Here is a 60,764-nt window from a genome sequence, read left to right as displayed (position 1 = left end):
TCAGAGAGATACCCTGCATCAGCAAAACCCATTAAAACATCACCATCGTTTTGATGGAGGGGAAGAGGAGAACGCCGACCACCATGGATGAAGGCGGCGCCATGGCCGGTGGTCATTTCATGGACAGCGCCACTTTGGTTAATGAGGTCCGATCTCATTCTTCCGTCATTCCTTTCCTATATGTAGGGATAAAACAAGCCCATATCAATCGTACCCTTTAAGTATCAAAAAATTATCTTTACACCAATTCAATGGCATTGCATTGGCCAGGGCTACATCAAGCCAACAAGTTCATAACAAATGAGATGTCCGGTCTTGTATTGTGTTAAGTACAATAATGCGCCTATTGCACTTAAGTAAGGCACTTCTGCTAATTAACACGTCTTCATTATCATCCCTAGGACGAAACATATCCCTCTTAGGGTCAAGACTACAGACGGCCATGGAAGTGCATCTTGACTATATATGAATGCCAAAGCATTCATTGACACAGTATACAAGTTCTAAATCTTGACAAAACTGTGTTCTCCCAAGGTCCTTCATCTCAAACTCAGATTTCAGGTGTTTAGCGGTTTCCCTTAACTCTCAAGGGTTCCAATTATGTTTATCAACATAAACCGCAACAATTACAAATCCAAAACTTGTCATGGAAACGCGCGGGCATAGTTCATCATATCCCTTTCCAATCAAGTAGTCACTTTAGTGAGCGTTTCAACTTCATTGCAAATGTTCTTCGTGGTCTAGAGCCACTTGATTTGGGTAAATGAAGTCTACAAGAACCTTCATTATATTCTGTATCTAGATCCCCATAAAGATATGTAGTGACCACATTCATAAGCTGCATGTTCAGTTATTCAGAAACTACCAAACTGACAAGGTAGTGGAGTGCAATGACATCCATTATGAGAGAATATGTCTTCTCGTAGTCGATTCTAGGGCGTTTTGTGAGAAGTTTTGCACCATAAGACGAAATTACCATCTCTTTTTCTCATCACGCTATCTAACAAAGACCTATTACTGTCAACATGTTTTATGTTAGGACGTGTTGGCATATCAAGCCTGAAATCCTTCCTCTTCGTTAGTGAATCCAATTCAACCTGGATCACATATTTCCTTTTAGGCCAATTTCTTCTACATTGATAATCTTCAACGGAGCAAGGTTCGATGTCATTGGTCTCAATAATCTCACATCCTCGTGCACACTAGTGTAGTTTGTAGAGATTTCTATATTCTCAAGAATTGGTTCTAACAATGAGGCGTCCCCCAACTATGTCTCTTGGACATAACCACAATCCAAAATATTCTCATGAGACAGATTTTAAGTATCAATGATCAATGGATCAAGTTGTGCCAAACTCGCTCTCTTCCTATGGCGAGAATCCATAGAACCTATGGGTCTCTTACGCTCTCTAGCAGACCCATGACCTATGACGCCATTATGCCACCTTATAGTGTCACAATACCACCATCTATGGTGGTGGTGCCGTGCCCATCTGCTCTGGGTGCCACCATGTCCTCTTGTGGGGACATCAATCTTTGCAGGCATGTTTGCAACAGGTATATGTGATCTCGTCACTTTTAGGGAATCAAAATGAGACATAGTGGGGACAGATCACGAAAATTCCTGTCATTCCTGTTGAACATTGACGTTCTAATCTCCCACTAACGACGGGAAGACTGTCTCATTAAAATAATAATCCGTAAATTTAACAATAAAGAGATCGTATGTCAAGGGTTCTACATAGCGGACATATAGTTGGAGATTTATATCCAACACAAATATATATATATATATATATATATATATGCATTCATTGTAATGACCCATTTTGATGCGCTGTGGCAGCGTGATTGGTGCATAAATCACACACTCAAATATGTGTAAATACGAGATATTAGACTCGCACACAGTCACTAATTGTAATGCAAATAAAGGCTAAATGGCTATGGGTCGTAGACGAATTTGCATAGCTGCATGTGATATTGCATAACCCCAATTGGAAATATTGGTGCGCATTTACCAATGTCCGGGCTACCATCGTAGTCGTTTAATGGTGGCTTTTCCTCGAGACTATTAGGGTGTGTACATGGGAATATGATGCCTAATATCAATCCCCAATGATATGCAATAGTCATCGAAAATTTTCGATGTAAACTCTCTAGCATTATCAAGTCGAATGGACTGAATGGGATGATCCGGGTAGTGAACCCGTAGCCGTATAATCTGGGCTAGGAGTTTATCATAAGTAGCATAACGAGTGGATGATAGCGCGACACATAACCAGCGTACCCACACATCAACCAACATCATAAAATATCTAAGCAGTTTGCAAGTTGGTTGAATAGAACCACAGAATCCCTTGGATTCTATGTAAGAATGGAATTATTTCCTTATTATACTTTGCATAGGATGGTCTCGATCCTAAAGAACGGGCTTAACAGAAGAAAATATGGGCTTTAAAAGCAACCAATGAGGATTTTGGTTGAGCCATGAAGTAACAATTGACTTTAGAAGTAGAAAGAGGATCTTGGCATAGAAGCCAAGTGATGGCCACATAGGGTAGGCGGCGCCAGCCATTGGTGGCCGGTCTACCATTGTGGTGGTGCCGTGAGGCACAAGGGCGTGCCATGCTTTTCCTTGAATCAATTTTTAATTCTTACTTCTCTTCGTTCTGAAGAATTGATGTTCGTGTGAAGTCTTTAGTATTACGGATCATATCATGACCTGGGTGTTCCAAACGGTCATGTCAAAGCCTATATGTGTCAGTATCTCAAAGGTCATCTCTTATGACGTCATTGGACATAATTACTCGAATAGTGGTTACATATACCCTACTAGAGTGACACATAAATTTCTCTAAGACTCGTATATGTCCGTAGTCATTAGAAGGAACTCTTGTCCATTCTCACAATGTGTTTCCACATGAGAACCATTGGCTCTTATGTCTTTGAAATAATAGTTTGAATTTAAGATATGTCCAAGACATGAAATAGAATAATCGATACTTTATTAATAATAGACAATGATTACATCAAAGTTTCCGAGCCTTAATGCTACCAAGAAATCGATTTTCAAGAAATTTGGATTAGACCGAAACAATGATGTTTGTATGGTCAAAATCGATGCTTACGGACGCTCTTAGTCTTAAGTCTATGAACATTCTTAGTTCGTACAAATCGATGCTTACGAACGCTCTTAGTCCGAAATCTACGAACGCTCTTAGTTCGTATAGCATGAATCTCCATGGTTCCGATTTTATAGAATCGAACCCACGTTACAGAAAGGTGGGATGTAGAAGAAGCTAAGGGAGGTTGTAAGTCCCCAAAGAAAAAGAAGATAAAATTAAAGTGCGGAAAGCAGGAACTTTAATGAAAATACTTACTTGGATTTCTTTTCTTGTTCATCTTCTTGGTCTTGATCTTGAACTTGAAGATGATGTAGGAGGAGGAGGACTTGCAGCGATGGAAGTGGTGTGCACTGCCAAGGATGGTGCGTACGTGTTCCTAGGGTGTTGGGGTTCTAGGGTTCTGATTTCAGGGTTAGGACTCATACTGATAACGTGTTTAAGGATATGAGAATTCAAGAGAGATTGATGAGAGAATTGTGTGTTCCACTATTGATAATAGGAGCCCTATATATAGGGATTACAAAGTACATATTCTTATGATACAAGGAAAACTAATCCGAATAGGACTAGGAATTCTAGAACCTTCTCTCCTATTACAATCAAAGAACTAATCTTAATTTGACAAGGCGCACTAAACGTCAACATTCTTCCAAAAAGTTAATATCTGCCAGGTACAAGAAAAACCTATAATTAGGTGCTCTAACTAATATTTCCACCAGAAGAGTAATTTGAAGCTTTGAAAACAGAAACTTTTACTTTCCCCGAGTACAGATAAGTTGCACTTGTTTTTTTCTTTATTATTATCACAGAGTTGTCCATTATATCTGAAAGCTCAAAAAAAGTTCCACAACTTTTCTAAATTTAAATCTCTTCACTCATGCTCTAGGCACGGTGTACACAACAATCGGACTTCTAACGCCATGAGTACCATCAGACCAAACCAGTGAAGCAGATGCTCGTGATTCAAAAGGCAAATTGCTTCCAGAAACAGTCACATTAAAAGTCTTCTCCTCATTCAAGGACTTGAAGGATAGGACTTCCGGCACCACTTTAATCTCGAGTTTGGAATTGGGGGAGATTTTGGCTACATAAGTGGAGTTTGCATTGCCAACATTTTTAACTCTTCTATTAAATTTAACTGTAAATGGTTGCATTGCGGTAACTTTTGCTCCCATCGAAGGGTAATTATGATCCTTCGGAGATCCCTTGTCAGGACCTGTAGGGCATGTGCTGTTATCTCCTGATACAAGTCTAACTCTGCTTTCATCATAGCTGATGCACAGCAACTTTATGTAATCTTCTTTGGAAGCATCATACACAAGCCCGGGGTCAATAGCTTTTAATGGATTGATATGGCCTGATCCATAAGCGAATTCACCAGTGGAAACATTGCTGCTGGGATCATTCATGGGCCAAGCTACAAGCCAAAAAGATTTGGTAGATTGATTATGAAAATGTGTATAAGAAATAGCTGCTGAATCAAGAAACATACAGCAACGCATGCATTTACCAAATAAACTACTAATCATATATGCTCATGCACAGAATAGCTATTATGAAGACAATACCAGTAGTCATAATAGATGATTTGATGGCCGCGGGAGACCAATCAGGGCGGAAGGTTTTAACATAGGTAGCTACACCAGCAACATGGGGGCAAGCCATGGAGGTTCCAGATTGTATATTGTACTTAACACGCCTCATATCTCCAGGAGTGGTTGAGATAGGAGCAGACGAAAATGCAGCCAGAATTTCTATCCCTGGGGCACTTATATCTGGCTGAAACACAGTAGGAGAAAAACTGTTTAGGGAAAAATGAAAATGAAAGCCTGTTATGTAGTACAGAACTGTAGGTGAACCTTGAAACATATACCTTGATAATATCAGGTAAAATTAAATTCGGTCCACGTGCAGAGAATGAAGCAACAGCAGGTGCAGCAGGATTTTTTATGACTTCACTTTTTAATATGTTCACGCGAGGATATCTATAAAATAAGAGAGGCATTATATCATTTATACAAAGTAATTGTAAACATCATGAGAAAATCATCTTTGTATCCAAAATAATCTCAACCTGGTGGAGTTCAAGTATGACATGACTACATTATAGTTTTCGTTGTTTATAGTCGTGCCAGCTAATGGGAGAACATAAGAGGCATCATCAACAGCTCGAAAATTGGGTAAAATTGAACCTAGTGCACCAGATTGAAATGCTTCAAGAAGTCCATATTTATCACATAGCACAACCTTTCCCTTCACTAGACTACTGTCCAGGCAACCTTGTTCACAACCTCTGCAAAGAAACAAATCAGTTCTCTAGCGTCCTATTATTTCCTTTATTTCACAGTTAAAATGAAATGGCACAGTAATTACCCCGCAATTGTTTCTGTGCAATTCTTTGAAGCATTTTTTCCATGTATCAGAGGAAAACTTGTACCATTTAATGTGAAGGAGTTCACAGAATTCCCCTGTTTCCATTAGAAAGGACATGACAGAAAATCAGAATAAAAAATATAAATAAAAGTTTATTTTGAGGATAGAGGAAGTTGATAATTACAATTACTGTCCTTCCATTTCCAAGGATAACCTTGTCAATGATCCGACGGTCCATGCTACTTGCTGCAACTGTAAGCACCCAAGGTGCTACACTTGTTACAGTAGCACCGGAAGGTCCATTGTTGCCCGCAGCATGTGAGGTTAGTATCCCTTTCTCCATTGCGTGAAAAGTACCAATTGCAAGAGGATCCACATCGAATTCTTGTATCATACTAAATGCAACTGAAGCTGTAATAATATCGACTCCATCAGCAATTGCATCGTCAAAAGCAGCCAGGGTATCATGTGCACTACACAATGTGCCCGGGGTACAGACTTTGTATGCTGCAATTCTTGCAGAGGGAACTCCTCCTCTTGCCGTACCTTGTGCTAGTCCATAAAAGCTTACATCTCTTACAGCATTTCCTGCTGCCGTTGAGGCAGTGTGGGTTCCGTGACCTGTGTCATCCCTTGCAGACTCTGTTGACGAGTAATACCGAGCTCCAATAAGCTTGCTGCAAAAACAATTATAAAACTTGATCAGGTATTACAAGCAAAACCACTATAGATATTATGAAAAGCTAGCTGCATAACTGCATATGTTACAAAGTTAGAAAAGAATTAAAATTTTCCTTTAATGGAAAAGTCTATAATATATAAGGAACGATTTGGTGTATTCACATTTTCAATCTCCCATTATCTTTGATTAAACAAGTTCGCCAACTGATGCAAATTTGTGTGTTCTCCCTCTCTTTTTTTTTTCTCTTATTATTTCTTGGTGATTTTTGCTATGTGATTGTGTGGGTTAGCAACAGTTAACAAAACTAGAGAGCATTTGTAAGAGCAACTACAATCACTAGAGTGCTGAGAGAGAGAGAGAGAGAGCATACTTGTTGCAAGTAAATTTTTTGCCCCCTTCACAAGCACCTTTCCACTTCTTGGGTGGAGGACCAAAACCTTCATCCTTAAAACTCTCAGATTCAGGCCAAATTCCACTGTCAATGACACCCACAATAATATCACTCTCAACTGTGGCATTTCGACCAATTTTCTCATTGAATCCCATGAAGTCCCAAGATCTTGTTGTTTGAAGTTGCAATGTTCTGCTTGGAAAAACAGAGACTACTTCCTTCATTTCTGCAGTGCACAGACAGCACAGTTTACAAACATGATAAGTTCTCAAACCAAACGGTATTACCTCTTCAAAATAGTATATAATAAAGTGTCTCGGATCACTCACTAGAAAGTTTTTCTCTTTCCTGGTCAGTGAGTCTGGCAGCAAATCCATTGAAACTCCTTTTGTAACTTCTTACCAAAACATTTTCAGGAGAACTGAGAGAGAAAGGAATGAGACATAAGAATTGGCTGATGACCAAGAAGACAGAAATAATGACATTCAAAACCTAGATAGACAACCTGTCCTGGACAACTCTCTGTAGAATACTAAGATGGTGAGATGACGGCGAGTACAAACCATCAGAAAGTGACCCCAAGTACACAATATAGACCTGCATCATCATCATCATAAATGTACTCACAGTCAAAAGAAAAAGAAAAAAAAACAATTACAACTGCTCAAAGAATTCATCATGAAATGAGATCTTCCTTCTAACATAGCAGGTTGAATAGCCTAGTAAAAGAGAACATGATTGTTTGCATTTCCTTACCTTTCTATCGTCGCAAGTGGCTCTGCATAACAAACTCAGAGTGAGGATGAGAATTGACAAGGTGTGATAAAACAGAAGAGCTCCATGCTTTGTCATTGTCAAATGACTCAAATTCACAAACACTTTAGGGGCGAGTCAGGAGTACTTAAACTGAAACCAAGGATGCAGTGTAACTCATCAGTGCCACTAAGCATCCACAATTTCTTTCCTTCCTTTCAAATGCGTTTTCAGAAGTACAGCTAATTTACAGAAATGATTCCTCTGACAATTATGAATTGATACTACGTTATGCACCTTTGTATATTTCAACACTGAAGAAACTAAAGCTGGATTTATCTCCTCTGGAAACCATATGCATTAAAGACAAAGGAGCAATTCATTGCACCAAATCACCAATTAACTCAGACAGCCAGCACTATGCCGAACCATTTTTGCGAAATTCTAAATTGGTTTCCATGTACGATGAAAATATTCAAATACATTATGAAATTGTTTCTGTTACCACATGTGCTTCTCTGCAATAAGAAAGCATTATTGTCACCAAAAGGCAACGACCAAAATATCGAGTATCGAAGAAATATCGATGGTTTGGAAAATAAAATATTGAGAAAGTTTCAATATTGATAAATTTTCAAAAAAAATGATGGAAATTGGGAGAAAATCATTGAAATTTTAAGTGAAACTTAGTGAACTACTTATTTAATCAATTATCCATTATATTGGAAGGAAAAAAAAAACAGTGACCAAGCTTCATTTCATAGTGAATTATAGTAATTTAAGTAAATGTTTGAAGTTGCCCGTATAATATTTGGTACTTTTAGAATATATAATTAGAATTAGAAATTTTATAAAGTTGTAGAGCTATTCAATCAATAAATACAAATGAATTAATATTTCTACAACAGTGTTTAGGAATGTTAGAGTCAAAAAACTAAAATTCTATAAATAGCTAGTTTCTAGCAAATCTTTTTTTTTTTTTTTTTTTTGAGAAATAGATAACTTCATTAATTTATCCATGGCCAAAAGGCACATACATCACATATTGTTTCATACCAGCCATACTTGATGGCACAAACCGCCAAACAAATAACAAGTGACTCTCATTGTAGATACGCACACTTATTAAAGTTCCTAAATGAGAAAAAAACCCAAGACTATCTAATTGTTGCATCTAGTATTTTTCTTGTTATTTTATATTTTGATGTGGTTTCTACATCTATCAGTTGTAATTTTTCTTATGTTTATTATTAATAAATTGGTTGACTATTATTCTCAAAAAAAAAAAAAAAAAAAACTTTACTCACCTAGAGACCTCAATTGGTGTACGAGTAGAGGAGCTAACTTACATAGCATACTCTATTCGACGTATTTATTTGCGTGGAAGTATGGTCGACCATACTATTGGTACCGTTTTACATAGCCCGGGCTCTGTCTGGTGCCTCATCAAATGCTTAATTGCATCCCTTCGTACCCTTGTTAGTGTTATTTCCGATGTTTTGTTGCATCTAGTATTTCTCTTGTTATTTTATATTTTGATGTAGTTTTTACATCTATCAATTGTAATTTTTCTTATGTTTATTATTAATAAATTGGTTAACTATTATTCTAAAAAAAAAAAAAAAAAGCTCTTGCTTTAGCAACTCTACTCACCTAGAGACCTCAATTGGTGTACGAGTAAAGGAGCTAACTTACATAGCATCAGATTCTAAATCAAATGTGGGCACAGAAAATAGGAAACCTAGAGTTTCCCCTTGCCCTTAGCTTTAGGGCCTACCTCCTGAGCAGTTGTAGTAGAAGGATAGGTAAGACGCAAAGGGGTCAATCCAACCTTCTTTTGAGACCGGGGACCCTTGTTCTTGCTTCCCAGTGGTCTTCCCGACCTCTTCTTCAGTGTCACCAGGGCGACATCATCTTCGACTTCAGCCAAACCAAGAGCTTCCGCATGGAGAGTAAGAAGCTTATCACCCAGAATGGTTTTGAATTTCTTAGGGGAAGGGACAATTACCTATTCTCGACCTCTTTTCTTGTAAATCAAAGTTTTCTTCTGACCAATTTGCGTGGCAGGAGTAGCAAGATCTTGAGAACCCGTATCAGAAGGCTCCACCGAGGCCAACCCACTGAGCTTGTCCTGCACAGAAACCTCTTGATCCATACCTTCCATCTCTGACGTGATATGCATGGTATCCTGAGAAGCAATTTCAGAAGTTGATCGCTCTAGCCGACAAATAACTAGCTTCTTCTTTTTCAGCAGTGAAGAAGAAGGCATAGGTAAATCTCAAGTAGTCTGAGCAGAGAAGGAGAAGGCACCACCAGAGGTAGAGGGGCCACCACCAAACTTCAAAACCCTAGGAGCAGAAACAGCTGCATTGGGCTCCTCACATTTAGCCCCATAATGTGCAATCAATCCACATTGAGGACATCTCCCTTTGAGATGTTCAAACTGGAACTGCAAAATAGGCTCTATGCCAGGGGCCAAGAAAACTCGTCACTCAAGAATAACCGGTTAGAGATGTCATGGGAGAAGAGAATTCGAACAATACCTTTTCGAAACTCTCTCTTATCGTAGTCCAGATAACCACCGAGCAAGTTTTCAATAAGGATGAAATTGCTAGGTTCCTCGTAGAGGGGAGGGATGTCAGAAACCCTAACCCACATCCTAACATGCTTCATAGGGACTTCAACGATGGGAAGAACACCATCATACTCCCCCAAACAGATTGGGGCTCTGTCAAAACATCACACACCACCTCTAAGCACCTTGTTCCTATCTCGGAGCAAATCAAAGGAGAAGAGAAACTGATTGTCAGGATTTTCTTGAATCCTAAAATCCTTCTCCACCATCCATGTCCGGAAGAGATGCGATTTGAAGGCATTAGACTCAATAGGTTTACGGGTGAGAGGTTTCCCCAGAAGAAAAGACTAAGAAGATCGACAAACATGACCTCCTCCAATCTCCCCCATATCCGAGGCGTTAGCTCCCTCAGCAAGAGCAAGAGAGGCAGCAAAACTAGCAGTGACAGCGTCGATTGAAGCCATTGGGATAGCAAGGACATGAAGACGGCAAAAAGATGCCGACTAGATAGCTAGGGTTTGGGGGAGCCGCTTGGTCTCGAGAGAAAATCTCGCTTTTTTGATCTGCTAAAAACTATATCTTAGAAGTTAGAGGTTAAAATTAATTGTCTAAAGAAATTAGTAATTTATTCTATCAAAAAACGTATTAATATAAAAAAAAATAAAAAATAAAGTAAAGAAGAACCACAATCAACCCCAGTCGAGTTGGTTGGGTGTTTTTTGACTTGATATTAGAGGGGACAGGTTCGAATCCTGACTTTGTCAAGTTTTTCATTGTATTTTATTTGAGGAATATTCCCGAAAATTTCGGAGATATCGCACATTTTCGAAAATATCGAACGAAACATTGTTAGAAGTCATCCAAAATATCGGAGCCTCAAAAAATCGATAATTTCGCCATTGTCAATTCTCAAACACTTTGTGGGCGTAAGAAGAATATTTTATACTGATAAAGCATTCATTGTTTCTTTTTGGTGTAAATAATTTTCATCCTACATGGAAGAATCAAGAAATATTATAACTTGTAACACGTATGCCACGCTGGCTGACTATTCAATTTGCATACACAATTTCTTAATTATAGCTAACTTACATAATTGATTCTTCATTTACAATTGAAAATTCATACGATGGACATTTCTTAGTATACACCATCACATTATCACCATTCAGCATTCACATATCTTTCCTTTCTTTCATTTGCATCTATGGAGTTACAGCTAATTCACAAAATTGATTCCTCGTCAACAATTCATAGGATGATATGGAGTTTGATTATGTATAAAGAGTAAAACAATGACTCTAAAATATTCGCAAAAGCCTGGATTAAGGCTCCAGGCTGACTATTCAATTTGCATACACAATTTCTTATCACAAGATAAACTCTTAAATTTTTTTTCTGCCAAATACAAAGAATGAAGAATCCATGCTTCTCTACCGGCTGTAATCAATCACTGAGGGTAAAGAAAACAAAAAATAGCAAAAACAAAAGGAAGAAGAGAAGGTACCCTTATTTGAATGGAGAAACACAATGTGCTTGATGGTGAGAGTTCTGACTGCAGCGGAGTGCAGCCCATCTTGGAGTGACTACGTACACAATGTAGACCTTCCTACTGATTAACCCCTGGCCATTTGAAAAGATTTAATCTTTTGTTCTTGGGACTGATTTTAAGTGGGCAAAGAGCACTTGAGCAGATGAAATTTGAGATTGTTTGAAGTAATGCGTGAGAGAACATGACGAGTTTGTGGCTTCAGTGTGAAGTGATTGTTTTGTGAAAGCGAGAGGGAATCCAAATTTATTTGGCCTTGCATCATTTATATTCTTTTCCTGTTCTTTGGTGACGTGAATCCATCTATTCATGAGCGAGCAGGATCAGAGACTGCTCTGAATTCAAACTGCAAGCAACTTTTCTACCCACTTTCAAAGACAGAATGATAACTTTAGAATGCAGAAATGTTCTTTGGACAACAGCAAGACAATTTCTACCAATTCCAGCTGAAGAGTTGTTTGCTTTAAGCCACTTTGGAATGAAAGCTATCATACGAACCAGGACTATGCAGCCATTTTTAGCATCAGACACAGCCATAACACCTTCAGAGGAAAACACATATATGTTGCTTTTAAAACTTTGAACAACTCTGCAGGCAACTGTGTCCGTAACTTATTAACCAAAGGAATATCAAACTAAATTTCTTTTTTTGGTGTGCGTAATCAAACTAAATTTCAGACATCACAAGCAAAGTAACAATCATACCCAAAATTGACAAAAAAAAAAAAAAAAAAACATACCTAAAAAAAAAAAAGTGAAGTAATAGACTGACTGTAAACAAGGTATCGGGACGTTATATCTGCAAGAATATTAAGAACTTATGGGTAACTTCACTGTCTCCTTGCCAACAAGCACAGTTGACTAGCATCAGTTCTGAGAATACAGTGGGGCATAAATCTACTCTAATTATGTTTCTCTTTAAGACTAATCATTAACGTTAATAGAAGAATCTCACAGTCTTATAAGTTGCAACTGAATGAATTTTACTACAATGGATCTCACACTGTTTTCCAAGAGTCCAAGTGCAAGAACCTCATCATACATATACTACATTGCAGACTAGGAGAGAATACTGGTGCTCGACACCAGTTAGAAATTCCTAAGGTCTTCAAGCAGAGTACAACCATATCCTCATACATCCTCCTGGATAATCACTACAAGTAGCCATAAACAAAGACAAAAACAAAAAAGTTAACTTAAACCAAAATTAATCAATAGCAATTAAGAGTATACATGAAAATCTTAGGATCTGGTACCAAAAAGTTATCTTACATTACAAATAGGGTTCAATCACCCACGAGGGAGAAATGATATACTATGTATGAAGATAATTGGCTGCCATCATCAACTCCAGGGTCAGTTCTGGTTCAATGTGAAACTCAGTCTGCTTACCACTGCTCAAAGAACAATATTACAATCAAAAATATGTAAAAGATAGTGAGCAAAAGGAGCATCCCCATCAAACTATCAAATATTACTAGTTCCAACCAGCAACCATAGTCAACTCAAGCATCAACCAATATCCAGATAAGAAGCCCACAATTCAACTCCATTTATCATGCAAGTATATGGTTCACCAAACCAATATATTCCTTATACCACCTCTCTTTTACCAACCATAGTCAATTCAAGCATCAACCAATATCCAGATAAGAAGCCCACAATTCAACTCCATTTATCATGCAATTATATGGTTCACCAAACCAATACATTTCTTATACCACCTCTCTTTTACTTCTCTGTTGCCAGCTCTTATGTTGCTTGAGTCGTGTCAGTATTAGATGCACATTTGATGTGTTCATTATTCACAATAAGTAATCAAAACTGAGATACATTACTGTTTTACAAGAGATAGAGGTACATTATGAAAAAAAAAACCACAGAAAAAGTACATAAACTACCAACCTAGGGGAAATGCTCTTTGCAAAACTATGGATGAAAATACCGAGATTATCCTAAATTCCTCTCATCTTCTCACATCCTTTTATAGAGTCGGTTGGCTTAAAGGTTGGACCTTCTTCCTTCTTCTTTTTTTTTTTTCTGAAGAAAAAAGGAGTCAACTTTAGAAGTTCACAAGGGTGATGTCCAAATTGTTTGGTGGCCTAACGATCATTCGTTACTTCGACACTCGATTGCAATTAAGATGATACAAAACTTTGATATGATAAGCTCTGTTTAAATTTACAGCCTATAATGACAGTATTAACTTAACATTGATCAAATATATTGTTCAATTCAGAAACCTATAAATTTCTAATACACCAACAGAACAGTCAAAACTACACGAGCAATTAGGCATTTACATTGATGCTGCAAAATTCCTAAGCAAAAAACACGAAACACAGAGAATCCAAACCTGGCGAATTGAAGATTCCAATAAAAATACTTGCAGATCTTCTCAAGAATGGTGGTGCTGATCTCAGGGAACGTCACCTCACCGTGTTCCGTTTCAGCAAAACCCCCTGCCCAAAACCACACTCGAAAATTTTCAAAATTGAAACCCTAATCCTCTAATTGCTACTCTCTTGAGATAATTCAGAGAAAGAAACATACCGGGAGATGTGAGCATGTTGCGGATGGTCTGAGAGACCATGGCGGCGTCTTTGTGGACGACGAATTCGAAGCCCTCGGCGCTGATCAGCTTCACGGTGTCTTCTTTCTTCATGTTTGCGGGGTCAAGGAGGAGATTTGAGTTTCGATGGAGTGCGAGAGAAGGGAATCGAAACTCAGCGACTCGGTTTTGATTTTGCCTTTTGGCGTAAAAGACGTGTTTGTCTTTGGACCAACTGTTAATTTTTTATTTTTTTTAGAAAAATAGATCAATATTTTTCGACAAAACAAATAATTGAAAAGAATGTAAAAAGGGAATATATAAAACAAGATTTCAAGCGCTTACATATGTCTAACGACCAACCAAACGAGCCTAAACTAACCTGCTAACCATATTAATCGCACCCAGCATGTTCTCATCACAGTAATTAACTAAGAAAAGGGTCATGCTTAACAATCCAAACCCAGTAGTGTAAATAATTATTTTTAAGTTAGATTATTTTGTTTTCAACCCTTAAATGTAAGCATACTTTATTTGATCAGTTACTGATTTGATGAACACTATTGTTAATCACTAATTTATAGGCTTTTGAGGAAAGTATCTTGAGAGAGTGCAAAATATGTCATTGTAATCAACAATAAGAAAAACCATGTTGTTTTTCACATCATGTCCTAAAAATATCATTGTGCATGTACATTGCCAATAAGAACATTTCCAGTATGATTGTATAAAACATTTGGTCCCTTGAAAATTGTCATAACTATAGCACTACAATAAAATTGAATTCCTAACATATAAGAATTGAATTCCTAGCACAACAAGACGATATCGCAGGGATGTTTTCTTAGCGTCAAAACGGCCATCGAGTGAGAACAACTGAGAGCAAAGCAGTCTATTTCATTTATGCATTGCTGCTGGATTGAGGACAACCGTCATCGTGCTATTCATCCGGAGACTGTGGATGACTTGAGAATTACGGGAGACGCAAGGACTCGTGTCGACAAACCCTTACATTGCTCTCGGCAGCGCTTGTAGTTCCATTAACACCTTCAAGGTGGTGTTCCGATGGCACCGGAAAAAGTGGAGGTTCAGGCCTTCGATTATGAAACGGTTACTCAGAAACTGTTACTTAGCAACCGATGCAGTTAAGACACCTTTAAAGGATATTAGTGCAGACCCATTTCAACCAAAAAAGATTCAGACCCGAGGCCCAGTCTTTTCAGCCTACTGTTGGTTCCAAAGGAAGTAGTTGCTGAATCTTGTTATTCAAAATCTCTTTCCTCTTGTTACGAGTCATGGTGCTTTGGTGTTTTCGGTTGCTGTGTCCGTTTCAGAGAGCTTTCAAACAAGTTTGGTATGGACGATACTCTTTCCTCAGTTTGGAGTTTTTCCCACTCGGTTTTATCCAAACAAGATTTAATGTGGCCACCACTGTTTCTGTTCTTCAACCAAAGAACTGCTGGTTAAGTTCAAGAGAAGAAGCGAAGACATTTTTCCACTTCTTCCATTTTCTGGTTATAAGTATTTTTTTGTGAAAGTTACAGGCAGCGCAGCTAGTTAGTAGCGATGACGCTTTTGTTTCCTGACTTTCATATTAGGTTATGGATTGTCATTTTGACTTTCCCGTACTTATACCTTGTACTTGTATCTCAATTGCGTTTAGCAGTTTAATGCAATGCATTTCCTTCTCTCTAAAAAAAAAACACATAAGAATTGTTAGGAACCATACCCCTTTCCCCACAACCGCCACAAGTATTGCAGCAAACCCAAAACCATTCACTTATTGCTATCCTTCCACTATCACTACCCTCTTGGCAACCCTTGTGAACCCATCCACACTGATCTTCATAGCCTAGTCATAGGAATAACCATCGTGGCCATCTGAGGGAAAATTAAAAAAACTACAATTGCCCTAAAACCTAAAACTAGTATAACAAACAACAATGTAGGAAAAAAGTTCATCAAAAAAGACCGATTTTTTTTTTTTGGGCATTACAACAACAGATCAGAAACAAAAGGCAAAGAGCCCAACAAGCAACAGAAAGCAAAACAGAAAGATACTACCAACAAACAGACCCAACCAACACATATTAAGGCAGACGGGTTGCAGCATCAAACAACAAAATACCCATTGGGGGGGGGGGAGGAGGATTGAGGACCCAATCCACCGAGCACACCCTGCGGGACGCTAGCGCTGCCACCAAGTCAGCAGCAGCATTGGCATTCCTACTGGTCCAACGCCAGTTAACGATGTTGAAACTACCAGCTTTTGCTTGAATGGAAGAAACAAGATGAGAAGCAAACTAATCAACCCCCGAAAGAGGATTCAAAAAAGTAGAAACCAAGACTAAGGAGTATGATTCCAACTAAAAAGAAGAAATAGACAAAGAGAAAGCTAAACTGAGGCCAAGATCAATTGCCATCGCTTCAGCAGCTATCAAGGAAGAGGTATAAACGCTCCAGGAAAAGGCCCCAATGAGAGCACCAGTAGAATCCCTTAAAAGGGCAATGAGACCAGCAGATAAAGATTGTGAGCCCTAAGCTGCATCAGTGTTTAATTTCAAAGTAGTAGTGGGAAGGGGAAGCCAGTTCGAGGAATTCTCGGAAGGAAAGACTTTCACCACTCTGGAGGAAGAGAGTAGGCGCTGGGGGAGCGATAAAAATTCCATTACAATTGCATAAGCCCGTGTAGCAACAGTAACTGGATTGGGAGAGACATTGTTGAAAACACAACGACATCTCTCCTTCCAAATAAACCATAGTAGAAAAACCAACCAATATATGCCAAGGTAAGGCCGCCATTTGTGATGAAGAGGCAAAAGATCCAATCATCAATATTCGTAACAGACTGAGGATTACTCCGATAGGAAAAATGATGAGAAAACCAAGCAGCCATAGCCCATAGGCATAGAAACAGAATGTGTTCAGTGGTTTCTAGATGCATATCACAAAGAGAAGATAGGGGAGCGAGCCATATGTCTCCTATGGCGGTTGGAATTAGTAGCCAAGGCATTAGAAACCGCCCTCCAAAGAAAGTGTTTGACTCTAGGAGTTACTCTTACCTTCTACAGCCAAGGCCATACTTCATCAAGAACCGAGTGGGACTGATGAGGGTGAACCGTTAATGTTGGCATGTGATTCTTTATCAGAAACTTATAACCACTCTTGACTGAATAGACTCCAGACGAAGCCGCAGACCAAAGTAACTTGTTTGGAGTATCCTGACTACTAAAAAGAGTAGCCCTAATGGCCGTAAGAGCTGTTTCAGGGAAAGAGCAGCAACATAATCGATATTCCAGCAGTCCACCGAGCGGTCAATAAACTGGAAAACATAAGTAGCAGGGCTCGCAGGAGCATGTGATGAAGCAAGTTATAAGAAGGGTACCTCGGTATCAAGTTGTGGCGCTAAAAATCAATCTAATTTTCAGACCCTATATGCTAGATACAACCTCTAGACAAAAGTGAGCGGCCATCAAGAATACTAGACCATGCCCAAGAAGGAGATGAACCACGAGAAGCCTAAAAAAAAAGTAGTATTTGGAAAGTATCGACTTTTGAGAACCCAAGCCCGCAAGGCATTTGGATTGGCTAGCAGGCGCCACCCCTGCTTTGCTAGAAGAGCCAGATTGAAATCTGCAATACTTCGGAAATCCCAAACCCCCTTTCGATTTTGGGAGGTCAAGCAAAGCCTAACTTTTCTAATGAATACTTGCAAAGGACTTCTTTCCCCACCAAAAATCAGCCATAGCCGAGTTAATTTTATTGCAGAGAGAAATTGAAAATTTAAACACAGACATAAGGTATGCTGGGACAGCCATAGCAACCGATTTAATCAGAATCTCCTTTCCCGCTTGAGAAAAAGACCGAATTTGAACAACCACACTTTTGCCTATGTTTGATCTTCTTCTTTCTTTTTCTTTTTGGCATTTTCAGAGTTTTGTAGAATAAAAGAATGATAATGGGATATGTTGGCAAATTGTAGGTGTTAAATGGTCATGCCAAATAATACGGTTGATTATTACACTTTTACTTTAGGTTGATACTATGATTACACTCCGTTCCAATAATGAAATCCAATAGATTGTGGCATGATTCAAAACATTATTGATGTCTCCATTTTCATTGCTTTATACACACTACAAGTTTAAGGCCACTAAGCTATAATTAAGCACTAGTCTAGCAAAAGAAAAGCCTAAGCTACAGACTACCGTGGCTAAATGCGCAAATATTAATTCCATGCCATGGGCACATAAATATTAAGCTTAAGAAATGATTCAAAACTGACATTATTAGTTTTCAATCTTGATTCAAAAGACTTGGTTCATTAATAATTTTCTTACGATGAAGAATGAAATCCAGATTTCAGATCTAGATGTTAGGTTTGGGTTGCGAAGATTATGACTAGCTAGAACTTAAATCTAGACTAGGAAAAAGTACCCTAGACTCCTAGAGGCCTAACCATAGTACATTAACTCTTATCCTCTAACATCTCATTCATTATATGCCTAAATGAACCTCTTTATGTATGTATTGACTCCATAACTATTATCTTCTAACCCTTATCGACAGTCGAGTTTGTAAGAAACTCTAGGTGTAGAACCCCCCATATCAAAGTTCGAATCCCATTGATACTGATCAGAGTTAAATTTCAATCTATTCTTAGTGGCAAAAGGGGGGACGAAGCATTCAGACATGATTCTCCGACACAAATTAGTCTTGAGGCCTAGAAAGTTTTTTGAGGAATGATGCGATCTCAATCAAAAAACTATTATCTTTTTACTCGATTCTGATCGTAAGTAAATACATACGGAAATGCTCGTTAGTTATAGATGTCCACTAAATCAGTCACATAAAATGCTAAACATCCATATGCATTGGTAGGACAAATAACCTAAACAAAATTATTGAAGTGGTTTGAGGGGACCAAAATCTTTTTCCGAACTACACTGTCACTGAGGTGGTTAAACAGGACCCAAGTCTTTTTCCAAACGAGACCCCGTTCAAGTACGGGACCATAGAATTCATTTTGTGAATAAAAACGTGAATAATTGTTTATATGGATATAGATGCATGTGGGCCGTAGAATATCGGATTCCGCACGTATATAGCCGTCCATTTAGCAAAGGCGACGGGTCCAAAACCAAAAAAATTAAAAATGGAAATAAAAAAAAAGAAAGAAGATGAAATTAACGGCGTGGCAGACACTAATCAGCACAAGCAATCAAAAAACATCCCTCTGGCACCAACCGCCAGAGTGCCAGGCTGCACATGTCAGATGCCCTCGTCTTTCTCACTGTCTCTTCCTTTGACCTCCAGTTGTCCTAAAACGACGCCGTCTCCACCCCCCACACACACACCAAAGGAATCTATTTATTTGCCGTTTCCCACTTTTTCAAACCCCCTTCTTCTTCTTCTTCTTCTTCTTCCTCATCGTTCTTTCCGTTTCTTCTCTGCAACAAAAAAATAAAATAAAAAAATCCCTACCGTGCTTCCCTCACGGTCGCGGATTTCAACGCCGGCGATCGCATTTCTCCGCTGGAATTTAGGGTAAGCGAAGTCTCTGTGTACTGGTCTCTCTGTAATCTGTGTGGTCAGATCTGGTTGTTTGTTTTTGGTGTAGTGAAGTTTGGTGAATCGGTGTAGGTGAGAGAGATCGGGGGAGATCGGAGAGGAGAGGCTGTATGGCGAGCAGAGTGGACCACGAGTACGACTACCTGTTCAAGATCGTGCTGATCGGCGACTCTGGAGTTGGCAAATCCAACATTCTCTCCAGGTTCACCAGAAATGAGTTCTGCTTGGAGTCCAAGTCCACCATCGGCGTCGAGTTCGCCACCAGAACTCTTCAGGTAACTCTTCTTCTTCTTCACTTTGAGACTCTACTTTTCCCCTGTGGTTTAATTTTCGGAGTTTGAGTTCATTTGGTTGAAGTTCTAGTTATTATGATTTTGGATGTCTTATGGATTTGCTGTGGTCTGGAAATTGCTGCTTATAGCTTGATATGTCAATGAGGCTTGAATGGCGTTATCAGAGGCCAATTAAGCATAATGAACCGTCTTTGTGAGGATTTGTTCAAGTTTTTAGGAGGTGGTAATCTTAGGCCTGGTACTGATTTGAAACCAAAATGATGTGTATTTTAGTGGATACATGCAACAACGATATGTCTCAATGTCTGTATTTGGAGTTTAGATATATACAAGCCTGATTCCGATATGTTGGTCAACGATTACACCCATGAAAAAGTAGGGCGTCAAATGCCGAAGTATTCTGACTTGGAGTAATTGCATTATATTTTTGCTCTCTTCCTACATGATGTTGCTGCATATTTGAGATCCTCGTCGTATGGACTTTGGAAACTGGATGGAATGTGTTCGTGTTATATGATACTTTCATATAATTGATGCAGGTGCTTAGTGGTTTTATGCAACATGTATAGGTGAGTGCCTTACTCCAGGCAGATGTAAACTACGAGTATGACATAAAGGGAACAAATTAGAGTCTCTGATGCCTTTATTGCTATAGGGTCTTCAGTGCTGTACGTTGCCAATAGAGATTCTAGGGAACTGAAATTCTGGCATTTTCTTTCTTAAGGCTAATGCATTCAGAGTTCCCACATTTTAATGTATATTTTCAATCTATATATGCCTAGGACATAGTTGAATGAACAATTAGGTTCGGTTCTCCAGTTATATTAAAAAAAATTAAGAATTTAAACTTCATGCTGCTTGTATATTGAATTTGAACTTCCTCTTGTAAGTGTATAAACTTTCCTTCATAAGAATGTTGATTTGTGTATGACTCTTCTGGGTAAGCATCCATATGTGCTACTGCTGTCTACTGGACCCAATGGTTCCGGAGTGTTAATGTGTTAAAAAATACAGCTGTGTTGAACTTTCTGGTGTCAATTTAGCATGTTGGTAACCAGAAATAACTCCATTTGTGGGCCAATGGTTATATCTACAATTTATTGATGACACATGGGGGTGTGTTAATTATTGTCTGCAATCTGATCCAGAGCTAACATTTCTTGTTTTAAATCACAGGTTGAAGGAAAAACTGTCAAGGCACAGATCTGGGATACAGCAGGGCAGGAGCGATATCGTGCTATCACCAGTGCATACTATAGAGGGGCAGTGGGTGCTCTCCTTGTCTATGACATAACTAAGCGCCCAACATTTGATAATGTCCAAAGGTGGCTCCGTGAATTGAGGGACCATGCGGATTCTAATATTGTCATCATGATGGCTGGAAATAAGTCCGACTTGAACCATCTTAGAGCTGTTTCAGAGGATGATGGTCAGGCCTTGGCTGAGAGGGAAGGTCTCTCATTTCTTGAGACATCAGCACTCGAAGCAACCAATATTGAGAAGGCATTTCAAACTATTTTAACAGAGATCTACCATATCATTAGCAAAAAGGCACTGGCAGCTCAGGAAGCAGTCGCGAGCACTACCCTTCCTGGTCAAGGAACTACTATCAATGTTGGTGATGCTTCTGGGAATACGAAAAGAGGTTGCTGCTCTACATAAATGGATGACTGACACCTAGGGGAGGAGAACCATTTGCTGGATAAGACTTTTTTTAGTTTTTTCTTCCTTTTTGGGTGAGGGGGGAGAGCCATGTAGAATACAGTTTTACTTAATTGAGTTGTGATAAGGAAGCTTGTGAATTAAAGTTTACAGTGGTGTTGGTACTTTTTTGGGGGTCTGCTTTTCCTTATGCACTGTTGATTATATGTTTGAAAAATTGTAACTATTGAAATTTGGAATGTTGGGTGGAAACTTGGCATCTCAAATTAAAGAATTAATGGAACAGAAGAGACCTTGTTTGTTCAGAGTCTGATTCTGTGTTTTGTTCGCTAGTTACTTCTTGACTTGACTAAAAGTTACAATATCTTCTCTTTGCAAATGTTGGTGGTGAACTTGTGCTATTCTTTTGCAACGTTGGTCCTGGTATTCATAGGGGATTGATTTTCAACACCCCTCACACCTGTCCGATATGTCAAGTGATTGCAAGGCATAGTGATAGAAAGACGGTAAAAGAACAAAAGAAAAGAAAGAACACGGAGTGCTAGTGTTTTTTTTTTTTTTGAGGAAAAGAGATTACTTCATTTATTTATCCATAGTCAGAAGACACGTACATCAAGTGTTGTCTTACACCAAAGTCATAAATGCTTGCTGATACACAGGTCAAATTTGCCTCATTTTAACAAACTTTCTGAAATATTTAGGGGCGAAAGGTAATATTTAAAAATATGACAGAAAATGATAGGTTGAATTTGCACATTACTGTTCAATCTGTACAGTAACATCATGTATTCTGTAAGTTTTTTCACATAAATCACTAATCTCATCAATTATCTGACTTGAGCCTACTGTAGAATCCGCGGTGACATGACACGACAATACCATTTTTCCAACCGTTAGTGCCCAAACATGTAGGTCATGAACATCCTGAACTCCTTTGATGCACTTGAGACCTTTCTCTAGCTTGTCAATATCAATCTCACTTGGAGTTCTCTGCATCAATATGCCATATGTATTTCTGAGCATCGGTATAGTTGTGCTTACAGCAAAAACAGAAAAGATGAGTGTGCAGATCAGATCAACAACTAAATAATCTGGCTTCGCCCAAATGATGGCTGCGGCAATCATTACTCCAACAGACTGAATCATGTCGGCCATAACATGCAGGTAAGCTCCTTGGAGATTTATGTTTAATATTTTAGTCTTTACTGGAGGAATTGACACCAAGCTAGTTTCATCGTCTTCAATTGTTGCGCATGCTTCCTCCTTGCCATGATCATGATTATGATTATGACCATGATCATGATCATGATCCCAGTCTCCACAAGCCTGATGATGATGATGGTGAGTGTGATTGTGACCGAGCCACATGGCCATGATAAAATTAACCGAAAATCCAAATGCTGCAACTGCAAACATGAGAACCCCATTGACCATTGCATGCTTGTGAAGCATTCTGTTGACTGCTTCATAGATCAAGATTGCAGCGACCACCCATATCAGCAGCACAGATAGAAGCGCACTCAAAACCTCAAGACGGTGATATCCAAAAGACTGGTATGATGTTGCCTCCCAACCTGAAGCTATTACTGCAAAAAGAGCAATAGCGAATCCACTAACATCAGTAAGCATGTGGGCTGCATCTGTGAGTACTGCCAGGCTGTTCGATTTTACACCACCAACAATTTCAACAACCATAAACAACATATAGACAATTATGAGTACACGAAGTTTAGTTGCTGATTGTGAACGTTGTTTTGAATCCAAATTACTGCTTTCTTTCTTGGAGAAACCACATATGGAAGAGCAAGGTAACTTTTGTGGCACAGGCAGAAGATCAATAATTTCAGAGACTATCGGGATCTCAATTTCATGCTGGGACTCTGTTCTAGATAAGGGAACCTTCTCATGCTCCATCTGTTCCAGCAACGTTATGGTTCATGGAATTGAAAAGAAAACATCAGATAAAGAATGCAAAATCTTAATCGTTCTGGGATTGACAATTCCATGTTAATATCAAGTGCTTGAATACTGAAAGTAAATATTAGCCACGATCAATGAACTTTAGACAAAGCTTGAGACTTCTAACTTTTGACCAAGATGGATGCCATGAACAAAGATTTAAGAGTAAGCAACATCACTAATGAGTCTACCATGATCTCTACTTTGTTCTTTGAACAACCATAGCTGTTTAACTAGAATACACAATTTCTTCAACTTTCAACTATCAACCACAATCAGAAATATAGATTCATGGGATGAAGCAAGCAAAACATTAGAATTCAGCTTTCAGACTCTCAATTAATGAATTTCCAATCCTCAAGATTCAGAAAAGTAATTAGTCTTATGTGCTAAATAGCCTTATATCAAGTTACTGATATAATTTTCAAGTATATATTTTCTGTATCCAGGTGATCTCAAACCACTAGTGTGCACCATCCCAGCACAATGACCCTGCATTCTTACACTTTCTAAATTCTCATGTCCATGTAAATCACTCAATGAAATTGCATCATTCCTTCAAAATGGTTTTCAATGTACATAATAAGACTGTTTCAGTTAATGACAAAGCATCAAAATTTGAGCATTAGAACTCTACTTTTGCAAAATCTGACGAAATTGCTTTATCATCTGGTTATATCAATTCACATGTCTAGACCCAGAAAATCATATACATGATCCCATACCTTGCTTCTCCAAGAATCTAAAGACTCAAAATTTGGGGAATTCCAAAGGATCAATACACTAGTAAAAAGCATCCAACTTTGCCACAACATTTCCACCTCAAAGAGTAAAATATATAGGGCAATGCAATATGTCTCAAGAACTAAAGAAAAAAGAGTGACCCAGAAGTTCAGATTGCATGAACAACCAACATCCATTCCTTTATGTAACCATACAAGAAAGATCAGCATGAAGATTCAATCACCCATTTAAAAAATCAGATCAAAGACTCCAAAAAGCAAAGAAGACAGAGATCAAAAGGGAATGAATGAGATACCTGATATTCAGAGCACAGAAAACTATAGCTTTGATGACTCTCTTTGACTCTTGGGGGTATCACAGAATTAAAAAAGAGTTGATGAATTCAATATGGAAATGAAATATGAATTGGGCGTTGCGTACAAGATCGCACGATCCTCATTTGTGCTCTGTCAAACAGAGTTTCCATGTTTAACGTTAAAACAATAAGTTGTTGGGCCGGCCATATCCGATTTCCTCTACTTGCTAAAATTTGGGAAAGCATTTAGGTAAAGTTTCCACGACTATCTGAGTCAAACTCATATATGAGAAACCCCAAACCCCCGGAGATCTCTCAAACTTGAGCTGAAGTTCCTCAATCTTAGATTCCAGACACTTGCTGATGTTCTTGTAGTAGAAGCTACATTGTTTGCCTAACGCCCTAACTTTATTTCTCTCTTTTTCCTATTTTTCTTATTAATTTTTATTTATCGGCACATTGATTCTCTTTTGAAGTAAAGCACATATTCCGGGTGTGTTGCGTAGCAACAAAACTACCGAGCTGAGAGCAACGGATGATGGAGATAAGGAGATTCTTATAATAAATAGGCTCATAGGGAGGCGAAATGTCAAACTTGGATCTTCCCAACTCTATTTTCAAAAGTTGGAGACTAATTTTGAATTTCGGCTCTCAACGTCTTGAAGAACAAGTTGGCAGTCTATATTGAGTGTAATAAAAAAAATAAAAATAAAAACGAATAAAAAATAATCACACGGATGATGAGAGCCATTAAGACTTTAAGGCCGCGTTTGGTAAAGTAGACAAGATTGGATTTAAGATTTCAAATTGGATTAGACTAGATTAGATTGGATAGGAGATGCTAACTTCAAACCAATCTTGCATTTGTGTAGTAAGATTGGGAACTGAATAAGATTTATAAAAATAAAAATAAAAATTGGAGCACGACGATGACAATTTCAGAATCAATAGATGTTACAGATCCTTCACTTTGACAATTCTAGACCAAAATTGAACAGATCTAGATCATGATTATGTAGTCATTCACAGCGGCCCTTGGGGAGGTGGTGACGACGGCGATCAAGGAGGTGGTGGCAGAATATGATCGAACATCTACGAATCGATTAATTCCAGGAGAGATTTACCTGGGAGACAGCAACAGAAGGTCAAATGGCCGCAGAGGGCCAGAGAATTGTGACGGAGCATAGGAAGGTGAAGGTCGCAAAGGAAGAGAGAAGTTCTACGTTGTCGATGAGGCTGAAAGACGAAGAAATAAGTAGCAGGATTTAATTTATCACACCATTTCAACAAGATTTTTTATCCATGTCTGATTGGATATAAAATTTTGGATCCTAACACATTTGGGCATCCAAACATCTCAAATGATCTGATTGGATATGTCGTTTCCTATCCAATCCTTATATGAGGCAAAACAAACGCGGCGTGAGAAGCATATTGTGTGCCAGATAGGACATGAGAGCCACAAAGAACGGACGATGAAAAATTCTTAACAAATTGAGAGGCACGCCAAAGGGAACAGAAGAAGCCAAACTTTAAGTTTCCCGACAAGCTCGTTGTTATTAAGCTTGAATATCTGCTCTAAAAAGTCTAGAACACCAAGTGAAACTTAGAAGATGGAAACAAATGAATAAAAAATAATCACACAAGTTACTAAAGTTAGGATTCTTCTCCACAAAAAGATTTTACTGGAAAGCAAAGCATACGTAAAACCCACAAAAACTCTACATGGAACAACCAAAGAAGCCATAATGTTATTGAACTTGATAGTCTCCAAACCATCTCTTTTTTAGAAAGGGATAATGTCACAAATATGATCCAAAATTTAGCCCATTGAATACATGCAATAGGGTGTTACAAATTAGAAGGCTTTTGCAAATAACGTGTGAAGTATGATTTTAACATTTTTAAGTTTATTTTTAATTTTACTGTCAATTCTAAACCATTTTGTCTATCCATATACAAGAAATTCATTCAACAAAATTCTAAAGTATCAATCACGTAGTGTGGTAAGGTTGGTCGAACTGCCTAGTATGGAACCCTCATGTCTAGAGACTAGAGCTAGAGTTTGAATCTCAACTCCCACCAGTTTGTGGCCAGCAGATTTGAGGGACCTTCGGGTTCATGCGCTTGCGGCGGGAGATTAGTTTGACTTTGTTGGGATACTCTCGTAGACCTCGGTCCGAATACTCAATGGGTGAGTGTGTTACTAACTCGCTAACGTAACCGAAGTGGCTTGCTACCTCACTCAATCACTTCCAATCAAAAAAAAAAAAAAAAATCCTCAGTATCAACTGCCGTCCATTAACTAAGGTGCCACGGTGCCATGTCAGCTAGAGACTAACTGTTTAGTTAGCAACAGTAGGGCAAGAAGAGCGCAGAAGATGAAGCGCAGCTGCAGCGCAAGAGGTATGCTTTCTTTTCTTCACTCTACTGCTCCTCCTGTTGTTCCGGTCAACAATTTTATGGGTTTGTATCTTTCCCAACCCTCATACCCAACCAAATCCAGAGAAACCCATCGAAATCGATCCAAAATCACTAATCTTGAGGATGCCTTGAAGGCGTTCGATGGAAATGCTTTACTCGCATCCTCTGCCTTCTTCTGTTATCCCTTTCAATCAAATATTGTGTCAACTCGTCAAATTGAAACATTATCCAGCAGGCATCTCTTTGAATAGACAAATGGGTCTGCTGGGAATTGCTTCCGATATTTATACTCTAACAATCATCATTAACTGCTTCTATCATTTGAACCAAATGGGGTTTAGCTTATCTGTCTTGGCACAATTCTTCAAATTGGGTCTTCAACCAGGCGTCACCACCTTCAACACTGAACACTCTAATCAACGGCTTTGTTCTCGAAAATCGACTGGCTGAAGCAGCACGAATTTTCGGCAAACTGGTGGAGGGAGGTCATTGTAAGCCGGATGTGTTTACTTTCAGCACACTGATAAAGGGCTTTTGCATGATAGGTAACAACACTGCGGCTGTTCAGTTACTGAGGAACATGGAAGAAAATGGATGCGAACCTAACATAGTGTCATATAACACCATCATTGACAGTTTTTGCAAGGATATATACACTCATTGCAGATGCAATTAACCTCTTCTCAAAATGATTTGGAGAGGTATTGCTCCGGACGTTGTTACTTACACCTCTTTGATTCAAGGAGTTTGCAATTTAGGCCAGTGGAAACTGGAAAGAAGCTACAAGGTTGCTTGATGACATGTTGAATAAAGGTATCTTTCCGAATGTCTTTACCTTCAATGTCTTGGTCGATACATTCTGTAAGGAAGGGATGGTTGCGGAAGCCAAAAGTGTGGTTCAAATGATGATTCAAAGACATATTGAGCCTGATACGATTACGTACAACTCACTTATGGACGGTTACTGTTTGTGGGGAGAAATGGATGAAGCGAACAAAGTCTTTGGTCTGATGATTAGCAAGGGCTCCATGGTTGATGTTCATAGTTGTAGCCACCATGGTATGATGAAATCTCGTTGTTGCCACCATTATTTGATCTGATGGGTTCAAACAACTTCTCTTAAGCTAGCTAATAAACTTCCCAGAGATTTGACCCTGTCTATAGCTAACCTCAAAGATATTCATATACAAATTACTTGAGTTCAGTGAAGAGAAGGAAACTTTGATGATCTATATTACATGTTCTAGAAAGCCTGATTTGGTCTCTCTCTTCTCTTCCACACTACAGAATCCATTATGGCTGGTTGGCTACTGCAACAAGATATACTGTTAGGAAGATAATGTTAGTGTGAGTCATCGTTCCCATTAGGAATAGACTACAAGGGAATATATTGTTGTAACTATTTACCTTGTATATGTTGTGTAGTACAGTAGTACACAATAGTTGTAGTACGATTGTAATTTGTTTATATACACCACAAAATGGGTGTAATAATATATCAGAAAATTCATTCTCTCAACCTTGTTCTATTTGACTTGGTATCAGAGCAAAGATCCGACAAGGACTTTGTCTCTCTTTTCTTTCTTTAAATTTCTCTTAATTATAGGGAAATAGTCTCGACTCAGACGTCAGCCTTCATCTTTGCAGATCGGCTTTGACGTCATTTGTCCTTTTCTCTCAAACTGCGCCGTCCTTCATCTGTTCCAGATCAGAGTCGTCGTGTTTTCTTTGGTCCCAGATCATCAGAGTCGTCGCTTTTCTTTCAATTCATATTTCCTAGATCAGAGTTCTTCCTTCCAGACCTCCATAACTCCAAGTCGTCATCACGAACTGGTCCAAGGCTTCTCATCAATTCACGCGATGTCAATCCACCAGACCGGGTTATCCGATCGGCTACGTCAATCCATCTGATCGGCGACCTGGTTCAATCTGATCTAATCGGTTCTTCAGACTGGTCAGCTTTCTGTTGTTGCCCAGTTTCCGGCTGTTACTTTGTCAGTTACAGGCGACGCCGCAAAGCACCTAGATCGTTGGCTTCATCTGTAGAGATCAATGTCCTCATCTCCGGGTCGCGTCGCTCCATCTCCCCCTTCACGTTGCTTCGCCGTTCACAACCCACTGTCGCGTCTCAACTTGATTTTGCGTTGTCAGTGCGTTGCTCAACTCGGTGCATCTCTGCCAACTGAGTCAGCCCGGTCAACCAGCCTAACTCGGTCAACCCATTTAGCCCAGTCAACTTCAACAGGTTCCACAAAAAAAAAAAAAAATCTGTTATTTTTTGGAGCCTTCTGTTCTTATTTCCGTTGCATACTTTGGGGTTTGTGTGTTTTTTGCTATTGTACTATGGCAATGGGTGGTGATGACAGTGAAGGTCAGAGTTCCAAGATCCATGAGGTCAAGAAGGTTGGGGTTTCTGTCCCACAAGGCTTGACCAACCGCCCCTGTCCTCAATGTTCTTATTGCAAGGACCTTGGACATGTTCGAGAGACTTGTTGGAAACTGAACGGGTACCCTAAAAAGAAGGGTTATCGTCCTAAAGCGAAGGCAGCTGCGGTTCAGCTAGTCCACGAACCAGACTTCTATGGTGTGGCTGGACAGGATCATCGTACGACAGGTGGGGCTACTTCTACAACCTCAATAGCTGGTCGTGGTAAGATTGGTATGGCTTTAAAGGTTTCTAACTTTGTTAGTTCTGATACATGGATTATTGATTCTAGTGCCTCCGATCATATGACTTATGATAAATCATATTTTACTGAATTGTCTTTCCCACCAGTGTCCTATGTAACCAATGCCAATGGTGAGGCTTTCCCTATGTTAGGGTCAGGGTCAGTTCGTATTACTCCTACTTTAGAACTTCATAATGTGTTATATGTGCCTGACTTGTCTCATCATCTGATATCAATTCCTCAGTTGAATACTAAGTCTAAATGCTCTGTAACCTTTTATCCTATGTATGTGATTTTTCAGGATCTTCTCACCAGGGAGGTAATCGGTCGGGGGTATCTGAGGGGCAGGTTGTTCCATCTGGATCAGACATACGTAGGGAAGAAACTAGGAGCACAGTCCTGCGCCACTTTGACCTCGAGGTTTGATAAGCTAAGTGAAATTTGGTTGTGGCATCGCCGTTTAGGGCATCCCTTTTTTAGTCTCATGAGAAAAACCATGCCTACTTTGTTTATTGGTGTGGATGAGTCTGTCTTACATTGTGAAACATGTGTTTTGGCCAAGAGTCATCGTGCTACTTATTCTTCTAGTATTTCTAATAAGAGTGTTATTCCTTTTAAGTTGATTCATTCTGATGTTTGGGGACCTTCTAGATAGCCTACCGTATCGGGTATGAGATACTTTGTGTTGTTTATTGATGATTGTACTAGATTGTCATGGGTTGCTCTTCTTAAAACCAAAGATGAAGTATTTCCAGCTTTTCAAACCTTTCGCACTCTTGTTCAAACACAATACCATAGCACCATTAAAGTTCTTCGTTCAGACAATGGGGGAGAATATGTTAATCATGTTTTCCAAGAGTTTTTTAAAACCCATGGGATTGTTCACCAAACTACATGTCCACAAACACCAAAACAAAATGGAGTGTCCGAAAGAAAAAACCGTCATTTACTTGATATGGCTCGTGCCCGTCTTTTTAGTGCTCATCTGCCTAAGTATCTTTGGGGTGATGCTATATATGCTTCCTCCCATCTTATCAATCGTCTTCCATCTAGTGTCCTTCAGGGAAAAAATCCCTTTGAGGTTCTTGCATCTCATGTCTCCTTACCTTCATTTCATAATCTTCCCGCTCGTGTCTTTGGTTGTGTTGCTTTTGTCCATGTTCCTAAAAACCAGAGGTCTAAGTTGGATGCCCGGGCACTTAAGTGTGTGTTTGTTGGCTACGGAGGTTATCAGAAATGGTACAAGTGCTATCATCCACCTACCAAAAAGTACTATGTCACTATGGATGTTACTTTCTTTGAAGACATGAGTTATTTTTCCTCTTCAGATACAGCTTTTCAGGGGGAGAATTTATTTTTTGAAGAGCTGTATCATGGAGAAGGGGAGGAATCAGAAGAAGGAAAAGAAGTCACATAGGCAAGAAGTATTTTGACGGATTCAGTTGAGACCATCAGCTCGTCACCTCTAGAAGGAGCTTCTGAAACTACTGAAAATGAAGTTGAAGACGCAACTGCCCCTCCTGCCATCACTACTACCCCTGACCCACAACTTCCTGGTACTGAAGATCACCCATTTGACGTATGTCCACCCACTGGTACTAGCAGTAGTGAGTCTAACGTTGAGCAATATGTGTTACCAAATAGGACCACTCGAGGTCAATCAGCCAAAAGATATGAACCTACTCTTACTGCCAAATCAAAATACCCAGTAGCCAATTATATGTCCACTAGGAGGTTGTCTAAGTCATATGAATCATTTGTGAATCAAATATTTGCTGTATCAGTACCTAACAGAGTGCAGGATGCATTAGGGGATCCAAAGTGGAGGAAGGCAATGGAGGAAGAGATGGAGGCGTTGCAAAAAAACAATACTTGGCAACTTGTGCCTCCACCATAAGGCAAGAAGGCTGTAGGTTGTCGTTGGGTGTTTACCATGAAACATAATGCAATGGATCAATGAATCGGTACAAAGCACGCCTCGTAGCACAGGGGTTTACTCAGACGTATGGTATAGACTACGATGAACCGTTTGCTCATGTTGCCAAGATGAACACTATTCGGGTTCTGCTCTCGTTCGCTGGTAGTTTAAACTGGCCACTCCGATAGTTTGATGTCAAGAATGCATTTCTGCATGGAGAGTTAGCCGAGGAAGTGTACATGAGCCTTCCACCAGGGTATGTAGTTGCTTCTCCTGGTGAGTTAGTATGCAAATTGAGAAAATCTCTGTATGGCCTCAAACAGTCACCTCGTGCTTAGTTTGGAAGATTTTCACAGTTCATGCGGAATGTTGGTTACAGGCAGAGCAACTCAGACCATACCTTGTTTCTCAAGCATCAACAAGGGAAGGTAACAGCTCTAATTATTTATGTGGATGATATGGTAATCACTGGTAATGATACTGTTGAGATGGATAGACTGCAGAGACAGCTAGCCTCTGAGTTTGAGATGAAGGACTTGGGTGAGCTTAAGTACTTCTTAGGAATTGAGGTAGCCAGGGGGAGAGAAGGAATCTATCTGTGCCAGAGGAAGTATGTTTTTGACTTGCTGACAGAGACAGGTTTGTTGGATTGCAGACCTATTGACACTCCTATTGAGCAGAACCATTGTTTAGCTCAGTATCCAGATCAGGTACCTACTGATCGAGCTCGCTATCAGAGGTTAGTTGGGCGCTTGATTTATTTGGCTCATACTAGACCAGACGTTGCATATGCAGTGAGTGTGGTGAGTCAGTTCATACATAATCCGAGTGAGAGTCACATGGATGCTGTTATGCGAATTCTGAAGTACTTGAAGTCAGCTCTAGGAAGGGGAGTACTATTTTCTAAACACAACAACATTCTTGAGGTTTGTGGATTCACAGATGCAGATTGGGTTGGAAATATCACAGACAGGAGGTCGACATCAGGTTACTTTACCTTTGTGGGAGGTAATTTGGTTACATGGAAGAGTAAGAAACAGAAAGTTGTGGCACGTTCTAGTGTTGAGGCCGAGTATAGAGGTATGGCTCATGGAGTGTGTGAATTGTTGTGGCTGATAAATCTGTTACGTGATCTGGGTTTCAAACTCAAAAATTTCATGCAGTTGTATTGTGACAACAAGGTAGCTATTGACATATCACAGAATCCAGTACAACATGATCGTACTAAGCATGTGGAGGTTGATCATCACTTTATAAAGGAGAAGCTAGATGCCAAAATTATTAGCTTTCCTTTTGTTCCAACTGAAGAGCAACTCGCAGATGTACTTATCAAAGGAGTTTCCAGGAAGGTGTTTTATGACTCACTAAGCAAGTTGGGCATGGTTGATGTATATGCGCCAACTTGAGGGGGAGTATTAGTGTGAGTCATCGTTCCCTATTAGAAATAGACTACAAGAGAATATATTGTTGTAACTACTTACCTTGTATATGTTGTGTAGTACAGTAGTATATAATAATTGTAGTACGTTGTAGTACGATTGTAATCTGTTTATATACACCACAGAATGGGTGTAATAATATATCAGAAAATTCATTCTCTCAACCTTGTTCCATTTGACTGATAACGTATAATAATTAGCATGGGCACGTGCTAGTGTGACCTTCGCAAAGCAGATTTCAGGTCGTCAAGATGTTGCAACAGTATAATGGAGTAGGTCGACCAGTCAAAAACCAACGACAGAACAAAATATAATGAAAGAAAAAGAAGAACAACAAAACGGAACCAGGACAGAAACAGACAGGTTAGCCCTGTTGCGACTGTTGGACTTCAAATTGAGGAATGCCATTTCGGCCATTCGATTTGCAGAAAGGAGAAGTGATGAAAAGAAGAATGTGGTACTTCTTGGTGTTGTTTCTAGTTCTACTTCCTCTCTCAACTAGCCAATCTCTAAAGTCAACCACGGTTAACAGAACAACATGCCCTATGGATCTCAGCTATGTTCTTTGAATCCCCTTTGATTCTTCATCATACAAAAACTTTGATTCCCAGACCAAAATGGGCGCCACCCAACACTTATGTTGTCAAACCATCCTACCTCTTTTTGGAATAGGCCTTGCCCAATACCTGAAAGCCACCAGTGTTTTCCTGCTCTGTTGGTGGCGTCACGAGTGTGAAAATATGTGCAATTTGTGTGATGTTACCTACTCCCAAGATTAGGAGGTCAAGTTTTAGTAAAGGGAAAAAGTAAGAGTATCGTACCGAAGGGATTGAGTAACTCTACCCTAAGCTTACCGCGAAAATAAACCTAGAAAACACATGTGAGTTTATCTTTTTACAAATTAATAGTCTTGGCCCTTTGGAAGCCAAAACTATCAATAATGATATTTACAATGATAAAGTGGTGAATCGGCTTTGTTGATTTTAATTATTAAGAAGTAAATTAAGTTGCACAAAAATAAAGTAAGCAAATAAAAATAGAGACTTTGATGTAAGAGAGAAATAGAGACTTGGGTATCACACCTAACCTTACTCACGCACATAATATAACCCCAAATTAATGTAACAACATGCTTTGATAAATTTCCCCTTAGTGCTTTAGTGAAGCTACCAACAAACCAACTAGTCATGCAATTTAACAATCTCTTTTGAAGCAAAGCTAAATTACACAACCTTTATACCATTCAAATCTTCCGGATCCTAAATGGCCTATGGTGCCGTAAGCCTAAATTCTTCCGGAACCTAAACTCACAACATCATGCTTTAATTTCAAGGTAAGAAATTCAAGCAACTTAGTTCTTCCCGTAGGAATAAGCTATCCCACCACCTATTTAGCTACACATGCTCACAGAACCAAAAGTTTATCAAATTCATGTTTCCGATTTATTAATTTCCTAAAGCATGCTTCTAGGTGATAAATCTATAAACACACTTAGGATACATGAAAGTATAGTAGCCAAAAGATTCAAAACATGCATAAACATAAAAGAACATAAAGATTACATTGTTTTGTGCACAAGTTTGGCTAGGGCTAAGCCCTAACCCCAAATTCAACTACTCACAACTCATATTTATACAATTACAAGCCATAACATCATAAATAACAAATAAAAGAGAGCAAAGAGTGGAGAACAAGTGATATACCCATGGGTTTGGCTCTTTTTGGAGCCAAACCAAAAGCACAAGATGTCTCCCTTGCCTCCTAGATGCTATATGAGAAGAGAAATGCTTCAAAGTATAGGGATTTCGGTTTCTAGAACCCAAATCACTATACAAATCCACAAAATCTCAAGAACAAAGTAAGAACAAGACTTGAATGTGTGAGAAACAAGAGAAGTGATTGATAAAAGTGTGTCGAAACTTCGGTTTTGGTGAAACCCAAGTGGCTACACACCTTTCTCTTACACAAAACTCAATGAACTATGTACAAGGTATGAAAAACTAACCTAAAACTAAAAAAAAGAGAGATTTTGATGCTCCAAAATAAGGGAGCCAAGGGGGAGCACGGTTTTGGGGAGAGAGGAAGGGCTATTTAAAGGCCAAGGCAATTCAAATCAAGGGTGGAGATCAAAAGGAATGAAGAGCTAGATGTGATTGACAAATGTGTAAGCACAAAATGTGGATCCAGTTTTTAACTCCACATAGAAATGACCTAGAAAGCCCATAGATATTTTGGTGGAGAACAAAAATTAAGGGTAGAAGGGTCATTGTGTAGGGGAACAAGGTAATAAATGGGAGACAAATGTGTAAGGTGTAAAAATTGGATCACTTGTCATCTTTCAACTTTTGAATTTCAAAATAACCTAGACCTAAAGTATTCCCACCTAAAGTCTCTAACCCTAATCAGCTCTTTCCTGTCCTCCACACATGTTCTCGGCCGGCCAACTCGGCCAGAAATGTCAGAAATCAGGCGTTGACCACCGTTGACCCATGTTTTGTCCGTTTGCGCACTTTCTTCTCCTTTCTTCCTTCAATTGAATCTCCACCGGGAGTTCAGAATTGGCCTTTGACTTATTCATACCAAATGTTCCTCCATGCGTGTAGATCATCCAGATAAAATTTCAGAGCTTAGTTCGCCGTGGTTTGGCCGGAAATTTTGCTGGAATCTGTACAGGTCCGGTTTTGCAGTTTTCGTCTTTTAGTCTGAAACTTGGAGAGATTATTTGAAAGCCTTCCACAACGAACTAGCTCTTGCACTCTTCATACGAAATGATCCTTAGGATGTCTAGAATATATTTGGGAAGTTTCAACTTATTTAGAGTTCATTTGGTCAGTCTACCGCTCCTCCTTTGTTGCCTAGCTTGGTTTTTCCTAGCCGGAGTAGGAAAATGTGCTAAAGTTGAGTTTTTAGGGCATTTCCAAGCCTTTCCATTATTTCCTAGCATGATAAGGAAAACATAATAAATATATATAAATAAACACAAAGGTTAAGCAAAAGTGCAAGATTAGGGGAATAATTACTAGGTAATTATGGACCTAACATGCTCCCCAACATAGCCACCTCAACTTCTTGCCTCCAAAACTTACAGTCCAGGCTCACCTCTCTCTCCCTTCCTTCCGATCTTGTTTCTTATTGTTATAATCCTTCACAATATGTCAGCAGCCCAAGTTTTTGTGCTGGTATTAAGACTTCCCAAGATTGGATCTCCAAACTTAATCAGACTACTGCATTTGACTCTAATTGTAGCTCAGACCTCACTTCTCTCTCATCCTGCAGTGCTTGCTTAGAGGTCGGGATTAAGGTTCACAAACAATTGATGGCCCTTGATGGCAACACTTCTCGCTCTGGAAATTGTTTTTTCTATACGGCGCTTTATGCAGCAGCTTCATTTGACCCTGAACCCGGAAGTGATGGTGCCATGACCTGCATTTTGGGGTTGTCAATAATTGCGGATTCTCCTGTGGCTTCACCAAAGAAGAGAAAGAAGAGAAATACCACTCTTGTAATTGCAATAGTTTCTGCATTAACAGGATTGCTTACAATAGTTTTTCTTTACTTTTTATGGAAGAAAACTTTCGGAAAGCCAAGGTATTGCTCTCACTCTCATCTATCCTAGTTCCAACTACCAATGCTTCTAAGTTTTAAAAGTAACGTAGAAATGTACAGGGAGTATAGTGAGATTATAAGGAATGTTAGTGCTGGAGGTGCACAAAATGAAACAGAACTACCAATCTTTAGGTTAAGGAGTATATTAGCTGCTATAAACAATTTCTATGAAGCTAATAAACTTGGAGAAGGAGGATTTGGCCCTGTTTATAAGGTGCCACTGACCCTTCATTAATTTGATAACATCTTTTTCTTACAGTAATTTCTAAGGAAATAGTTCTCTTTGTCACAGATTTGCTTTCTTTAATAGGGGATTTTGCCTGAAAATCAAGAAGTAGCCATAAAGAGACTGTCAAAGAAATCCGGGCAAGGATATAAGGAGTTCATGAATGAGTTAAAACTTATAGCCAAGCTTCAACATACAAATCTTGTTAGGCTCTTGGGTTGCTGTATTGAAGAGGAGGAATTGATATTGATCTATGAGTACATGCCCAATCGAAGTTTAGACAAATTTTTGTTTGGTATGTGCTTATACTTCTGAGATTCATTTTTTGATGATGTTAGTGATTTAGTTACGATTGTTAGTCATTCTTCATCGTTTGTTCAATCAGATCCATCTGAAAACACAAGATTGGATTGGAGTAAACGTTTTCAAATCATAGAAGGTATTGCTCAAGGGGTACTTTATATCCACAAGCACTCCATATTGAAGATCATTCACAGGGATCTAAAAGCTAGTAATGTTCTGTTGGATGGAGAAATGAATCCCAAAATTTCTGACTTTGGAATGGCAAAGATTTTCGACATGAATCAAACAGAAGCAAATACTAACAGGGTTGTTGGAACATAGTACGTATTTTTTTGCACATGATTTCAATAATTTATATGTCATGAAATCACTACTATTGCTCATTTCTCTACCATTGATTCATGCAGCGGTTACATATCTCCCGAGTATGCACGTTACGGCCATTTCTCTGAGAAATTGGATGTGTTCAGCTTTGGAGTGTTGGATGTGTTCAGCTTTGGAGTATTGCTGTTAGAGATTGTAAGTGGAAAAAAGAATGGTGCTTTCCATCATGTTGAACATTCACCAACTCTTGCTGGATGGGTAAGTGAAACTTTGGTTATTGTTAGATACTGAGATTAGTAGATTATTCATTTGTGCCAAAAAACTGAAAAGAAATGAAATTTTCAATTAGAATCTATAAGTAGCAAGAAAGCTATTAATTAGCTTTACCACTGCCCGTAACTTAATAGCTTCCATTTCAAGTAAGGAGTTATGCAAACTTGATGGGTTTATATAAATATGTGTTGATTGATTCATAGGCTTGGAAATTATGGAAAGAAGGTAAAGGAGTGGAGGTAATTGATGCATCAATGAGAGAAACATGTCTGCCTCATGAAGCTTTAAGATGTATCCATGTTGCATTTTTGTGTTCAAGAAGCTCCAGCTGATCGACCAGCAATGACTTCCGTAGTTCACATGCTGGCCAATATGCAATACCACTTCCACTCTTCAAAGAACCTGCATTTTCAACGGAGAGTACTTTTTTTGATGTTGGTTCTTCTCCATCAAATGGAGTCACCATTACTATCCCAGAAGGTCGATAGAAGTTCGATGTCTATTGGTGGAACAAGCATTTGGAAAATACACCTTAGGCTTTTCAACAATCCTGCAAGACATTGATCACTAGGCTCAAAATTTTAGAAATGTTTCCGTCGATCATGTATTTTGAGAGTATGTGGTAGCATTATATCCATTTATTTTTTTGTCACCTTAGAAAATGACCCATAAAAAAAGTATTGTATTGATAATTTTTTTATGTATTCGTTGCTTTTTAGCGTTTGGAGTAATGTGAAATTATGCTCTATTTCATTCGTTGAAAACTTTGAAGTTCAATTATAGGATTTACTTCTTTGACCATCAAAATAAAAACTGGATTACATCATATTACAACCCCGAATTTGATAGGGTGCGACTATTGCCACCCTATAATTTTCTTTGTTCACCCAACTTGCTCATTACACCCTACATTTTAATTTCAATTATTAGATTTACTTATCTAACTCATTTCTCTTTTCAGGAATATCCTCCATCATATGACATATCAAATCAAAAAAGAAATTTTATTTAACGAAAATTTCTCATTTAATTTATATCAGTTAAAAAGACATATTAAAATATATTAAAGTTTCCTAATAAAATCATAATTTGATTTACTTCCATTTTTTTATTTTTTCCATTCAGTTTCAATGTTCGTTTTTTTTTTCAATCCATATTAAAAATTTAGTAAGTGCTACTATGAGTAATGAAGAAAAGATTGATTTTTTTTTTTTTGTGTTTTAATTTTTTTACTTACGGTGTTCATAATGTATTACAAAGATTTTGATGAAATTAACACTAATGGTTTTGTGAATTGAATAACGAATTAACGATGAGGACACAACAAAAAGATAAAAAAGAAAATTGTAATAAATTGAAATTTGGATGGAGAGGATGGAGATTAATGTTATCAGAAGAGAAATTAAGTATTTTTGTATTTAATTAGTTTGTATTTAGTTTTCCTTACAGATTTGAATTTTAAAAAATTAGTGTACTTATTAATCATTTTGCATTTGGGTGATATAGTCTTTCAATAATTCAAATATTTGTCGGGCGAACAAAGAAAATGGTAGGGTAGCAATAGCCGCGCCCATTTGATATTGTCAATGTGAGGTGTGATATACAAAAATTGTGCATCCCCTAGATAAGACTCATTACACCAGATTTGTTTTTCTTCTTTAAATATATCCTCTCGTCTCATCATATACTTCACAACCTTAGATAGATGATTATTGATTTTCAAATATGAGATCCTTTATTTTTATTTTAGCAAATAAAGATGAGAATTATTTAAAAAAAAAAAAAAGTAGAAATGCGTTTTGGGCCGGGAGTTCGATGAAGGAAAAACCCTTTAATCCTTGTTTTCATTTGGGTCTTGCCCACTGTTAAAGCTCATGTAAACCAAGATAAGTTGTGAGTCATGTCTCTTGTCCTATGCCTTGGAGCTTCCTTGAAATTAAAATTTTTTAGAGTGAAGCTATTTGCATCCCCCAAATATGCCCTCTCTTCTCATTCTATACTTCACAACCTTGAATTTGTTCGTAAACAAATAGAAGGTCGTCATTAAATCCATCTTTTTTAGCAAATAAAGATGAGAATTATTTGAAAAAGAGAAATGTGTTTGGGCTGGGAGTCTCTTCATCAAAAAGCCCTTTATTCATTTGGGCCTTTCTGACCGTCAAAACTTCCGGAATTGAAACAAACCAAAACAGAAAGCCAGAAACGCCGTGCAGAGGCTGAAGAGGGAAAATCATCCTCCTTAGCCTCGCCTTCGCTCTGCCATGGATTCCCGGCACGCATCTCTAGGCCGCCGAACGGTACCGACCTCTTCGCCGTCAACTTTTTCGATTCTCTATTCGTTATTAAACTTTTGATATATGGATTCCGAATATCCTCTCTTCCTTATTTGCATTCGGTTCAATTCAATTCAATTTTGCAGTTGGAAGAAATTCGTCAAAAGCGAGCTGCAGAAAGATTGAGCAAAACTTCTTCGGGGCCCGATCTCAGCCAGATCCCACCTATCGGTCCGTCATTTATATTTTCTTCAACTTCTCTGTTAACTTTGTAATTGAATTTTGCCTTCTATTATTGCTCATATTTTTCTGTGCACAGATAATGGAGGAATGAGAAAATCGGAGAGCGCAAATCGACTCTCTGAGGTAGGAGAAAAGAACTTTTTTTTTTTTTTTTTGAAGTTTATATGATTTTCATTAACAATTTGTGATCTTTCAGTTCAAATTCTTATAAATTTATTAATGGATTGTGCAGAGCGATGTTAGTACTTTAGTTTCTCAGATAAGAGACTTGGATAGGAAGAATGTAGAACTGGAAGAACAAAACAAAAATTTGGCTTCCATGGTAGGACTCTTGTGTTTGTTGTGCTTGTTTGTTTCTTTTCCACAAGTTTTCACTTTAGGAGGGTTTGGTTGTGGGCAATGGTCAGTTTGGTTGCCTAATTATATTGTCGTCTTGATGTTTTAGCTTGAAACAAAGGAAGCCGTTGCCCCGGTTTACTTTGTTTGCTGTAATTTAGGAGCAAAATACTGTACCGTCTTTGAGGAAAGCTCTCAAGGATGTCGCAATGGAGAAAGATGCTGCAGTTGTTGCACGGGTAATGACCGTCCATATGTTGCTTTGTCTCACTTTTCATTATGTATAGTCACTCACAGTTTGGTTTCTTAGCGTAGGAGGATCTCTCTGCCCAGCTGCGTATGCTCAAGAAACGTCTTAAGGATGCAGAAGAAGAACAGTATCGAGTATGCAATTTGTTTCTCTCCCAGTTCCCTTGGAACAGCTAATAACTATCGTTCTAACTACTTCTTTGGCAACAGGCTGAGGAAGATGCAGCATCCCTGAGAGCAGAACTCTATATGATACAGCAACAAACGATGAATGGCTCACTTGGTGCACTAAACTCAATTGCTAATCCACCCGATCAGATAAAAACATTAGAAATTGAGTTAGCTAACATAAAGTCTGAGTTACAGGTAACAATTCTATTTGTTTGATGGCCTTTTGTAGTTTCTGTGGGTGTCTAACCTCAGTGAAAATTTTGTAGCGCGAGTCAATGTTTAGACAGCAAGAACGACAACAATTAGCAGAGGAGCAGGCTCGAGCATCCATCCTTACATCTGAGAAGCAAGAATTGGAAGAAAAACTTGCAGCTTTGTCTAGAAAGTCCTCAGGTACCATAGCATATAATTTCCAATATTAGAATTTTCAACATGGAGTGGCTTTTAGATGTTTTGAGCTATATCCATTCCCCTGGATGTGGGTTATTTTATTTTATTTTTTGGTTCATGCCGCTTACCTTTTCTATTTCGAATTTACTTGTGAAGATTATTTTAGTAATTATGATGGGGCAGTAGAGGATGCACATATGGTCCATCAGTTTTAAGTCTTACCAAACATATTACAACTCCATGAAAATTCCAGATAATCTTGTACTTCAGATAACAACGGTACAGAAAAGAGAGCCTTTTATGATGCCTCTTTTAAGTCTGGGCTTCCACCCTCTGATATGTAAAAGAGGCTTAAAATGGTTATACTTAAAAAGACTTTTGCTCGAGAAAAGTTGAACAAATTGGCGACTTCATTTATCTTGGGAGAGGGTAGAATTTTAGACAGCTGGCATTGTTATTGTTTTTATTGCTGTAATTTGTTTGTACATCTATAAGTTATGTAAACTTAGATCCCTTGACCGTTAGAGTACGTGGAATTGCAACTCTTCTGGCTTTTTAGTTCCATGAAGTATTTTTATTTATCACCTTTGGCTTTGTTACAATAGCCTAGATGCCTTTTATGGTTGTGTTGATTTTGTTGTGTGGCCTTTTAGTATGATTAACCTCTTCTATAATAGTCTTTTACAAAAGCGGTAGAGCTTCTGATTGTTGTTTCTATGTTGTTACCCCCTGTCATTGCAGAAGTGTCAGACAAAGTGGCCAGCATGGGATTTTCATTAGTAAGTTAATTGCCTGATGTTCATCTTTACGGAAATTTTGTACTATCTTTGTCTATGAATGGGGAAGGAAAAAATAGCATGGAATACATAGAGGTTAGAACTATGGCATGTAATTTCAGTCACAATTGATCAAAATGTGAATTGGTTAATGCACAGAACTTTTTAGTGGGTTTCTCAGCATGGTCATAAAGGTAGACCACTTGCTATGACCATAATAAAAAGCATGTTTACAATGACCATATTATGACTGATTGATTAACTGTATCTTCTCTCGGTTTTGTTGGTCCTTAAAAAATTATGTTCTGATACATGATTTACTGGTTAATGCATTCATGGCCAGGAAGACAAGGAGTTACTCGAGAAGCAGATGCATGACATGGCCGTAGTGATTGAAAAATTGGAAAGCAGTAGACAAAAGCTTTTGATGGAGGTAGTCTTGGCAATTTATTTTTCTATTGGCATTTTTTTGTGTATTTATTTTTCTATAGACTCCAATGGCATTTTTTTTTTCCTTTTGTGTATATGCTGTTTCACAGCTAACTCACTTTTTGGAAATGGTGGCAGATTGATTCCCAATCTTCGGAGATAGAAAGGCTTTTTGAGGAAAACTCTAATTTATCTAGTTCTCATCAGGAGGCTAAGAGCATAGCTTTGCACTGGGAGAATCAGGTACCTTTGGTTTCTTAATTGATGAGAATTGACAGAATATAGCTTGTGTTCAAGGAACTCTACTATTGCCTATCTATGCATCTATCAATTAACTATTTTACTTATCAATTAACTATTTTACTTTTATTTTTTTTGTAGTATTATTTGGCGGTTTAGTTTCCCATTAACTAGGCTGAAAAAATTGTCAGTTGTGCATGAAAATGGGTGATATTGTTTAAGCTAACACTTTACTTTTCCTGGAATAGTAGTGAGTCCATCTAATCTGAGCTTGCAGTATGAAACAGCGTTTTGATGTGGAATCATTAATGATAAATGCAGAGTCTTCTGTTCTGGGAGTAGGAATCAGTTTTATATACGTGCTCGTCTATTTTGTTTTGCTTATTGCCCCTAATGTAAACTTGCAGGTGAAAGACTGTCTTAAGCAAAATGAAGAGCTCCGAGGAATCTTAGATAAGTTAAGAACTGACCAGGCCAAGGGGTTGCTCGACTCCCATAGCAATGGTTCTAACAAGACTGGTTTAGCTGAATACACACCTGAAGTTCTCTCTATTAAGGTTAGTCTGTTGGTTTAGTGTCACATTTGATCATCAATAGGGTTCTCTTGAACTTTCTATTCTATATGGATGTTGGGTAGTTAAGAGGTAGAGAAACAGCCAGTGCAGTATAACAACTTCTTGTAGAATAATCATAAGGAGTTATCTAGGAATATGATAATCCCATTAGTTTTTCACTTTGTTACTTCTTAGGCTGATATTGCTGATAAGGTGTATCATCAGGGTTGCTTTTTGTTTCTAGGATCAACTTGCAAAAGAACAGAGCAAAGCAGAGGCATTATCAGCTGAGGTATTACAGCTCTCAGCAAGACTCCAACAAACCACTCAAGCATACTATGGTCTTGCACGCTTGTAATTTTTCTCTCCTCCATCTCTTTGTTCATCTTGTTTTTATAAATTCCATGCAAGGCTGCAGTAATAAGATAAATTTCATCTAATGTGTGGCAGCTATAAACCGGTGTTGCGAAACATAGAAAGCAGTCTCATTAAGATGAAACAAGATGGCCCTGTGACAGTGCGGTAAATACAAAACTCTTTGACTACCCATTTACATAAAGTTGGTGGAATTAGCATGTTTTTATTCTTTAATTTTCGTAATTGTGCTCGGCATCCTTCATGTATCAAAATGTTCACTAGCCAAAACAAGGTATCCAAATCTTCACTGAATAGCTTTATGTAGACTGATTGTTACGGAAATATAGTGAGAAATGAAAGATCTCTTTCACATTTTTTGTTGGAGGAGAAATGAAAAGTCTCGTATACATTATTGTAAATGAAAAATCTCTTATACATAGTTCTAAGAGATTAATTGGTACCTTGTATCTGCATTCCGTGACTAAGATAACAATTAGAACTGATGGGATTATTTCAATTGAGGAACTGAAATCTTATTTATAGGCTTGCTCTTGGTATCTTATACTGAGTGGTTCTTCAGCCAATCAGTCACCTGTGTTCTTTTATTTATATACAGGTGAATTATTTACATGCATATGGCATGTAGGGCTTTTGTTTTTTGTTTTTATGCCCCTCCTTTCTTTTAGCCGAGAACTTGACTTTTATTTCATGAGGTGTATGATTAAAGCAACAATTAATTTTAAGTTTCAACTAAGACATTAAAGATGGCAGTAGGAAAGCAAACATATATAATAACTAAAGTATAATTAGAGTCGGGCACGATGATCTACTGTCTGAGAGCTTAACACAGAAATGAAAACTAATAGGATTTATCACCTTTAGATATGAAAGTTTCAGTTGATTATATTCTAGCTGTTCAGCTTTAAACACCAAGTTTTTGGTGCCAATTAGGTATCACTGTGTGTCAAATTGTGTCAGGCGGGAGACAAAAAAAAAAAAAAAAGTTCTTTCCAATTAGAACTAGACACGTGTTTTATGGTCTTGCTCACTTAGAGATAGTTTTAAGAGATTGAGTGTCAAACACATTTCAATTACATGTATTCAATTTAAATGCTGAAATTTATAATAACTTAAAATTATGCATTTCTTTTTAGACGTCGGATTCACTTGTTACTCAGTCCATTTAAAAATATCCTTTAGGTGAGTAACTGATCAAGCAATATGAATACTTTTACTTGACTCTTACACTAGCACTTTTAAAATTACAGCCAACTCGTTTACCTACTCCTATTACCATCCAATTATCTTTATTCACAACTCATTATTCTCACAGTATAAAATACTCATGCTCAACCGCTATTGGATGTAAATCTAACAGAGGAAAATAGAACAACTCAATCTAAATATTTTCACTATTGAATTTACATCCGAGGGTGGTTAAGCAAGACATTCTTGGAAAATGATATCATATGCTGAGATTGCAGACTAATGGACAGTGACAAACTCCCATCATCAGTTGCACTAGATTGCATGTAGCCCTTCCCTTCACTTGGAATTGCAGCACGTCCCATGAAACTTGGACGCCCCCACCCAAAATCAGCATCATAGATGGGCAGCGTAAACCAGCTAGTTAAACCAAGATTAGGGCACATAACATGAGTCCCATGAGCAAGGCTTGACAGATCTTGATGACACCGCTGAAGTTCAAGATAGTCAAGTTCCGATCGAACATAATCATCGTTCATACGCACGACAGCATTGTGAATGCAGCTTGCGGCATACGATAATGGTTTTGATATGAGATCCCCCGCTAAGGCTGTTGCTACGGCTCTGAAAATCACATTACCGAAGTAACCCTGTGGGAGTGGGGGTTGCAATCTGTTCCTTCCGTTTACAGCAAAGTATAAGTTGGTTTCTTGATCATTAGCTAGTTCACGTGCCTTTCAGGCACATCTCCATACATGACCAGCAAACACCTCAAATGTGGTAAACTTGAATGGTAAAGTGGTCATATCATCGTCATCCGCTATGGTCATGGTTGACATAGCTTTCAAGACGTTGATATGCTCCCTTGTAAATCTGAAACTTGTAACCGTTGTTGCTGCAGTGCTCTCATGCTTATTCCGAGGAGGGTATGCAATGTGGTGATTGTAGTCGGATAAAGACCGAGGTGGGTCTCGGGCACGAAGTATCGTCCTGTCCATGCTTGGCCGAATTGCAACCTCGAGACCACGAGCCATATCAGACCATGTATTTATGAAGTGTAAAGTAGATAATCCATCTGATACACGATGGTCCACACCAAGACCAAGTGCCACTCCACCGCATTTCAAGTATGTGATCTGAACCAGCAACAAGGGAAAAGAAGATATCCCATCGGAATAGTCAACGGTGGGGATGAGCCCTCTCTCGAATTCGGGTGTGGGCGCAAAATCGCCAAAGTCATCGATGCAAAAGCTGCTATCGGCCACAGCAAACAAGGCCCCCTCTGCATTGCAATCGATTTCAATACGACCATTCTCTCCCTTGTCCTTTTTCTGCCGTAGGCGGCCGGCCAAAGGGTAAAAGGGCACGAGGGCCTTACTGAGCGCATCCTTTAACACGCGCATGTCAAAGAAATTGTTGCCCTTGCCTGCACCAGCGATGTCGCTTGGCTTGTAGAAATAAACAAGGGGAGTGTGAGTGGTGCGCTGCACCAAGTCCATGTTCGAGAGCCACAACGACTGCCGCGGAGTCGCCGCTGCTGGCCTCACCACCGTTGATTCTCTCATGCTAACGTTGACTGCCATCTTCGATTCCTTGAAATTTAGATGCCCTGGACTTCGGCTTCCAGCTTTAATTTATATAGCCAAGCTCCTGCTACCTTCTTGTTTTAGGGGTGAAATTATTGTGATTTTGAGGAAGAAGGCAAGAATGATTGCAACCCTTCCAAAACCATTAAAATATGACTGAAATGATGATGACTGGTCGAAAGAGGACTTTAGCAATGTCGGGCGTCATTGCTTTACAATTAATTATTGATTAAGTGATGCCAAATCAGTGGATATAATGGTCTCTTCTGGTTCTGATATGATATGTTTTATGGCGCTTAGCAATTAGTGGATATAATGGTATCTACTGGTGGTGATATGATATGTTTTATGGCACTTAGCAATTAGTGGATATAATGGTATCTACTGATGATGATATGATATGTTTTATGGCGCTTAGTGCGGACGTCCGCCTGTGATCGGGCCTATATATATTCTTATTTTTTATCAACAATTTACTTATAGTAATTGAAATTATTTTTATGATAAAAAATATTTTTTCAGTTGTATTTTTTTTTTAGATAATAAAAAATATCTTTAGCTGATTTTGAAGTGGAATAAAACTAACTTCAAAATGGAATAAACCTTATTTCGAAATGAGAAAATGAAAGATATAGAATATACTGAGGAAGTAAAAAGAAGATGTGAAAAAGAAGGTTGAGGTGATATGTATTTATAGTGTAAAATTAAAAAAAAAAAAAAAAAAACCCAACGGCTACATGACGGTTGTTGACGTCATGCACATGTCAAGAAGCACTACCACAAGTGGGCCTCCCATTTCTGATCAATTTAACCCTAAGGGCTAAAGGGCTACTTTGAAGGCTAAATTTGCCCCTCTCTTTAGCCTTTTGGCCCTTAATTTTAACGTTTTGGCCCTAAGTTGTTTGTGTTAGAGGCAAAAAGGCTAAAAAATAGGCTTTTAGCCCTTTATGTAGTTGGGTTAGAGATGGCCTTAGCGCTCATGTCAAACAAGATTGCAATAATTGTATGTATATAATTATAATTACATGATATGTACTGGTTCACATTTTGCCAATGCTTCATGTAAAACGAGATCAGATAGAAATTAGGAAATGAAGAACAAGTTTTTTTTTTTTTTTTTTCCCTCTCTTCATGTTAGTACCAGAGGGCTGGTCTGAGGCGGAAGAAGATTGGCAGCAGAGCATGAGGCTCTTTTTGCTTGGGTTTGGGCTTGGGTCTCTGGATCTGGGCTCAGACTTGGGCTGATGGGCTCTTTATTGTGGGCCAGTAGGGAGGGTGCCTTGCCACTCTCATTTATCACTTAGTGATGAAGATGGGCCTGACCTAAGAGGTGGACTTTCTTGGGCTTTCAGGTTGATTATGGTCAAGGACCAATCGTTTCGGATCACGATTTCTGTTTGAGTTTGGTAATTATCTGGAATAAGATTGGCTGTCAAGCGGGGTGAAGCGGCTTATGGGTAAGGAGTTGCTTCTATTTGTTTGCTGGGAAGTGGCTCTTTTGTTGGTACCACAATTGTGTGCTTGGCTAATGGGAGGCTAGCTAATGATTTTTCCCTAGGAGACACGGAGTAGTTCTTTGTACTATAAGCTCGCTTCTATAGCGAGCTCAAAACATACTTGTAATGAGTTTGCATTTGCTTAATAGAGTTCGGGATTTGTCCGTTTCCTATCAGGTACATGGTAGACTCTAGCCTTGCTAACGGCTATTGAATCTAATGCAATCAATATCCTTTCACAAAAAAAATATTGAATTAGGTGTCAAGAAATAGGAATTAAATTTTCTTCCCAAATATTAATTGATTAATTTTTGAATTTGGAAAATACATATGTCTAAATTAAGAGGTAAGAAAAAATTACATGTTATATCATCATCTACAATCTAAATATAAGCGAAAAAAAAAAAACAAAAAATAATAAACTCAAATATAACGTTTAAACCCTAGCTACATGAAAAGAAAAACATAATGAACAAAAAAATATATATAAGCATATGAATATGTATTTTTCACATTATATTTTCAAAATTTATAGGAACACAACAAAGGTTGAATTCATATACATGTGTTATGTAAATCTATTGATCGAACATGAAATTTTTTCTATTCTTGATTGAAGAAAAAAAAAATGTTGTTTACATCTAAGCATGAGTGTAATGAAAAGAAAAAAATGAAAAAAAAGGAAAAAAAAAGGTTTATGTCAATTTACCCTAATTCTAGGGTCATTTATCCCACTTGCCTCATTAAGTTTTTTTTTTTCAATTCCCTCTTACCCATAAAGACTAATAAGGTCTTCCCTAATACCAATTTAAGTTTTTTTTTTTGGAGACTATTTTACCCTCACCCCTTTGTTACAGAGAGAGAGAGAGAGAGAGAGAGAGAGAGAGAGAGAGAAGCCATAAGAGACTTCGCCAGCATCCGGATTTCAATCAACGATCGCCGGATTCCTGTCTGAAAACACTAGATGGAACAATGATGCAATGTAATTGAAAAGAAGCTCAATATTTTGCTGACGTAGTGTAAACCTCACCTCTAAGGAAACTTCACTGTGTGGCTTTTATCGTAGCCAACACGGAAAAATCAATCCAATATTAATCAAAGGAGTTTACAATACACAAGTAGTGTTGTTCATAACAACCACTTTCACTTAGCAACAAATGCTAACTTGATTTATAATTGTTCTAACTCCTAAATAGATCAATACAACTTTCTAGACAATCTATCTTCAATCCTTCCTTGCACTTGATCGTATCACTGATCTTGAGAATGATTTATGAGCATGATAGATTTATGCAAGAGAATACATGAAACACAGAATGAGATTTTTCAAAAACCAATTAAACAAGAACTCAAGTAGTTCAAGAGAAAACAATTTGTGCAACGAAAAACTCTCCCTTCAGAATAGTTTCAAAACCTTTATATAGGGAAGCAAGACTCCCCCTCAATCAAATCTTATCTTAACTACAAAATAAGATAAATATGGAAAGGTTGTTTAAAACGTTTTGAACAAGTAATCATGGATATGCATTCAAAGATATTTTGAGATCAATTAAAATCAATGCATATCAATTTAGAATCATGCTAAGATGATATGTATTAAAGACACCTCTATTCTCAAGATCAGTGTATTAACTTCCTTGAGTCTCTCTTCATGATTTGATTCTGCGATCTTCTTTCACTTGCTTTAAGTCACCGAACAATTAGGAGAGATACCCTCCTAATTCTTTGCATGTCTGTTATCCTTGAGATCTTGGGAAAGTCATGTGTTAAAGGGAGTAGTCCAATATACTTACAATCTCCCCCTTTGGGCATTCCCATTCAACACATGACTTTTCCATCTTTTTGCCCCCTGCATGTTAGAAGTTTCAGATATGCACTAATCATAAATAAGAGGTTAAATAAGCATCCAAAAAATAAGCATCCCACGAGGTCTGTGCTTATGCACTTACAAACCCAAAACATAAATAACTATTGTCCATGAAAAGTTTAAATGTAGAAACATGAATAAAGAGATGGAAATTTTACTTCTCCCCCTTTGAATGGGAAGGAACATCAAACTCCTCCAGCAGGTTGGTCACTGTGTCTCGAAACTCCTCGGTGTCCATGGAACCTTTGCTTTCCTCTTGTTCATCGACCTCAGGGACATGCATGGACGGACCAGGAGCGTCAAACCCAGGAGGGTGGCGCTGCATGTTGCGGATTTCCTTGAGGACTTCCCTGAGAGTATGATTGGTGCGAACGAGGAGAGAGTGCATGTCATCCATATCCGTTGTGAGACTGGCTATTCTCCAATCAGCCACGAGGATAGCATCCCGAAGAGAGGAGAAGCGAGAGGGATCAGGGGATGGAGATCGACGAAGAGGAGGAGGAGGAGTGCGACTTCGTTCACGTTGCATGCCAGGATGGAGAATGCTGGCCCTCGCAGCGGCCTGACGCCCTTCCTCTGGAGGAGGACGTCGCCGGTGTCCACCAAGGCGAGTAGTGATTTGTGTGCGAACCATGGTGATAGAAACAGTCTGTGAAAGAACCTGCACACAGAGACAACCAAGAGTAAAATCCAAGGGAGACAACAGAGGCTATATATATTGAAGCAGTAGGTGTAGGGAAAAGCAAAGAACACACCGATTGGGATAGCATCTCAAGAGGAAGAGAAATTATGACAATTTAATTTTCCGAGATACACGCATGCAAATTATTTCTCCCCCTCAGCATAGGCTTAATCAATAAGTAATTTAAGTGCAACCATATGTCAATCAAGGAAGGAAAACGAAGAGACAACAATATTTCAAAACTCAGCAGTTATATCACATGATCTTTTCTTTTGCTAAGTATCAGGGCAATGAATGTAGTTGTCATATTGAAGAGAGAAAATATAGCATAGTTTAATCACAGAGAGCACAAATCATGTAGAGTAAGGAGCATAGTTCAGAGCACAAAGCATGATGTGTTCTATCAACAAAATGAAGTGGTACTCATGTTCAGATCTTAGGAAGTCAACCTGTGATAAAATTAATTAGAACCAGTATGTGGGGCGTAGAAACAAGTTTAGTGAAAAAGAGGAGGAGTGAAATAAGAGAACTAACCATGTGAACTAAGCTCTATATATCTCCTTTAGAAGGAGTAGGAAACATTGTTTCCAAGCACGTATTGTGTTTGAGTCATAGACTTCTTTTATTTAGTGACAATTAGAACTCATGTAACGAGACTCTTCTCAGCAACTCCCAGAACAAATGTTCTTAGGGTACTAAACATAACAAGGATGCTCCATGGAGAGAGTCTCGAGTAGGTGTCTGCATAATTTTTATTTTACTTGCAAAGATCACTCACCAACTCGTTTCTTGCAAACCTTAGAAAGTTCACCATAACTAAGGCCTGATTACCAAGAGAGATGGGATAGAATTATCCTTTCTCATTTCTTACAAATCCTAGAAAGTTCACCACAACCAGGACCTGATTACTTTGAGAAGAGGAAACGAAACATTAGAGCATTTTAAGCAGTTTGCCTATTTCACTGAATCTCTTTTGATAGTAAACAAGTAGCATGCCACCACATAGGCTATAGGTGAAAGTGCATATGAGAATTAACTGAATAAGATACTAAACATGAGTACACAATTTTTGTCCAGAATAAGACATGACAACAATTGACATAACTGAACATATGTACAAGTCACTAATGACAGTGGTCAAGGTACACTAAGATCACAATGTTCTCTCTCAACAGTGGACATACATTAGAGTACCTTAATACTTAGAACATATCCCCAATGCATTTCTTAACATCTCAAACCTAGCAGTATCAAGAGGCTTGGTGAACAAATCAGCAAGTTGACTTTCAGTGGGCACAAAACTTAACGCAAGTATATTCTGCTCAACCAAATCTCGAATAAAGTGATAGCGAAGATCAATGTGTTTTGTTCGAGAGTGTTGAACATGATTTTTTGTGATGTTGATAGCACTTGTATTATCACAGAAAATAGACAACTTACCTTGGGAGATGCCATAATCATGAAGCATTTGCTTCATCCAAAGCATTTGCGTACAGCAACTCCCAGCTGCAACATACTCAGCTTCTGTAGTGGATAGAGAGATGCAATTTTGTTTCTTGCTATGCCAGGCAACCAGATTGTTGCCAATGAAGAAACATCCCCCTGAAGTGCTTTTTCTATCCTTTAAGTTTCCTCCCCAGTCAGCGTCAGAGTATCCTGCAATTTTTACATTAGTGTCGAAGGTATAGAAAATACCGCAGTTAACGGTACCGGATATGTAGCGAATGATTCTCTTGACAGCCTCCAAGTGTGATTCCTTAGGGTTAGCTTGAAAGCGAGCTCACATTCCCACACTGTGAGAGATGTCAGGTCTGCTGGCTGTGAGATAGAACAGGCTGCCTATCATACTACGATACAGTGTGTGATCAACTGATTTCCCATCCTGGTCTTCGCTCAGCTTAGTAGTGGTACTCATGGGATTGCTCATTGTCTTCTTAGATTCAAGACCAAATTTCTTGATCAGATTCTCAGCATATTTTGTTTGAGAGAGAAACAAGCCTGTGTCCATCTGCTTTACTTGCAATCCAAGGAAAAAGGTTAGTTCACCGCACATGCTCATTTCAAATTCACTTTCCATGACAGATTGGAACTCTTTAACAAGGTATCTGGAGGTGGAGCCAAAAACAATGTCATCAACATATACTTGGGCAATGATAATGTCATTTTTGGTTCGTTTTACAAACAGTGTTTTATCAATAGACCCTCTAGCATACCCTTTTCCCACAAGATAATTAGAGAGCCTCTCATACCAGGCTCGGGGAGCCTGCTTTAGCCCATACAGAGCTTTCTTAAGTCGGTAGACATGATTTAAGTTGTGTGGATCTTTGAAGCCTGGAGACTGTTCCACATAAACTTCTTCCTGAAGGTTCCCATTCAGAAAAGCAATTTTGACATCCATTTGAAACAATTTAAACCTAAGATGACATGCTACAGATAGAAGTAATCTGACTGATTCTAATCTGGCTACAAGAGCAAATGTCTGGTCAAAGTCAAGTCCTTTAACCTGAGAGTATCCCTGAGCAACTATTCTAGCTTTGTTCCTAATCACATTCCCTTTTTCATCACTTTTGTTTCTGAAAATCCACTTGGTTCCTATAACATTGCATTTACTAGGTCGAGGTACCAAGTACCACACATCATTCTTAGTAAACTGATTAAGCTCATCCTGCATGGCACTAATCTAGTTATCTTCCAATAAGGCTTCCTTAATATTTTTTGGTTCAAAAATGGACACAAACCCAAAATGAGAAATAATGTTCATGCTTAGCAGATTTTCAGTAATAAAGCATAGTAATACATTCCCTTCACTTACCTTAGAAGTACTTACCTGAGCTGTAGCTTTTCTTCTTGTTGTCGGTCCATCTGTCAGATTTCCGATGATATCTTGAGAGGAGTGATCTTTTTGAACTTGCTTGAATCCTTTCCTTTGGATGGGAGCTGGTTCAAAAATGCTGTCAGTGACTTCCTCTTCCTTTTCATCAGTTGAAGCTTCTGCGTTTAGTGGTAATGTGATAGAGGAGGGTGATGGATCAGCAAATGATTCTTCCTGTTTTACACATTGATCATCAATAGAGACATTTATGGATTCCATAACAGCTCGAGTTCTTTTATTGTAAACCCTATAAGCTCTACTGTTTAGAGAATATCCCAGGAACACACCCTCATCACTTCTAGTATCAAATTTACCAAGATGCTCTCTATCTTGTAAGATGTAGCAATGACTGCCAAAGATATGAAAGTGTCCAACATTTGGTTTTTTACCTTTCCACAGCTCATAAACTGTTTGAACAGTACCTGGTCTGAAAAATACTCTGTTTATTGTATAACAAGCAGTGCTGATAGCCTCAGCCCAAAAGTTTGTGCTTAAACCTGCAACATGTAACATTACTCGAGCCATGTCCAGCAATACCCGATTTTTCCTTTCCACAATGCCATTTTGCTGAGGAGTGATTGGAGCTGAGAACTCATGCGACACACCATGCTCATGAAAATAGTTAGAGAATGAGGCATTTTTAAATTCAGTATTATTATCTGATCTTACTCTCACTATGCTAGTATTTGATGACTGCTTTTCAATGATCAATTTTTGACTCAAGTTTTTAAAGGACTCAAACGTTTCAGTCTTGTCCTTTAGGAAATTTACCCAGGTGTATCTTGAGAAATCATCTACAACTACTAGCATATAGCTCTTACCTCCAATACTTTCAGATTGAGCTGGTCCCATGAGATCCATGTGTAACAGTTCCAATACATTTGTGGTTGTAGCAGAATTCACCACCCTGTGAGGAGCCTTAGTTTGCTTTCCAACTTTGCAGTGTCCACATATCTTATCAGTTTTGCCCTTTAAATTCGGTAAGCCTCGGACACATTGCTTGGAAGATAATTTCAGCAAGTCCTGATAGTTTACATTTCCCATCTTTTTGTGCCAAAGTTCAAAGGTCTCTTCTGTGGTTTTTACAGATAAGCATGGTTGCAAGCTGGAAGATTCATTAGCTTGAATATGATAACAATTATCAAAAGATCTCTTACCTCCCATGATACCTTCTCCTTTCTGATTTAAGACCAAACATCTTTGTTTGTTAAACCACACATCTTCATAGTCATCAGCCAAATGGCTTACGCTAATCAGATTTGCAGTTAAGCCTTCAACGAATAACACATTTTTAAGATTAGGTATACCTGGGGTGTTCACTGTACCTCGAGCTAGAATATTTGCTTTCCTTCCATCTCCAAACGTGACTAATCCAGTTATGTTTTCATCTTCAAAGGAAGCAAACCAGGTTTTGTCTCCAGTCATGTGTCTAGAGCAGCCACTGTCGACATACCAGAAATCTCGTCTCTTGTCAGCTAATGCAGTCAAGGCTACCAAACAAATTGCCTCAATGTGAGAGCCTTGTTGAGTTTTGCTTGCACAAGTGAAAAGACATGTATCATTAGTTTTATCAACACAAGACTGAAGACATTTACTTTCATTTTTCTTGGTCCAGATGACTTTTCTTCTTTCAGTTGGTAGGTCTTTCTTTGAAACAATTTCAGTTAATCTGTTAATGATTTCTTTTTGTTCTTTAAGTTCAAGGCTTAGAGATTCAACAGTGTATTTTTCTTGAGAAAGCTGTGAGTTAGAAAATCTTACGTTACATCTAGGTCTGATATGGCCTATCTTACCACAGTGATGACAAGTAGGAATAAAAGTTCTAGAGTTTGTGTACCTGTTCTGACCAGTGAGAGATTCTTGGTCAAGTTTTACCTGAAGGTTTTGATTTGGTTGACCTTCCTTCACAATTTTGACAGAATCATCAGTGGAGACTTCTTTCTTTTCTACAGATGGTCTTGATGCTCTTACGAACCTGGTACATTTTGAAATCTCTCCAGTGTATCCTAATCCACAAGTGTCACGAGGGGCCTTTCCTAATTCGAGCAATGTAGACATGGCAATGGAACTGACATCGAACTTGGTGAACCTTTCTTGAGTTGATTTTAGCTCCTCTTGCATGGCCTCATTTTTAGCCAACAGTTCCAAGTTCAATGCTTGTTGTCCTTTAACATCCAGTTCCAGCAATTTGATCTTGTTGAGATACTCATTCTTTTCAGTCTTCCATGTCATTATTCCTTGGTCACCTTGTAGATCAGCTGATTCACTTGCGTGTTTGCCTTTCTCCAGTTTCCATGCAGATTGTGAGGATTCCAATAAATGCTCCATTTTTTCTTTTTCGGTTCTCAGAAAATCTACTTCTTTTTCCAAACTCAAGTTTCTCAGCAGGGTTGCCTTTGAAGCTTTGTAGAGTTGTTTGCAGCGGACATTTGTTTCATCATCAGAGAAAAACTCGTCACTATCCGAATCAGGTAGAAATGATGATACAAGAGCCACATTTTCAATTTCTTGAGACTCATCATCACTCCAAGTTGAAAGAAGAGACTTGTTGTTGCTATTTTCATGCTTTCTATTTCCACAATCAGTAGAGATGTGACCGTAGCCACCACATTCATAGCATTTAGGTTTTCCTGAGTGATTTCCTTTGAAGTTTCCTTATCCACTCTTGTTGGTGTAGTCACTACTGCTACCACTGCCAGTATAAGTATTCTTTCTAGGAGCATTCGAATTTCTAGAAGAGTTCTTGCTTTTGAGAAATTTTTTAAATTCCTTTGTCAGTAGAGCAAGATCTAGTGTTTCCTCTTCCTCTTCTGCTCCTTTCACCACCTTGAAGGCTACACCCTTGTTTTTCTTCTCAGGTTTTAACCTCATCTCATAGGTTTTGAGATTTCCAATGAGCTCATCGAGTGGATACTCGTCAATATCAAAAGAGTCCTCTATGCTGGTGACTTTTGAATGAAATTTTTCTGGCAGGGCCCTGAGTATCTTTTTAACTATCTTATCTTCATCAAAAGGTGCTCCCAGACTACGACATTGACCGAAAATTTTAAGAATTCTACCATGAAAATCATCCACGGTTTCATCGTCTCCCATAGTCATGGTTTCGAATTCAAATATCAGTGCTTGCAGTTTTTGTGCACGTACCTTTTTATTTCCTTCATACGTAGTTTGTAGAAGATCCCATGCTTGCTTGGCAGTATCACAATGACTAATTCTCAATTTTGCTCGTTCAGATAGGGCTGTGAAAATGTTCTTCTTAGCCTTGAAATCTGCTTGCAAATCACGAACTTCTTCTTCAGTCCAATCTTTCCTTGGTTTAGGAGTGGCAGTGGAAGAGCTTTCTCCTTTTGCTTTTACCATAGGTATAGTCCAACCATTTTCTACAATATTCCACACGTGTTCATCTTGAGCATAGAGATATGATTTCATGTATATTTTCCACTGAGTATATTTTTCACATCCACCATCGAACCATGGGGGACTATTTATAGATCCGCTAGCAGCCCTATCACGTGAATGTTCCATCTTCCCTGGGATCACTAGAAAGTTCTAGAGCCCGCTCTGATGCCAATTGAAAACACTAGATGGAACAATGATGCAATGTAATTGAAAAGAAGCTCAATCTTTTGCTGACGCAGTGTAAACCTCACCTCTGAGGAAACTTCACTGCGTGGCTTTTATCGTAGCCAACACGGAAAAATCAATCCAATATTAATCAAAGGAGTTTACAATACACAAGTAGTGTTGTTCATAACAACCACTTTCACTTAGCAACAAATGCTAACTTGATTTATAATTGTTCTAACTCCTAAATAGATCAATACAACTTTCTAGACAATCTATCTTCAATCCTTCCTTGCACTTGATCGTATCACTGATCGTGAGAATGATTTATGAGCATGATAGATTTATGCAAGAGAATACATGAAACACAGAATGAGAGTTTTCAAAAACCAATTAAACAAGAACTCAAGTAGTTCAAGAGAAAACAATTTGTGCAACGAAAAACTCTCCCTTCAGAATAGTTTCAAAACCTTTATATAGGGAAGCAAGACTCCCCCTCAATCAAATCTTATCTTAACTACAAAATAAGATAAATATGGAAAGGTTGTTTAAAACGTTTTGAACAAGTAATCATGGATATGCATTCAAAGATATTTTGAGATCAATTAAAATCAATGCATATCAATTTAGAATCATGCTAAGATGATATGTATTAAAGACACCTCTATTCTCAAGATCAGTGTATTAACTTCCTTGAGTCTCTCTTCATGATTTGATTCTGCGATCTTCTTTCACTTGCTTTAAGTCACCGAACAATTAGGAGAGATACCCTCCTAATTCTTTGCATGTCTGTTATCCTTGAGATCTTGGGAAAGTCATGTGTTAAAGGGAGTAGTCCAATATACTTACATGTTAGGAATTTGACCTAAAATTCCTCTTGCGGAAGCAGACAAGTGCAAAACAATATAGATAAACGATCGAGAAAACAAACACGAACTTGTTAACGAGGTTCAGCAAAGAACTTTGCCTACGTCCCCGGGCTGCTTGGGTTTCACTATAGAAGAAGAAGAATACACGAACAAGAATACAAGAATCTCTCACAAGAAGTTATCACCAACTCTCAAGACCTCACTTGCACTCTCTGTTTAATGCTTCAAAGACTTAATCTACTACTACAACCTATGCCCTTATTTATAGATATCTAACTAGACCCTATAAGACATTGGAAACCTATTCCCAATAGACATAGAAACCATTACCAAGTAGGATTATGTAAGCAGGTAGGAAACAATCAAAACTCCTCTTTGATCAAGGATTAACAAATCCTTATCCTATGTGGAATCGGATCCACACACCCAACAATCTTCCACTTGGAGCCAATTACGCTAGTAGCTAACATTCTTCAATACTCTTCAATCATAGCCAACACAAAACCCATTATCATAGCCAACATCTCCTTCTTCAAACTTAGAGACCAACTGAAGCCAAGCACAACTTCAGTTTACTTATTGACACAGACTTAGTCAACATATCAGCAAGATTCTCACTTCCTTGAATCTTCAACAATTGCAGCACTTCAATCTCCACGAGTTCTCGTATGTAGTGATACTTCATAGGAATGTGTTTAGTCCTTGAATGAAAAGCAGGGTTCTTTGCCAAGTGAATTGCACTTTGACTATCACTGTGCAATGCACAATTCTCTTGCTTTTTACCCAATTCCTCCAACAGACCCTTTAGCCACACCATCTCCTTACCAGCCTCTGAGATTGCTACATACTCGGACTCCGTTGTAGACAGGGCCACTTGCCCTTGCAAATTTGAGACCCAAGATACGGCAGCACCACCCACAGTATACACATAACCAGTAGTACTCCGACAAGTATCATGATCTCCTGCCAAGTCTGCATCAACATATCCTTGTAGTTCAGCACTACCTCTCTTGAAACAAAGAGACATATCAGTAGTACCCCGAAGATACCTCATGATCCACTTCACAGCCTCCCAATGTTGCTTTCCTGGATTACTCGTGTACCTACTCACAACTCCAACTGCATGAGCAATATCGGGTCTAGTACACACCATAGCATACATTAAGCAACCAACTGCCGATGCATAAGGTACATTCTTCATATATTCTTTCTCTTTTTCGCTCTTGGGTGATTGTTCCTTGGACAATTTAAAGTGAGCCGCCAACGGTGTTCCTACAGCCTTCGATTCATCCATATTGAATCGCTTAAGCACCTTCTCAATATACTCCGCTTGTGAAAGCTTCAGAGTACCAGCCACTTTATCACGGATAATCTTTATACCTAAGATTTTCTTCGCCTCACCCAAATCCTTCGTCGCGAACTGGTTTGACATCTCTCTCTTCAACTTCTCAATCTCATTGAAGTCTTCCCCAACTATCAACATATCATCCACATACAGTAAAAGAATGATATAAGATTTGTCAAACCTCTTGAAGTAACAACAGTGATCGGATTGACATCTTGTGTAGCCACTCCCACACATGAAAGCATCAAACTTCTTATACCACTGTCTTGGGGCTTGTTTCAAGCCATAAAGGCTCTTTTGCAGTTTGCATACCAAGTCCTCCTTACCAGGTGCTATAAAACCTTGTGGTTGCTTCATGTATATGACCTCCTTCAAATCACCATGAAGAAAAGCAGTCTTGACGTCTAGCTGCTCCAAATACAGACCTTCAGCTTCCACTAAACCAAGCACCACCTTGATTGTGGTATGTTTCACAACCGGCGAAAAGATCTCATCAAAATCAATTCCCTCCCTTTGCTGAAAACCTTTCACAACCAACCTTGCCTTGTAACGTTTGCTCCAATCAACTTCTTGCTTAATTTTGTAAATCCACTTGTTATGCAATGCTTTCTTACCTGTTGGTAACTTAGCTAACTCCCAAGTATTGTTGGACATGAGAGAGTCCATCTTATTTTGCATGGCACCCTTCCACTTAGCAGAATCTTTATGTTGCATTGCCTCATCATAACTCACGGGTTCACCACAGTCAGTTAACAGCAAATAGTTAGCACAAGGCGAGTATCTATCAGCTAGTATTCCTTTAGTACTTCTTGACGATACTCTTGGCACAAAAGGAGGTGTCACTGGCTCATCACTAGGAACTTGTTCTTCAGGTTGTGCAACCTCAGGAGCTTCTTGTTGTTGTCGTTCCTCCCCATGATTTCCCTTAGACACATCTTCATTGGACAATTCTTCCAACCTTGCAAACTGCCGATCTTTTCTTACAGGACTTTTAGGCTCTGCTGCTTGCCTATTCTTGTACATCACCTCTTCATTAAAGATGACATTCCTACTCCTTACAACTTTCTTATTCTGCATATCCCAAAACCTATAGCCAAGCTCGTCACCGCCATAGCCTATGAATATGCACTTTTGAGACTTGGGATCCAACTTGCTTCTCGCACTGGACTCAATGTGAACATATGCCACGCAACCAAACACTCTTTAATGCGATAGGCCTATCTCTTTTCCACTCCATTTTTCCTCAGGTAGGAGATGATTCAATGGTACTGATGGTCCACGGTTAATTAAATAAGCAGCAGTACTAACCGCATCAGCCCAAAACATGTCTGGCAATCCTGCATGTATCCTCATACTCCTTGCGAGCTCATTCAGAGTCATATTCATGCGTTCAGCCACTCCATTCTGCTGTGGAGTTCCGGGAATTGTCTTCTCCATCCTAATCCCATTCTCTGCACAATACTCTTTGAAATCATTACCACAGTATTCACCTCCATTATCCGACCTCAGACATTTGATCTTCGACCCGGTCTCATTTTCTACGATCGCCTT

At 38.6% G+C, this 60,764-nt stretch overlaps 7 protein-coding genes across 7 annotated transcripts; 3 read left to right on the top strand and 4 right to left on the bottom strand.

Annotated features, from left to right (window-relative positions):
* Positions 1-4,003: 4,003 nt before the first annotated feature.
* On the bottom strand, positions 4,004-7,186 carry LOC112164009 (subtilisin-like protease SBT4.6). Its single transcript, XM_024300254.1, has 9 exons — positions 7,080-7,186; positions 6,904-6,995; positions 6,554-6,800; positions 5,686-6,178; positions 5,502-5,596; positions 5,203-5,421; positions 5,002-5,113; positions 4,697-4,907; positions 4,004-4,545 (listed from the first exon to the last, which is right to left on the bottom strand). Exons 1-9 carry the CDS (start codon positions 7,184-7,186, stop codon positions 4,004-4,006), a joined length of 2,118 nt encoding a protein of 705 aa, XP_024156022.1.
* A 5,058-nt stretch (positions 7,187-12,244) lies between these two features.
* LOC112201792 (elongin-C) lies at positions 12,245-14,226 on the bottom strand. The gene is made up of 4 exons (XM_024342705.2): positions 14,005-14,226; positions 13,808-13,913; positions 12,724-12,845; positions 12,245-12,605 (listed from the first exon to the last, which is right to left on the bottom strand). The coding sequence occupies exons 1-3, from the start codon at positions 14,114-14,116 to the stop codon at positions 12,767-12,769; spliced, it is 297 nt and encodes a 98-aa protein (XP_024198473.1). The 5' UTR covers positions 14,117-14,226; the 3' UTR covers positions 12,245-12,605; positions 12,724-12,766.
* Positions 14,227-19,389: 5,163 nt separating this feature from the next.
* LOC112166234 (ras-related protein Rab11C) lies at positions 19,390-21,856 on the top strand. Its single transcript, XM_024303022.2, has 3 exons — positions 19,390-19,549; positions 19,646-19,848; positions 21,043-21,856. Exons 2-3 carry the CDS (start codon positions 19,684-19,686, stop codon positions 21,526-21,528), a joined length of 651 nt encoding a protein of 216 aa, XP_024158790.1. The 5' UTR covers positions 19,390-19,549; positions 19,646-19,683; the 3' UTR covers positions 21,529-21,856.
* Positions 21,857-22,254: 398 nt separating this feature from the next.
* On the bottom strand, positions 22,255-24,968 carry LOC112202029 (metal tolerance protein B). Its single transcript, XM_024342932.2, has 2 exons — positions 24,527-24,968; positions 22,255-23,442 (listed from the first exon to the last, which is right to left on the bottom strand). Exon 2 carries the CDS (start codon positions 23,440-23,442, stop codon positions 22,285-22,287), a length of 1,158 nt encoding a protein of 385 aa, XP_024198700.1. The 5' UTR covers positions 24,527-24,968; the 3' UTR covers positions 22,255-22,284.
* Positions 24,969-36,634: 11,666 nt separating this feature from the next.
* On the top strand, positions 36,635-37,432 carry LOC112164008 (G-type lectin S-receptor-like serine/threonine-protein kinase B120). Its single transcript, XM_024300253.1, has 3 exons — positions 36,635-36,796; positions 36,893-37,103; positions 37,194-37,432. The coding sequence occupies exons 1-3, from the start codon at positions 36,635-36,637 to the stop codon at positions 37,430-37,432; spliced, it is 612 nt and encodes a 203-aa protein (XP_024156021.1).
* A 2,421-nt stretch (positions 37,433-39,853) lies between these two features.
* LOC112164645 (cilia- and flagella-associated protein 157) lies at positions 39,854-44,386 on the top strand. Its single transcript, XM_024300909.2, has 14 exons — positions 39,854-40,005; positions 40,128-40,212; positions 40,301-40,347; positions 40,457-40,576; positions 40,722-40,799; positions 40,876-40,944; positions 41,020-41,175; positions 41,247-41,373; positions 42,112-42,149; positions 42,490-42,579; positions 42,714-42,818; positions 43,223-43,372; positions 43,614-43,723; positions 43,820-44,386. The coding sequence occupies exons 1-14, from the start codon at positions 39,970-39,972 to the stop codon at positions 43,893-43,895; spliced, it is 1,287 nt and encodes a 428-aa protein (XP_024156677.1). The 5' UTR covers positions 39,854-39,969; the 3' UTR covers positions 43,896-44,386.
* A 616-nt stretch (positions 44,387-45,002) lies between these two features.
* On the bottom strand, positions 45,003-46,619 carry LOC112164644 (shikimate O-hydroxycinnamoyltransferase). The gene has a single exon (XM_024300908.2). It carries the CDS (start codon positions 46,513-46,515, stop codon positions 45,670-45,672), a length of 846 nt encoding a protein of 281 aa, XP_024156676.1. The 5' UTR covers positions 46,516-46,619; the 3' UTR covers positions 45,003-45,669.
* Positions 46,620-60,764: the final 14,145 nt, after the last annotated feature.

The sequence above is a fragment of the Rosa chinensis genome, chromosome 5 (assembly GCF_002994745.2).
Source record: "Rosa chinensis cultivar Old Blush chromosome 5, RchiOBHm-V2, whole genome shotgun sequence".
NCBI classification, from domain to species: Eukaryota; Viridiplantae; Streptophyta; class Magnoliopsida; order Rosales; family Rosaceae; genus Rosa; species Rosa chinensis.
Note: the sequence above shows the minus strand (reverse complement) of the source record. Positions and strands in the feature narration are given on the sequence as shown.

Coding starts and splice junctions, on each gene's coding strand:
- LOC112164009 (XM_024300254.1), bottom strand. CDS start 7,186: ATGATGATGATGCAGGTCTATATTGTGTACTTGGGGTCACTTTCTGAT. Junction 4,908..5,001: donor TTTTACCTGATATTATCAAG/GTATATGTTTCA, acceptor ACTGTGTTTCAG/CCAGATATAAGTGCCCCAGG. Junction 4,546..4,696: donor ATCATCTATTATGACTACTG/GTATTGTCTTCA, acceptor TTTGGCTTGTAG/CTTGGCCCATGAATGATCCC.
- LOC112201792 (XM_024342705.2), bottom strand. CDS start 14,116: ATGAAGAAAGAAGACACCGTGAAGCTGATCAGCGCCGAGGGCTTCGAA. Junction 13,914..14,004: donor CAACATGCTCACATCTCCCG/GTATGTTTCTTT, acceptor GGTTTTGGGCAG/GGGGTTTTGCTGAAACGGAA. Junction 12,846..13,807: donor TGGAATCTTCAATTCGCCAG/GTTTGGATTCTC, acceptor TTCTTTGAGCAG/TGGTAAGCAGACTGAGTTTC.
- LOC112166234 (XM_024303022.2), top strand. CDS start 19,684: ATGGCGAGCAGAGTGGACCACGAGTACGACTACCTGTTCAAGATCGTG. Junction 19,849..21,042: donor TCGCCACCAGAACTCTTCAG/GTAACTCTTCTT, acceptor TTTAAATCACAG/GTTGAAGGAAAAACTGTCAA.
- LOC112202029 (XM_024342932.2), bottom strand. CDS start 23,442: ATGGAGCATGAGAAGGTTCCCTTATCTAGAACAGAGTCCCAGCATGAA.
- LOC112164008 (XM_024300253.1), top strand. CDS start 36,635: ATGTACAGGGAGTATAGTGAGATTATAAGGAATGTTAGTGCTGGAGGT. Junction 36,797..36,892: donor GATTTGGCCCTGTTTATAAG/GTGCCACTGACC, acceptor TTTCTTTAATAG/GGGATTTTGCCTGAAAATCA. Junction 37,104..37,193: donor TTTAGACAAATTTTTGTTTG/GTATGTGCTTAT, acceptor TTGTTCAATCAG/ATCCATCTGAAAACACAAGA.
- LOC112164645 (XM_024300909.2), top strand. CDS start 39,970: ATGGATTCCCGGCACGCATCTCTAGGCCGCCGAACG. Junction 40,577..40,721: donor TGTGTTTGTTGTGCTTGTTT/GTTTCTTTTCCA, acceptor GCTGTAATTTAG/GAGCAAAATACTGTACCGTC. Junction 42,580..42,713: donor GACAAAAGCTTTTGATGGAG/GTAGTCTTGGCA, acceptor AAATGGTGGCAG/ATTGATTCCCAATCTTCGGA.
- LOC112164644 (XM_024300908.2), bottom strand. CDS start 46,515: ATGGCAGTCAACGTTAGCATGAGAGAATCAACGGTGGTGAGGCCAGCA.